Source organism: Panicum virgatum, chromosome 6K, assembly GCF_016808335.1.
Source record: "Panicum virgatum strain AP13 chromosome 6K, P.virgatum_v5, whole genome shotgun sequence".
Taxonomy (NCBI): Eukaryota; Viridiplantae; Streptophyta; class Magnoliopsida; order Poales; family Poaceae; genus Panicum; species Panicum virgatum.
The window spans coordinates 34,616,788-34,686,442 of NC_053141.1; the positions used below are offsets into that span (position 1 = coordinate 34,616,788).

Sequence of the window (69,655 nt, forward strand, 5' to 3'; positions counted from 1 at the left end):
GACCCTTCCTTCTAACTTCTAATTAAGTTTCATCTTTCATCAATCAGCTAATGCTACATCTTGCGCATTTATTTGTAGACTTATTGAACTATGAAGAGGAACAGAGACATCATATCTCTTTTTCAAAAACATGCAGCAAAGAAGGCAGCAGCCGCTGCTGCTATTTCATCGCCTCCCGCGGCAACAGCTGCAACCATGGTAGAAGGTGAACCTCAAGTGCAAGAGACGATAATTGAAGAAATTGAAAATTCTAGACCATCTTCTCCGCCTCCAGTTCTGTCGCCGCCGCCGCCGCCACCACCACCACCACCGCAAGTTTATGACATCAATCGGCTTCCACATGACCCAGGTCAAAGGCTTCCCATTCAAAGCTATCCCGCTAATGATCAAGATGCAATTAGAAGAGCATATATTCTTAAATGTCCATTCAAGCCTTATGCACATAAGAAAGGAAAATTGGAAAAAGATATCGCAGCTTCAATTTTGTGTGGCTTTATAATCATGATTGGGTTGAATATAGTATCAAGGAGGATTCTGCATTTTGCTTTTTATGCTATTTGTTCAACAAGGGCAATGGGGCAGATACATTTATTGCAAATGGTTGGAGAAATTGGAATCTAGGAGAAAAGGCACTTATGAAACATGAGGTTTTCGAGTCACATAAGGCTGCTCAAGAGAGACATATTGGCTTTATCAATCCCAAGGTAGCAATTGATTACAACATTGACAAGTGGAGTGATGAGGACCTTCATCTTTATAAGATCAGATTGACTTATTCCATTAGATGCTTGAAATTTCTTTTGCATCAAGGATTGGCATTTCGTGGACATGATGAAAATGAAGGATCTAGCAATAGAGGGAACTTTATTGAACTTCTAAAATTTCTTGCAGCAAATAGTGAAGAAGTGAATAAGTATGTTTTGAAGAATGCTCCAGGTAATTGCACCTTGACTAGCCTAGATATACAAATGCAGATCATTCACTGTTGTGCCATAGAAACTAGAAAGAAAATAATTGAAGAACTTGGTGATGAGCCCTATGCAATTTTAGCTGATGAATCTAGTGACATATATCACATAAAGAACAACTAGCTCTTTGTTTGCGCTATGTTGATGATTTGGGAAGGCCATGTGAGCACTTTATTGGAGTAGTTCATGTAAATGATACCAGCTCTTTATCACTTAATAAAGCAATTGAAGCTTTATTTGTTAGTCACGGTTTGGCTATGACCCAAATTCGTGGTCAAGGTTATGATGGAGCTAGCAACATGAAAGGCGGTATCAAAGGTTTGAAAACATTGATCATGCAAGAATCACCATCTGCATATTATGTCCATTGTTTTGCACATCAGCTCCAACTAGTTCTAGTTGCCGTTGCTAAGGGTAATACTGATTGTAAGGGGTTTTTTGATCAAGTATCTGTGTTGCTGAATATTGTTAGTGTTTCTTGCAAGCGTCATGGCATGCTTCGAAATGCTAGACTTGAACAGATCACAAAAGTACTTGAGTGTGGAGAACTTGATACTGGAAGTGGATTAAATCAAGAGATGGGGTTGCCAAGGCCAGGTGAGACTCGGTGGGGCTCTCATTACAAAACTGTATGCAACATCATTTCTATGTATCCTTCAATACGTGACGTACTCATCACTCTTGGAGATGATCCTTCACAAGGCTGATTGGACAAAGATACATTTTATGGTTGGAGCATTTGAGTCCTTTGAGTTTGTTTTCATTGCACACTTAATGTTTATTATTCTTGGATACACAAATGAATTGTCTGAGTGTTTGCAAAGAAGGGAGCAAGATATGCTTAATGCAATATCGCTTGTTAATGTGGTAAAGAGTATAATGCAACAATTGAGATCTGATGGTTGGAACCAATTCCTTCAAAGGGTCACTTTATTTTGTAGCAAACATGGTGTCCAAGTTCCTGCTATGGAGAATAATTATGTGCCTTATGGAAAATCAGCAAGGTATGCTCGGAACCAAACAAATGATGACCACTTCAGAAGAGAAGTATATATTGGTGTCATTGATCAAATTAGTCAAGAGCTTGACTATCGGTTTGATGAGATAAATATGGAGTTGCTTTCTTGTATATCGGCCTTGAATCCTTCCGACTCATTTGCTTCTTTTGATGCACAAAAGGTTCGAAGACTAGCTGAGTTCTACCCAAATGACATCAAAGGCAATAATGTGCTAAGAATAGAAATGCAGCTCGATAATTTTATTGATGATATAAGACAAGATGTTAGCTTCAAAGGTCAAATAATCTTGTTGATCTCTCAGTTAAGCTTGTTAAAACAAAGAGGCATAAAGTATATGACATGGTTTACTTACTTCTGAAATTGGTATTGCTTCTATCGGTTGCAACGGCAAGTGTGGAAAGAGTATTTTCTGCATTGACTTTAGTTAAACCTAAGTTAAGAAATAAGTTGGGTGATAGTCTTTTGGATGACTGTCTAGTCACATTCTTTGAACGGGATATTTTTGCTCAAGTGGATGAAGATGATATAATTGAGACTTTCATGGCCTCTAGAAATCGAAGACCAGATAAAAATAAGAGGAACCATTAAACTCTTGTAGGTATGTAAGCTTCTTTTATGCACATTTTGGATCTAATATATATGTTTAGACTATTTATATTTAATTCATTCAATTTTTACGCTTAATTTTTGAGTTCAAGACTTTGTATGTTATTATCAAATTTCTTGATGAATTTTGTATTATTTGATGAATTACTTATGAATCATATTGTTAGCTTTTTTTTTGACGGCATACCTGCCAGTAAAATCCTAGATCCGCCACTGCCAAGAGTAGAGTAGCTACCACATGAACACCTAAAAGGACAATACCTTCATTTTGAGTAGGAGCAATGCCTTGTTGATCTTGAACCATAGCATCAGTTTCCTCTTCAGCTGCAACCACACCTTCTCTATGCATGATTTCACCTACCAATTCTTCTGGAGGGGTAGAGTTAATGTCCAGAACAAAGCTTACTGCACCTACAAGGATAATAATGGGATAAGACAATTAGATTGAATCGAATTAACAAGTTTTATTAACCTTGGTTAAAATGACACTTAATTTGTTTGTTTGGTTTTGATGTGTGAAGTACCTGCAACTTCAGCAGGAGGTCGGCGTCCTCGTCGGTTGCAGATCAAAGTGGTGGAACTGCTTGCTTATAGAAGATCACACATCCAGGAGCCTGCTTGCTTCCCAGAGATCGCAGGTCCAGGAGCTTGCTTGCCTGCTGGAAGTAGCACGCGCCGGAGCGCTTGCCGGAGGTGATGGTCGAGGGGCCCGGCCGGCCGGCCAGCTGGCGGCCGGAAGGAGCGATCGGCAAGAGAATCACCGCGAGGGTGCGTGGATCACAGCGGGTGGGAGCCGACGGGCGACAGGTTCAAAATTCAAATTTTGAATGGGTTGGCGTGTGTGGGAGGCAGGGTTTACGTTTCCGTCGGGAAACGTTTTCCCGCCTGAGTCCGGGAACGGGAAACCGGCCGGTTCCCGGTGAAAACCGCCAGAAACCGGATGAAATGGCACTTCAAATTCAAAAATCGGGAAACCGGTTTTTCCGACCGGGAACCGGTGTTTTCTGACCGGGAAACCGGTCACAGCGACCGGGAATTAAAAAAAACAGGTGCAGTGAAGCCAAATTTTACAAAGAAATGACTCCATTTGAACAATTGACATGCCGTAAGAAATGACTCCATATATAATGTTTAATGTATATAATGGACATAGCATTGCATAGTTAGTACGAACAATGAAAATTTTGGCAGCATTTCAGTGCAAATTGAATACATGACATGGCACAAACATATATAAGATACATATATACATGTCACACACATATATAGACATGTCACATACATGTAACCATCATTATGCACCTAACATTTTGATAAGTACTACCACATATATGATAAATCCTACCACTAACATATCATCTCCTACAATATCAACAACTAACTTACTAACACATACATGTACCCATCATTATGCACCTAACATTTTGCAAGATAATGTATAGTCCTCTAGCACTGTGTCATACACACATGAATTTATATGTGTATGCTAGCTATTTGTATGAGGGTATATGGTTCTTATGCAACACAATGATTATTTCAAATAATTATTGTGTTGCATAAAAACCATATACCCTCATACAAATAACATGATGTGTATTTGATGATTTGTATGGACTATGGATATGAAGTTTGGATGGACTATTGTTGTGATTTATGGACTACTCATGCGAACACAACATTTATATGTATATGAACTTCTATTTATATGTTTATCTCCCTGTCAATGATACATAAATGCTTGATATATACTTTGTGCAATGCTATTTACAAAATTACGGAGAAATGTTGCCAAAATTTTTAATTTTCCCCTCGGCCGACGGCATTTCCCAGTAAAAATCAACGGAAACCGGTCGGGAAACAACGGTTCCCGCTCGGGATGCAGCGGTTACCGTTCATACGAATTTTTTTAAAAAATTTAAATTTGGGCGAAATTTTCCGGGAAATCCTGGCGGTTTCCAATCCCGCCCAGTTCCGGGAACGGGAAAAAAACCCGGTTTCCGGCGGTTTCCGAGCGGGATTGTAAACCCTGGTGGGAGGACATCTGGGTGTAGCATGTGCATGTACAGCTGGGTGAGAGGGTGGACCATGTGCAGGTACAGCTGTGTGTAACTGAGAGGTATGATGGGCTTTTTTTAGTTTTACTAATTCGCCTGAAAATGGCCGGAACGACTTATAAAATGAAATAGAGGGAGTATCAAATAGGAGAATGTGTACTGTAGCCGCTCGGCGCTATTAGCGTTCCAAACCAAGTCAAATTATTTCTCTTGTGAAATCAAATCAAACTTGCAAGTATCCACCTTTCTATCTACTTTTGATGGGTGATGTGGTTTGATTTTCAAACTGCTATGGGTGTGGCTTGAACCACTTTATATCTTCATGTTTAGTAAAAATTATTTGGTACGGATTTAATCTGAAGTTTAGAGGCTCCCCTATTGGATTTTCCTACAACACGGTCCACATGGGGGAGAGAGGGCAAACATAGCGACAGACAAAAAAAGGAAAACAAACGGCAGCACGGGAAGAGCGAGAAACGGGGGCTACCTTCCCAGCTCCCAACAGCAGCGACCAGCGAGCGACCCACCCAGGCGCCCGCTCGCCGCCGCTTCCGCTCCTCTCCTCTCCCTCCTCCCCCCTCCCGAGGGCGGCTGGTCGGTCTCGCCGGCGACCCCACGTCTCTCTACCCCGCCTGGATCCGGAGACCTCGCGCGCGCGCTCGCGATCTGCTAGGATTCCCTCCGGCGGGGCCCACCACCCATGCCGTCGGCGGCGGCGACCTCCGCGGCGGCGCTCCTTTTCCTCCCCCTCCTCGCCGCCGCGGGGGAGGGGGCGGTCTGCCCGAGGCCGCCCGCCGCAGAAACCGTCCTGCGCCGCGCGCCCGTCGCCTGCGCGGCGGCGGACGCCCCGGGGCCCCGGCGTCGCCACGCCGCCGTCGTGGAGGTGAGCTCGGCTTTCTCGTTCGGTTCCGCCATGACGCTGCCAGAAATTGGCTTTGCCTTCCCGTTGCTCGCGCTGCTGGGTTGCCGTTTGGAGCGCGGGAATTTTAGTGCCGCTTTGCTTCTATCCGCCTTTGTGACTTCGCTTTTGAAGGAGCGAATCGCATGCTAGCGCCCGATCTAGGCTGCGCCCAAGATGAATTCGTAACGTGTTGCAAATTTACAAGTTGTTCTGTCCGTGACGATGTTTGGTAGTTCAATCTGATGGCAGAATTGACCGAAATTGTTCATGACAGCGTGCCTGACTGTTGGATTAATTCCGCCCCCCCCCCCCCCCCCCCCCCAATTTTTTTAAATTCGAGTGGACAGCAGGAACAAGGCCCCGTTAATTCAAACACTTAATCACTTGGTATCTCTCCAACTGCTTCCCAGGATGTGATGGACTTTTTAGGTGTTGATGGTTGTGGTATGGGAATTGGGAAGTAACGCGCGGGCAGCAGGGATTCGTTTTAGCTGTTTGGTTGTGTATCATAGATTGTTCTTGTATCTTGTTAGGTATGAGTATGCTCGATCATTTAGTGCATGTTGGTTTAGCTGGACTCTCCTTAAGTGCATATGTGCTGGGCTGATTGTTGTAGATATGGTCAATTGGTCTGAAGTTACTGTTAGCAGTTTAAATGAATAGCATTTCTTCCATTTCTGTATATTACACGCAAAAGCTAGTCTGAGTATGGATTCTCGTTTCCTACAGTGTGCACAGACCATCCTGAGTTTAAGTGCTTGTTTGCTTCTGTGTCAAACATTTATAATTTTGATTGCCATCTGCTATCGAAAAGTGAAATTAAGTTACACAGTTCGAATTTTCTCAAGGATTCATTTTGATCATCTACTGCATAAAGGAGTGCATGATAGTGATGATACTTTTCAGAGAGTACCAATATTCGTTGGGTTAGGCATCCATTTTATACCAATACTTGACAGTACATCAAAATATACCTACTTTGATCCTTGTTGGTTCAGATATATGTGCCAAGTTGATTGGCCAAACTACACCGCTATCAAGCTTCTCAGGCTTTTGGATTTTGTTCTTAAATCTTGGATGAGTACCCTTCTTGTCTCTTACCTCATGCTCCACTTTTATGCACCAGGGTGATGATGGGGCTCTGCAAAAGGCAATAGCACTTGTGCTGCAGAACAGGGAAGATTTTGTTGCTATTCTTTTTTATGCTTCGTGGTGTCCTTTTTCTAAAATTTTCAGGACAGATTTTCAAAAGCTATCGTCCTTTTTTCCGACTATTGCTCATTTTTCTTTCGAAGAATCTCATATCAAACCAAGGTGCGTCTTTCTAGAAGAAAAAATGTTATGACAAAGGTTAGGTTTAACTAACTTCTGGCACACAAGTCACGTGGTATATAAATTGCAGAGTATTGTCAAGATATGGAGTCAGTGCCTTCCCAACTCTTTTCCTTGTGAACTCTACAATGCGTGTGCGCTATCATGGATCTCGAACCATGAATTCCCTTGCTATGTTCTATAAAGATGTTACAGGTATTGTTTCACAAGTTCTGAATTTGTGAAAGTAATGGTGCACGTCTTAAATTTACGCTTTTTGAGTAAGTTCAACAGTAAGGCTGATTATTTCCTGCTGCACCTTAACCATTCAGATGGTATGTGCCAATTTAGCATATATTTTGTCTAGAAATGTAGATATGGTGGTATTGTAGTAGGATTAAGTTCCCTGTTTGAGCCATTCTAGTGTTTATTCACTTTTCCATAATGTTTTCATATATTTCACCGTCTTCTTTTTGAAATTATGAAGGTATGAATCCTGTGTCATTGGACACAATATCCCTGGAGGCAGTGGAGGATACAGTAATTATAATCGATAATGACAAAAAGAGCAAAAAGGATTCTCTTTTATTATGGGCAAGATCACCAGACAGGTTACTTCATCAAGATACATGTCTTGCATTGGCTAGTTCTTTTGTGCTCTTGAGGTTGCTTCATCTCCTTCTTCCCAAGATCAATGCATGCATGAAGCAAGCATGGAGGATGCGACTTTATGAATTGAAAAGGTTGTTTCCTAGCTTGTCTTGAGGAAGTCAATGTGGACATGGAAACATGAACTGATTGTCTAAACAGGGCAGCATACACATAAGCGATGCATGCAGCAAACCAGATCTTGAGGGAGGTGGGGTGGTTTCTGTCAATGTCTGCTCATAAGTTAATCAACATTGTTGGCTCGTGGCTGACTAGTGAAAATGATAGTTCTAGCAGTATATCACCAAGGTCTCATCAAAGATAGTTCTAATAGTTCAGTATATCCCCAAGGTCTCATCAGTGGATGTATCGTATTCCCTTGGTCTTGACTCATTCTGTGTGACTATCTGTGGTCTTTCCTTGGAAATGTCCTTTCAAGCTTGCGTGGTGTTCTTGGAAATGCCGGCGTGAATGGTGATCATCTATATCAGCGGCCATCTCTGTGCAAATTCAAATTTGTATCTTGGTCTTATCCTGGATAAACAAAAATACAACATGTATTCTAAGAAAGATGGTTCTTCTAGGTTAGTCGCACATGATTGATATGTTTGTGATTGACAAGGGGTCACTACCTACCAGTTGAGCTAAGCTCAGTTTTCGCTAATATATTCTGCAAGAGGTTAAAACCCTCATATCCTCCGCCCTGTCTTCTTACTAGTTAAGTAGTTATCTTCAATATTTTGCTCTAAACATTTTCTTTAATTGGTCATTGTCCTTAATGTTGGGATCTTAGCTTTTTAGATGCCCAAACAGGGAGCAGGAACGGTATGAAAATGGCAATGAAAGTAGGAACTTAATTCTCCAGTAATAACAAGAAAAATTCAACCTTTTACACTGTGGAGAGAGGGGGCTATTTATACCCTTAGCCTTTGGCCGGGTTTTCCTAAATTGCCCCCTTCCAACTCATTTACAGCTCACTTACAACCGGTTTCGGGGTAAAATTACAAGGTTAGAGGTGTACAACTCCGACCTTCTCACGTATTCAGGTGCACAAATCCGACCTCCTCACGTATTCACGTTTTACACGCATGCTTACACCAAGTGAAGGTCCTCGTTTCCTTCGGAGAGCTCTGGGGTCACGACCCCGAAGGTTCCGTCAACGAGCGATTAGCCGTCACCTTCGTTCTCGAAGGCGATCCCTTTACCCGAAGGTCCTGGTCTTCGAACTTGTGCTTCTGAGTAGTCAATCGTCACCTTCGGCCAACCGAATGTGATATCCTTTGTCACCGAAGGTCTTGGTCTTTGAGCTTGCGCTTCTGAGCAGCCATTCATCACCTTCGGCCAACTGAAGGTGATATCCTTCGTCACCGAAGGTCCTGGTCTTTGAGCTTGCGCTTCTGAGTGACCATCCGACACCTTCGGGTATGCTCGCCTTCCTCTCGTTGGAGCCCTGCAATCGAGTTAGGGAGCATTTCCGAGGGTGGGGGCTTGACCCGAAGGTCCAATCCCCAACAGTAGCCCCTCGAGAACGAGGTCTGAAGCCGACGGTCCGAACCCGCGTTAAAGAAGAAGATTGCGTGTAACCTTCGGGAAGCTCCCGAGGAAAAACGTCTCCCGAACCGTCGGCTGCAACGGTCGTTTTTGGTTGTGCATGTGTCATACTCCGATTGCGTCACTTGGACGGCCGACTCCTCAATTTTACCGTTGTTACTGTTGCTTTCCCCCGCCTATATAAGGGGGGGTAAAACCTGTGCCCTCTCGAGCTTTGCTTACCTTCGACGCTTTCCGCTATAAAGCGCTTCTTCTGAAGGTTCTGCTTCGTCCGTGATCAAGCTGCTCGTTTTTCTCGTTGTAAGTAAAATATCGGTTCATGGCTCGCACTAAGCAAACAGCGAGGCTGATCGAAGGTTCGTTTGAACCCTTTTTTCTAATTTGCCTTTCTTCGTTTTCATGTAGATATGGCATTTATTAAGAGGGCGGTTCTCCGCGCAGACTCTGATCCCGTTGAACACCCCGAAGGATCCGAGGCTTCGCGTTCGGCAGTCCAACAAGAACAGGCCAGCGGAAGTCTGTCTGGGGTTTCAGCGAGTGTTTCTGACCTGATGGCTCCTGAGAAGCGTAAGACCTTGCTCTTCGAGCCATCTGTTGTCTCTCAGAGTACGATCGATTTCTATGTTTCGAAAGGATATTTTCCCGAGGGGGTTTGTCGCCCTCCTGGCTCGGAGGTTTTCCCGGTGCCTCAGACTGGAGAGGTTGTTGTTTTTAAGGATTTTTTTACCGCTGGGTTGCGCATTCCGATGGATCCTGTAGTTCTGAAGCTACTGGAGCCATTCAACGTGAAGCTTCACCATTTCAAGCCGAACGGGATAGCGGCTTTGTCAAAAAAATTTGTGGGTTGTGAGGACGTTCGGAGGTGGGGTGTCCGTTGATGCCTTTTGTAGGCTGTTTCAGTTGCACTGTCAGCCTCGGAAGGTTTTTGTGGATGATGATGAAGAAGAAGAGAGTGAGGTGCAGAATGGGTGTTGCACCTTCGTCCCTCGCAAGTCCAACAAGAAGACAGGCTTGACGAAGGTCGTGCTTGCCGCAGCCCAGAGAAACAAATGGGAGGGGAACTGGCTGGGGTACTGGTTTTATGCCAAAATCGGTTTTCCGGATCCCGAGGGCTCAAGTGTAGAGAAGTATCTGTTAGCTTCGGATATCGAGGCGTTCGATCACACTTATCAACCTGCGTTCAACAAGCGTGCGCCGGGCTTTAAGCCGTGTGTGGAAGCCTTCATGACAGCTTGCCAGGTTTGCGGTGGTAGAGATGTGGTGGAAGAGTTTTTGGCCGCGGGGATTTGGCCTTTGTCCGCTGGTTGGGCTCCTCGAGGGTTCAAGCGAAAGCGTTTTGCTGGGATGGAGTATGACTTGACCTCTCCAGTTTTTGGGCTTCGGAGGCCCGAGGGTTCGAGCGATGAGGTGATTGTTGATGAGTTGGAGCGGGAGGCCTCGGAAATTTTGGGGCCTTGGAACAAGAAGGAATATCTTTCCTTGGTCGAGATTTGCAAGAGAAACCTTCGTTTGAATAGATGTTTGGCGGAGATGGGTGTGGAGTACAGCCTTCGACCGTTGCCTGCGGGTGCAGTTCCGAGGATGACGCCTCTCGGCAATGTTGGCTCCGAGGTGGCGTCGAGGAAGTCCAAGGGCAAGGCTAAAGAAGAGGTGGTGGGGACTTCCGGCGAAGGTTGCGGGGGTGGTGGTCGGGGTCGCGGAAGGGGGAGGAAGCCTTCGAGCTCGAAGGCTTCGGTCGCGAGGGCCGAGAGCGCTAAGAGGAAGGCGCGAGACGAGGAGGTTTCTTCGGGAGATAGTGGTACGCCCTCCTTTATGGAAGGGCTCATGGGGGCGGTGGGCGGGGAGATTGTAGTTCCCGAGGGGAGGCTTTTTAGATCCCGTTATGATCTTAGCGATGAGTACGGGACCATGCTTTTTGGTTCCGGCCGTCGGGTTGAGGTGGCGAGGGCACTAATTAACCTTTATTGTCCCTCCAAAGGTATCACAAAACGCCGGAGGATTCAGAGTCTCGTTAAGACTGGCTCCAAGCCTTCGGACATTCCGAAGTCACCGAAGCCGCCGAGCCTAAGCCCACCGGGGATGCGGCCGGTGCCCCGAAGGATCCGGCCTCGATGACGACGGTCGCCACGCCTACCCTTGCGGCGAGTGTCGAGGAGGGGGAGATTGTGGTTGGTGAGACGCTGCTCTCTCTCAAGGGCGGGGATTTCCCCGGTGGGTCGTCGGCTCTACCTTCGGATAAGGAGGTGGAGGTGTTGGAGGGATTGAATCTCGACAAAGCTGGTAAGCTTCGCTTCCCTGCTTTTGTGAACCCTTTGTTTGTGACCTTTTAATATCCCTCTTTTATTTCCTTCGCAGCTGTCTCTGCGTCGATGAAGCAACTTTTGGCTCTGATGCATGGGCCTGGAACGACTGGGATTCTTCCTCCTGAAAGGGGTAGGGTGGAGTCTGATTACGTTTAGCCTTTCTTCACTTTTTGGTGTCCCCGAAGGTGATTTTGTGTTTGATTCAGAGTTTAATGCAGCCGTGGCAGAGACGTCTACCTCCGACGCTGCCTTCATCGTTGCTGAGTTGAGCAAGAAGCTTGCCCACGCCAGCCGTATTTTGATGCAGAAGGCCAAGGCGGATGCGGACCTTCGGGTGACTAGCGCCACCGAGAGATTGGGTCTAGCTGACAAACTACGGTGGGCTGAGGTGGAGGTTCTCGCTCTGAAGGACGAGAACCAGCAACTGAAGGTCAAGTGTTCGAAACTAGAGTCAACTGCTTCGGATAATGAGAAGGTTCTAGAGAGCCTTCGGAGGACTGTTGAGGGGGGACGCAAATGAGAAGGCTGCCCTCAAGGGGAGGATCACCGAGCTGGAGAGGGTTCACGCTAAAATGGGTGAACTCGAGCAGGTCTTCACCGAGGTCGCCTCACGAGCCGATGGAGTGTACCAAGAGTACAAGAAGGCTCTTGCCGCTCTTGGCGCAGAGCCTTTACCCTTGCCTGAGCCGGCCGAAGGTTCCCAGGTCATCCTTCAGCTCTTGGATTGGATGATGTCTGAGTTTGAGGGCCTCGGTGAGGTGATGAGCGTTGCAAATGACAACGCGACCTCTGTTTCCTTCGAGGGGCTTGTTGGAAACCTTCTTCGCGTCCGAGTAGTTGATCTTGCCCGACTGGAGGGTTTTCAGTATGTCCCCTACTAAGGTTTGTCTAAGGAGGTGGCAAAGATTCAGGAGGTGAAGGTTGCATTTTTTGAACAGTTCTGGGAACCTTCGAGCAAGGTCGCCGTTCGGACTCTGGCAGCCGCTGCTACTGAGGTAGGGTTGGTTCCAGCAACCGTTCGTTTTTCTTCTGCTTATTTTTTATTGGGTTCGTCTATTTTGTGCAGGGGTCGACTCCTTATTAGCCTTCGGAGGACAATTGAATGTCCGAGGATCGCAGGTCTCCTTCGGGGAATGACACCGGTGGTTCGTCGGGGGCTCAGGTCTAGAGATTAGTTTGTAGTTTAATTTGGTAGTTTTTGGCACTTGGTCTGTAAATATTCCCATGGTGCAGGATATGAACAACGCTATGGTATTGATGAGCTGGGAGGCTTTCAGCCTTGCTCGTCCTGGATGCAGCGTGGTAGAATATTTATGCTGGTCCGGTCGAAATTCATTGTAATCTATTTTGCTCTTTCGTCTGAATGTGACCTTCGCAATTGCCTTTATCGTGGCTTCTTATTGTGTATCCTTCGGGTTTCCTTTCTGTGTGCATCCTTCGAGATGCCTGAGATGTCCTTCGGGTGTTTTGATTTGTGCATCCGACTAGGTGCCTTGTTTTGTGCATCCTTCGAGGTGTTGTTTCTGTGCATCCTTCGAGGTGCCTTGTTATGTGCATCCATCGAGGTGTTGTGTTTTGTGCATCCTTCGAGATGCCTTGTTATGTACATCCTTCGAGGTGCTGTGTTTTGTGCATCCTTCGAGGTGCCTTGCTATGTGCATCCTTCGAGGTGTTGTGTTTAGTGCATCCTTCGAGATGTCTTGTTATGTGCATCCTTCGAGGCGACGCTCGTTAGGGTTTTGTTTTTTTTGGAAAAACGTCTCCCCCCTTCCTAATGAGTTGTTGCCTGGAGGCAGTTTATGTAGAAAGGGGAGGTCTCTTTTGTGGAACCTTGATAGATTATCTGCTTACCCCCGAGGCAACGCGCAGAAATTTTGTATTTTTGGAAAAACGTCTCCCCCCTTTCTTGCGTGCTGTTGTCTTCGGGGGGTTTTGTTCTTTTTGTTTCTTGTGGATCGAGTGGTTGATGCCGAGGGGTTGGATGGAAAAAACGTCTCCCCCCTTTCTGGCATCCATGTTTTGATCGTTCCGAGGGGTTTTTTCTTTTTGTTTTGTGCCGAAGGTCTTTTGGTTCGGTTCGTTTTAGAAGTCGAAGCCCCCCTTTTTTGCCGAAGGTTTTTTGTTTCGGACCTTTTGAAAGGTCAAAGCCCCTTAGCGTTCTTTTTGCACATTTTGTGTCTTTTTTACTGAAGGTTATTTGTTTCGTGCCTTTTGAAATGTCGAAGCCCTTTGGCGTTCATTTTTCACTTGTTGTGCCTTTCGTGCCGAAGGTTTTTTGGTTCGGACCTTTTATAAGGTCGAAGCCCCTTGGCGTTCGTTTTGCACTTGTTGTGCCTTTTGTGCCGAAGGTTTTTTGGTTCGGACCTTTTATAAAGTCGAAGCCCCTTGGCGTTTGTTTTGCACTTTTTGTGACTTTAGTGCCGAAGGTTTTTTGGTTCGGACCTTTAAAAGGTCGAAGCCCCTTGGCGTCCGTTTTGCACTTATTGTGCCTTTTGTGCCGAAGGTTTTTTTTGGTTCGGACCTTTTATAAGGTCGAAGCCCCTTGGCGTTCGTTTTGCACTTATTGTGCCTTTTGTGCCGAAGATTTTTTGTTTCGGACCTTTAAAAGGTCGAAGCCCCTTGGTGTTCTTTTTGCACTTATTGTGCCTTTTGTGCTGAAGGTTTTTTGTTTCGGACCTTTTGAAAGGTCGAAGCCCCTTGGCGTTCCTTTTGCACATTTTGTGCTTTTTTACCGAAGGTTATTTGTTTCGTGCCTTTTGAAATGTCGAAGCCCTTTGGCGTTCGTTTTGCACTTGTTGTGCCTTTTGTGCCGAAGGTTTTTTGGTTCGGACCTTTTATAAGGTCGAAGCCCCTTGGCGTTCGTTTTGCACTTGTTGTGCCTTTTGTGCCGAAGGTTTTTTGGTTCGGACCTTTTATAAAGTCGAAGCCCCTTGGCGTTCGTTTTGCACTTTTTGTGACTTTAGTGCCGAAGGTTTTTTGGTTCGGACCTTTAAAAGGTCAAAGCCCCTTGGCGTTCGTTTTGCACTTATTGTGCCTTTTGTGCCGAAGGTTTTTTGGTTCGGGCCTTTTATAAGATCGAAGCCCCTTGGCGTTCGTTTGGATAAGTATGTAAAGTTTATGGATTCTGTATACTTTGCTAACTTATTATTTTGTGCAACATGTAGATGCTTGCCGAAGCTTGCCATTTGGGCTACTTAGAAGAAGGTGACACTTTGTTTGGGGGAAGTTCATTGCATTGAAATGGTTTACAATGGGTCCGCCTCGTCAAAAACCTCACCTCCGGTGTGGAGTTTCCCCCTGTGAGGAAAAGAGTACGGCCCTTTTACAATGTAAAAAGAACTGAAAATATCTGCGAAGGTCTGCAATCGCTTATAGTTTCGCGATACGGCCTTTTCACAAGCTTAAATGTAGTATTTTTTATGGTTGTCCGCATTCCAAGGATGCTGCAGCTCATTGCCTTCGGCGTCAGACAGGTGATATGACCCTGGCCTGTTGCTCTTGATTACTAGGAATGGCCCTTCCCACTTGGATTGAAGTTTGCCGGAGGTTTCGGCATTTGGCTTTCTTTTTAGGACCAAGTCTCCGACTGTGATGCTCTTTTTCATGACCTTCTTGTCCCTCCACTTCGTAGTCTCTTGTTGATACTTTTCTAGGTTTTCCGAGGCTTGTAGGATGTCTAGCTCCATGAGGTCTTTGTCATCCGAGGGGATGGCCTCAACTTGGTGGGTGACCCTTAGGCTTCGGTTTTTTAGCTCCTCTGGTGTCATTGCTTCGGCACCGTAGAGTAGCCTGAATGGGGTGAACTTGGTTGTTCTTGATTCTGAGGTGTTGTGGGACCAGATGACCTTCAGGAGTTAATCGGCCCATTTGCCCTTTTTCTGATCAAACAGGCACTTTTTGGTGCTGCCGAAGATGATGCCGTTGGCTCTTTCAACGGCCCCGTTGGATTGCGGGTGGTACACCGAGGCAAAGATTACCTTCGTGCCCACACTGTAGCAGAATTCTCTGAAGAGCTGTGAATCAAATTGTTTGCCGTTGTCGACAGTGATCTCCCTTGGGACCCCGAACCTGCAGATGATGTTCTGCCAGAAGAATTTTCTGATTATTTCTGATGTGATGTTGATGAGTGGCTTGGCCTCGATCCACTTTGTGAAGTACTCAACAGCAACTGCTGCATACTTGTAATTGCCCTGAGCTGTGGGTAGAGGTCCAACTAGGTCAATTCCCCATCTTTGAAGAGGCCAGATCGGAGGTATCAGCTGAGTTGACTCCGAAGGTTTAGAGGACTTCGGGCCCATCATTTGGCATGATTGGCATGTTTTCACTATGTGCTGAGCGTCCTTCAGTGCCGTTGGCCAGAAGAATCATTGCCTAAAGGCTTTGGAGACAAGTTGTCTGAAGCCAATGTGTGATCCACAAAACTCGGAGTGAATTTCCTTAAGGAGTTCGATTCCTTCGGTTGTCGAGATGCACTTTAACCATGGGATGGTGACGCCTGACTTGAACAACTCTCCCTCGGAGATGATATAGCCCCTCGCTCTCTGGAACATTTTTTTCTGCTCTTTCTCATTTGGCAGCTCGATGTTTCCCCGAAGGTACTTCATTATAGGTGTTCTCCAATCTTCGGCTGAGATGACTGAAACTTGTTTTTCTTTTTTTGGCTTGACCGAAGTTTCTGTGATTTCTTCGAAAAATACATCCGAGGGTAATTGTTCCTTTCTAGATGCTGCTTTTGCCAGTTTGTCAGCTTCGTCGTTCATGTGCCTCGGGATATGGACGATGTCGAAGCCCTTGAAATGCTTCTCCATGGCTCTGACGGCATCGAGATACTCGATTAGTTCTGGTTTTCTTGCCTCTGTGTCTTTTTCGACGTGGTCTCTGACAACCTTCGAATCTGTTCTGACTATGAAATTTTGATGGCCAAGGGCTTTCATTTTGCGAAGGCCCAGGAGCAAGGCTTCATACTCGGTGGTGTTGTTGGTTGATGATTCGAGGTTGCCGAAGCTTAGCCTTGTTGCATATCTTGTTTTTGCTCTTGAAGGAGATTTTATGATTGCAGCAATACCTGCTCATTCGCTGCACCAGGCTCCGTCGCAGTGCACGGTCCAGGTTTCAGCTGAAGGTTCCTCCTTGAAGATTGGGGATGTCCAGTCGGTAATGAAGTCTGCCAATACTTGTGACTTGATGGCTGTTCTTCTCTCGAAATCTATGTAGAACTCAGAGAGTTCCGAAGCCCATTTGGCAATTCTGACTGAGGCCTCCCTGTTGTTGAACAGGTCATGCAGAGGTTGATCTATAACTACGATTATCTTGTGAGCTTCAAAGTAGTGTCGAAGCTTCCGAGCAGACATGACTACTGCATATGCAATTTTCTCTAGCTCTGAGTACAGGAGCTTCGAACCAGCAAGAGCTTCGGATACGAAGTAAACTGTTAGCTGCTTCTTCTTTCCCTCGGTTTCTCTCTCGAGCACGAGTGCTGCACTGACAGCAGAGTAGGATGCCGCAATGTACAGGAGCACCACATCCTTCGGGTCAGGTGAGGTCATTTTGACCATGTTCTGGAGATGGTTTTTGAGTGCCTGAAGGGCTTCGCTTTGCTCGGGGCCCCACTCGAATTTGTTTGCATTGCGAAGGACCTTGAAGAATGGTAGGCTTCGGTCAGCAGAGTGAGGGATAAATCTGTTTAGGGCTGCTATCCGCCCTGTGAGCTTCTGTACGTCCCTGATGGACTTGGGCTCCTCCATGTTCCAGAGAGCTTTTACTTTGTCAGGATTTGCTTCAATGCCTTTGGTAGACACGACGCATCCTAGCACCTTTCCTTTGTGGACTCCGAAGATGCACTTACTGGGGTTCAAGGACAGGCCTGCTTTTCTTAGGCTTGCGAAGGTTTCAGCCAAGACTGCCGCATGGTTGCCTCTTATTGAACTGGTTACTACAATATCATCAACATAAGCCAAGACATTTCTTCTGAGTTGGTGCTCCATGACCACCGAAGACATTCTAGAAAAAGACTGTCCTGCATTTTTCAATCCTTCGGGCATCCTCACGAAGCAGTAGGTGCCGAAGGGGGTTATGAAGCTTGTTTTTTCTTCGTCTTCTTTCCTCATCCAAATCTGATGGTATCCGGAGAAACAATCAAGCAGAGACATCAGTTGACTGTTTGCCGCATCATCGATGACTCTGTCGATTCTTGGCAGCGGGAAGACATCCTTCGGGCAGGCTTTATTGAGGTCAGTGAAATCGATGCACATGCGCCACTTGCCATTCTTCTTTTTGACCGGCATGGTGTTTGCCAGCCATGTTGGGTATTTGACTTCTCGGATAACTTTTGCATCTAGCAGTCTCTGGACTTCGGCCTTGACTGCTGCGACTTTTTCATCTGCCATTTTGCGAAGCTTCTGCTTCTTTGGCTTGATGTTTGGGTTGATATCCAAGCGATGCTCAATGATATCTCTGCTGACGCCCCGTAGGTCACTGGCGGACCATGCGAAAACATCTTGATTCTTGCGGAGGAATTCAAGAAGCTCTTTTTCTTCCTCGGGCTCGAGGGTTGCATTGATGGTTACCATTTTGTCGGGTAGATGTACGTCAAGGGGGATCTTCTTGACTTCGCAGTCTTCCTCGAAGGTTGCTTTCTTGTTGTCTCTCTGCTGCTCTTTGAAGGTAGCAGACTTGGATTCAGTCCGAAGGTTGTGGACATTTTTCTGGCCTGGGGTGTATCCCCACTCTATGTTCCGCGCAAGCTGCTGGTCCCCACGGACGGTGATGACCCCTGCGAGAGCTGGAATCTTCATGCACAAGTACAATTGATGAACAATAGCTTCGAACTTGTTGATAGTCCCCCTTCCTAGGATTGCGCGGTATGGGTAGGGCATCTCTACCACATCGAAGGTGATGTGTTCTGTTCTTGCGTTGGCCGTGTCTCCGAAGGATACGGCGAGTGATAGTTTGCCGATTGCGTTCACTCTCTTTCCTCCAAATCCCATTAAAGTGATATCCGAAGGCTGAAGCAGGCTTCGGTCGATGCCCATCTTGTCGAAGGTGTCGGAAAAGATGATGTCTGCAGAGCTGCCAGTGTCGACTAGTATCTTGCCAATCCTCCAGCCCTGAATGTTTGCCTCGATGACAAGAGCATATGTGTGTGGGTAGCTAATGAGGTTGACATCTTCTTCGGAGAAGATGATCGGAGAGTGTGACCACTGGGTTCTCTTGGTTGGACCTTCGGAGACGATGCAATGGACTTGCCTGAAGTAGTCTCTGCGCTCTCTTATTTTCGAAGTCCAGGGTGGATCCTCCGGAGATGGGCATGATCATCCCGAAGGTTGGTAGTGCAGTGGGTTGGCTATTTGTGGTTTGGTTTTCTTGTTTTGGTGGGTGGGCTGGGGGTGGTGGTAGCTGCTCTTGCGTTGATTGAGCTTGGGTGGTGGGTTGACTGGGTTGTGTTTGCGGGTTTTGCTGCGGCTGCCAGTTGTGGTTGTAGTTGTAGTTGAACATGGGTGGGCGGTATGCTTGGGTAAATGGGGGGGGTGGAACGAACGAAGGTTGTGTGTACTGTATTTGTTGAGGAGCTTGTGGAGTCTGAGGCCATGTAGTGTGCCCAACTAGCTTGCCTTTTTTCTCGGACTCCATTCTGTCAAGGGTCTTTTTCTTCTTCGGGCACTGGTTTGTTCTATGGTCAGAGTCAGACCCGTGGAAGTGACAGAAGAATTTTTTGGGCTCGCGCGAAGGTCCACGACCTCGGCCCCTTCCTCTGCCGCGACCTCTGCCCCGTGCTCCGGACGAAGGTTGCTTGTCGTTTGAGTGCTTAGGTTCTGACTCTGGCGGTATCATGAAGGGAACGAAGGTTATCTAATCCTCATCATCATGCGAAGGTTCCAGAGGTAGGATGAGCAGCTGAGCTGGCTGCTCTTGCTGCCATGTTTGCTGATTGTATTTTTCTGCCTGACGCATGATTCTTCTTTGCTCGACCCTTCTGCGGTGGTTGGCGTCTGAATTCGCGTACTTCTCTGCTTCTGTATAGAGCTCCTCCAAGGTCCTCGGGGGCTCTCTTGTGAGATGAGAAGCACGCTAGCCAGGCAGGAGACCTTCGATGCATTTCTCTATCGCATCCTTCTCTGGGAAGTTTGGGATTTGAGCCTTCTTCTGCACGAACCTCCGGAAATAGTCATAGAGAGGCTCACGGTCGTGCTGTGGGCACTTGAAGTCTTTCACAGTGTTGGTATTTAGCCTTCTGAATCCCTGAAAGTCCTGGAGGAGCCTGCCTTTCAGCTGGTACCAGTTGTTGATTGATTGCGGGGGAAGGTATGAGTACCAGTTGGCCACAGAACCTTCGCAAGCCATGACGAAAGACTTGGCCATGGTTGAGTCGTCACCTTCGGCCGAAGCGATTGTTGCTTCGTAGGCCATGAGGAACTGGGCTGGATTAGTTGTTGCATTGTACTTGGGGAGCTGTGTAGGCTTGTAGCCGGGCGGCCATGAAGTTCGCTGCAGAGTGACTGAGAGTGACGAGGTCGGGTCATATGGGAGGTTGACCGGTGGTGGCCTTCGGTCTTCATTGTGAGCGAAGGTTGTCTGGTGGATGATGCGGTTTTCTTGTTGGACGGAACCTTCGGGCATATATTGGTATGGCCTCTGCAAATTCTCAACTTCCGCCTCCATTTCTGCTAGTTTGCGCCTGGCCTCAGCTAGCTTGTTTGCCTGGTCCAGTGCCCTCTTTTTGGTGGCGAGCTGAGTTTCGATGTTCCTTTTCTTCATTTCAAGGGCCTTGAGCTTGAGTGATGTTTCTGTGAGCTCCTTGGATTGGTTTTGATGAGCTTCGGTGTTTTCGGTGTCATCAACCGGATCTCCATGAAGAACAGCTTCGATGGTGATGTCTTCATTACGTGTGTTGCCTCTTCGTGCTGCTCAGTGGTGTTGTTTGTGGTGCCGGCGGTGGCTTTCTTCTTCGCTGGGGCCATCGAAGGTTGTCTTTCGAGCTGGAACGGTGGGCGCCGCTGTTGGGATCTTAGCTTCTTAGATGCCCAAACAGGGAGCATGAACAATATGAAAATGACAATGAAAGTAGGAACTTAATTCTCCAGTAATAACTAGAAAAATTCAAATATTTGCACTATGGAGAGAGAGGGGGTTATTTATACCCCTAGCCTTCGGCCGGGTTTTCCTAAATTGCCCCCTTCCAACTCATTTACAGCTCACTTACAACCGGTTTCGGGGTAAAATTACAAGGTTAGAGGTGTACAACTCCGACCTTCTCACGTATTCAGGTGCACAAACCTGACCTTCTCACGTATTCACGTTTTACAGGCACGCTTGCACCAAGCGAAGGTCTTCGTTTCCTTCGGGGAGCTCCGGGGGTCACGGCCCCGAAGGTTCCGTCAACGAGCGATCAGCCGTCACCTTCGTTCCCGAAGGCGAACCCTTTACCCGAAGGTCCTGGTCTTCGAACTTGTGCTTCTGAGTAGCCATTCGTCACCTTCGGACAACCGAAGGTGATATCCTTCGTCACCGAAGGTCTTGGTCTTTGAGCTTGCGCTTCTGAGCAGCCATTCGTCTCCTTCGGCCAACCGAAGGTGATATCCTTCGTCACCGAAGGTCCTGGTCTTTGAGCTTGCGCTTCTGAGTGACCATCCGACACCTTCGGGTATACTCGCCTTCCTCTCGTTGGAGCCCTGCAAATGAGTTAGGGAGCATTTCCGAGGGTGGGGGCTTGACCCGAAGGTCCAATCCCCAACACTTAATAGAGGCAATCAGGCAATGTGTTACCTGCCTAGGGATGTAAGTTTCAATTGTTTCCAAGTAGACCCAAATTTTGGTAAAAATAAGCTACAATTGCATGCCATATAATTAATTTAGGAGAGAGCAAAATGCTTAAATATATAGCATGACACACAATTAATTAGCTGACAAAAAGACACCATTATATCACTGCTTGCATCCCATGATCGAGAACTTGCTAGATCAAACAAGTCAATTTTGTGTAGCGCTAGGCGGTGAACTCTTTTGGGAGTTTTTCTTACAAAATCAATCAGGCAAGCAGCACATGCGTAGACAGATCGAAGCTCTCTCTCCTCTGTACCTAGGCCGCTAGGCGCCTCGTAGGATGGCTTCCAAGGGAAGCGGGCTCTCCACGAAGACATCGGCGGTCACGCCGCTCAGCTGCTGCTTCCGCCGCCGCCTGCTCTTGTGCTCGTACACCACCTCCTCCCCGGCCGCTGCTCCCTCGCCGCCGGTACCATCCATGTAGTAGCACAGCGAGCCGTCCGCGCGCTTCATCAGGATCCTGCCCCCGCGCCGGAGCAGCGGCCGCGGGACGCACCGCGCGGCAGCGCCGAGGCCGACCCTGCACACCTGAAACCACGCTTTGCCGCCGCCCGTGTCGTCGCCGCGCACGTACACGTCCATGGCCGCTCCGGTGGCGCCGCCGCGGCGGGCCTCCGCGCCGCTGGGCACCAGCGAGAGGCAGAGCCGGCCGTCCAGCTCGGACAGCGACGCCACCGCTCCGCCAGCCTCGGCCGCCGCCGCCGCCGGGAGGTCGATCTCGCCAACATTGTGCGTGGTGAGGTCGAAGCTGACGACCATGGAGACGCCGGCCACGTGCACGCCGCGGTCGGCGGGGCAGTAGTTCACTTGCCAGAGGCCACCTTCTTCCACTCCGGAGCGAAGCACCCCGTCGAGTCCCAACTCTCCCGACCCAGGGGGAGCACCTCGCACGTCACCTCCGGCCGCCTGGAACTCGGCAGCCGGACGTCGAGGCGCACGATCTTGTACTCGCCGATGCCGGCGGCGCAGCGGCCGAGGCAGTACCAGGGGAGGTGGTCGGCGGCGTGCGTCCACGTGGTGGGCGGGCCGCGCCGGAAGAAGTGGCCGAGGCCAAGGCTCTCGCCGGTGGCCGGGTTGAGAAGCTCGGCGTCGCGCTGGCCGCTGCGGAGGCATGCCAGGGCGCCGCAGCAGTTCTGCACGGTGAACCCGTGCCTGGGCTTCCCGAGGCGCGGGCGCAGCGCCGCCAGCCGCGCCGCCCCGGCCTCGTCGACCACCGTGACGGGGCACGGCGCGTCCCCGTCGTAGAGGAGGACGCTGCGGACGGGAGCGGCGACGGCGAGGTGGTTCCGCGCGTAGGAGTCGTCGGCGATCATGGAGTGCCAGTTCTTGCAGACGACCTTGAACCTCGTCGCCGATGACGGTGGCACGCGGGCCAGGATGTTGCGGATCAGCATGTCCGGGATCCACAAGGTGGCGGCGGCGGCGGCAGGCTCGTCCTCGGCGTCGTCCACCGGCAGCCAGGGTTTACGTTATCACTGATACATGGTTTATCAGTGCCCTCCGGTATCGATAATCGATTGAAAATCGGTGAAATATCGCTAAAATCGACTGATAAGGAAGGTCAAATTCAAATATCGATAATCAATGATTTATCATTGATAATCGATGCAAATCGGTCGATTTATCGAAAATTCGGCTGAGAAATGTATTTAGCAGATAGAAAATAGAAATTTTTATAGTATTTTTATTTGGTTTGTTAAGTATGGTATTTTATAAGGTAAATTATACATACATACATAGCTTAGGATAGAATTGCATTAGAAATAAACATGTACATATATTTTGGACATAAATTGAATAAACTATAGATACATATTACATATATCCATGTTATGTATAATTATGCAAACCACACAAATAGGCATACACCAAATGAAATTGCACATAAATACAAAAAAGTACATAGTCCATACAAACCACATTGTCCATATTAGCATAAATTGACACAAGTTTTATGCAAATCGGTAACAGACTCATATGACCACATCCATAATTCATACAGAAAGGCACTTAAAACATCCATTTTTCATAAATGACACTTTTTTATAATAATTATGTAAACCAGTTAGACATAGTTTTTTTAGTATAAGCATACATATTATAGTCAACATTGAAGCCTATTGTATCCTAACTGATTTAACAACAAGTCAACATTGAAGTCTTTCTTCCCACCACTAATATTTAACACTAATCTACTTTGCAAATTATCAGTATAACCATCCATTTGTAGCATAATATACAACAATATAGTAAATACCCCATGCATATTTGGTCAAGTTGGTGAAAGGAAATAGAAAATCAACCAAAATTGTTGAATATCAACTGATTTGCATTGATTATCGATGGATTTGCATCAATTATCAGGCTTTAGTATTGGAAACATTTTTTGTCTAAGCAAACGGTGGTTGTTTTTAATATGTGACATCATTCTAGACTATAGAGAGGCTCTAGTTTTTTATAGAATTTTTTCCACACTAGTTATAAATTTCTTTGAATTTTTGAAATTTGGATCGAAATCCATCGAAAAATCAATTGAAAACCGATATCAGTCAACATCGGTAACGGTAAATTTCACCGATAATCGCGATTATCGAGCGGTTTTGTATTCCATGCCGGCAGCATGGGCTCGTCTTCGCAAGGGGCGGCGACATTGTCGTCGATTTCTTCGTTGTCCACCGGCATCATGAGCTTTTCTTCGCAACGGCTGGTTTAGTCACCGTTGTCCACCGCCGGCTGCATGGACTCGTCTACGCAAGGGGTGATGCCATTGCCGTCATGGAAGGTTGAAGCCATGGCGACACGCTAGGTTTTCCGCACGGCTTATGTTCGTTCGATGGAACTCGTAACTGTGGGCGGATTTGATCAATGATCATCACCTCCTCTGAAGTCGATTTTGTTGGGGGCAGCAAGCAGGGCCATAGATAGAGTTCCCTTCCAGCTTCGAACCGTGAAAACGGAACCGACATGGATGGCTCTTGATTAAAACGTGAATAGTGATCTACTGCGAGATCCAATCATAATCATCAACAAGCTTTTGTACTGAAAGGATTAGGTTTGGTTCCTGGCTAAATAGACTATCAATTTGCAGTTTATAGAAGTTCAACTTTTATCAGGGTCTAAAGACCAAAATTTGACCTATTTATATTAATTTGTATTCATATAATTGAAGATGTAGTATGCACAGCAACAAAATTTCGGCACAACTAATCACATATATTTGCCAGCTAAGCCGAATAGTGCCAAATAATAAAAAGTTATCAATAGACTGCAATCCCGCAGCATTGAAAAAGGTCAGGCCTTCCTACAGATGTGCAGCAAAAGTAACACAAATGAAAACTTGTAATAATGAAGTAACACAGGTATCATTGAGATTTCCACGGTATGTTGTGTAGCATGCAGAAACTTTATGGTCACAGAATGAACAATATCTACACTGCTTCAGAAACAAAATTTCCTTATTGATGCTTTTCAAAAAAAAAATCCCTTATTGGACAAGTGACTGCAGCATTGCATTCCATCTTTACTGCTGGGCCTCCGGTTCTTTCTTCTCCAGGAACCTGCAAAAATCAAGTTTCGGCATTAAAGCTTTTTCTGCGCTAGTCTCATTGTTATCACTGCATTACAAAGGAACAAGTACAAAAACTGTTGTTGAAGGAAACATCAATCATGGCTGACTTTTGATACTGATTACTATAGTGAAGGAACAAATTCACTGCATAAGACTTACCCCTGCGCCCTAGCCCAACGAGATAACTGATACAACTGAACGCTTTCATTAGAAGCATGGCATGCCAGAAGCAAGTAATTTCGCGGTTGTACCATCCATGCAAACCTCATAAAGAGTCCAGAATACACACACATTACTGCATAAAAACATAAGCATCAATGATGGTTCAATACTTTGATGTGACCTACTGAATAGGAACTGTGAAACCAATGACCAATTGTTACACCTACCTGCTGTCATATTGCCCGATATCATTTCAGGAGGCTTGTTCATGTCAACCAAACCCTGGATGTCAAGAAAGCAATTCAAGAGTTTGAATTACAAGGTACAGTTTATCTGGGACCGAAAAACATAATGAAGGTGCAACTTGAGAGGTAATGGCAGCTAAATGCAAAACCTTAGCCATATACTATGTGCATATAATTGTTTACACATTTCTGACAGAAATTTAACCAGAAATGTAAGGATTTTTGCAGGTCAAGGTACATTACACAATGTTTGAATTGAAAGAACCTGATGTTAGATCATCAGTCAGTCCAAAGAAAAAAAAAGGTCCAACTTTAGTTACATAGCATCAATGAAAAAACAACTTCATGATAGATTGGAGACAGGATTTTAGAGTTGGGTATTCCCAATCCAAAATACAAAAAAGTTCATAATATCGATAACTCACAGTATCAGGCTTTTCAATTTTACTCCATAATCAGGAACATTCTCTAATCATGCATTTAGGAGCAGAAGAACCTGTCCAGTCAAGTATAATGCTAATATGTATAAATGGGAATTGTCCACCACCAAATTAGAGTCACAAGTCAAAGCATATAAGCTAATATTGCAGTATTCAAACTACAAAGAATATCGAAATTGCTGCTCTCTACTGTCCAAAATAGACCCCTGGCTTGGTCAAATAAATTGTTATAACTAATTGCAGAGCAATTATAATATGAAGATATAAATTTGTATCGATCCACATCTCTAAGTGATGTCACAGTATCACCTACTTGAAGGCTCATGCATCCCCTTGTGTAGGTCGGAGATGGTTGTGGCATGTTGCCGAGGTTTCAATACTGTCATGCTGCACTAAGCTTCTGCCACTACCCATGCATGGCGCATCACCCTTGTCTACTTGGCTGGTTCTCCGAATTTGTGACCTACCTCTCCCCTTACCACCAACCTGCCTGAGCTCATTTTATAGAAAACCAGGACCGGAGATGAGCAAGACTGATCAGATCAAGAAGAGGGCCAGAGAGAGGATTGGTGGTTGACTGGTTGAATTGGCATCAGATGAGAGAGGAGTGGACCTGTGTGCGTGGCTGTCGTGTTGGGCTGATTTCTAACTCAGAAAGCAGAAAATTTAGAGCACATAACCTATACATATGTACATATTTTGATATATTCTTGATTGTTCGGAAAAAGTTGGGTATTCCTCGGAATACCCATGCATCAACATGGCTCCGCCCATGGATCATTACTAAATATCTCAGAATGATAGATGGCTTTGCAATTTTATGCCAGGCTTGCCAGTTGCCAGCTACACACCCCCACTCCTCCCAAGAGACATCTAATTTACAGCAACCATACAAAAGTTGAGATAGAGATCAGGCAATAAAAAAGTATCAATGCACAAAAGCAAGATCTTTCTTTAGAATATTGACAGACGGAACAGATTCCATTATACAACTGGAATACTGGATGCAAATTAATTTCCTTGCTGATTTAGCTCCATAAATTTTTTTAAGCAAATCGAAAGATTTCTCAGTGAAGATGTGATAACACTCAAGCATAGATGTATTACAAAAGGTTGCTGATCCAATGATTCAAATCAGTTTCTAATCTGTTTTATTAAAACCCAGTCGAATTATTTAAATCAGTTTCCAATCTGTTTTATCAAAACTCATCAGCAGTCTGACCCAATTGATCTGAGAATTATTTGCTTTGGAAAAGGTTCATCAATATACATGAATACTGAAATTTGCAATAATTTCCCCCAAAACAAAATCCCTGTGGGGCACCTGGAAACTCCCTGCAAGCGTTAACTCTAAGTCTGCAATACTAACTCGCTGTACCTGTTTTTCTCACCAAACATGATTTTTTTTTTTTTTGAATAAGTTTGCAGTAGCACTGCACTGTCCACCAGACATGAATCACACAGGTGAGAAATGAGGAAACAAGTACCATTTTTACATGTCAAACAGATACAGCAGGCATTTGTCCTTGCTTCTGAACTAACAATTTGCCTGTGTCTAGTACTCTAGCTAACTAAGCCCAGAGCAAGAACCTTCTGCTTTAGAATCCAGACTTCCTGAATGAAACTACCGACCAGATGTTCCTCACACAAAAAGATTTTCCAACCCGAATTCTATCAAGAGCACCATGTTCGACTACTTAAAACTACGGCACCACTCCCATCAATATCACACGTATAGGCGCGTTGTCGCAATCGACCAAATCACACAGATTTTTATATAGGAGGCAAAACAAAGCTTGCTGCAGCTATATCCGCAGGCGCGTACCGCGATGACGAAGCCCCAGTTGGCGACGGGGCCCCAGAAGTGGCTGGTCTTGGGGCCGACGGGGCTGTTCAGGAACGACTTGATCGCCGTCGCCATGGCGGAACCCGATCCCCGCGGCAGCTGAAATCACCTGCCCATGCCACGCATACATACATACAGGATCACCGCACCGAATTCGAGAATACCAGACAGAAATCGTGGGCGGCGATCTCGACAGGACGGAGAGGTGTTCCGCGAGAAGGTCTACCAGCCTGGGGAGGGGAGGGAGGGAGGGATACCTGGCGCAGCTTTCGCCGACGGCGGCTGCGGGCGAGGCCGACGAGTCGACGAGCGAGGGCGAGGAATTGGGTGGAGACTGGAGAGCGGGGGAAAGCACGGATTTTGGTGGAGGCGACGAGTGGTTGGAGAATGGGGAGCATTAGGTATTCTGGATGTGTGGGGCCCCGACGCTATCTTCCCAGGGCGTCCTACGGTCGAAGATTCTTCATATTTTAACTTTATAAAAAAGCTTGAATTGAATTTCAGAGGACTCTTGAACTTTTCTTCTAAGCAAGCACGTATAGAGGAAAGATGCTTTCTGGAAACAGGAAGGTGTAAGCTTTAGATTATTAATACATACATACATAGCGCACCTTAACTTTGGATCGTGATCGAGCTATGAGAATTCAGAAATTTTGTGAAAATGCCATTAGGGTAAATGCGTGGAGGAACAACATGGATGAAAGCTTGTAAATAAACCTACAAACATGTATGGCAACACAGGGTTTTCCACGTCACATTGTTACATTGTTCAGTCTGTGGTGGTACACAAATTGTATGGTTCATGGCCATCTTGTTTACTCCTGGGCCTCCGGCTCTTTCTTCTTCCCCAGGAACCTGCAAAAGTTCCAAACTGCGGCATAAGCTTCTATTTCCCGTTCACCTCCCACTCTCCCAGTACTAGTATGCTTCTGCTAGGATCGTTGCTATGAATGAACTACGAAAAGCAGAGCAGGGTGTTCTTATTGAAATTGAAATGTACTAATGGGATACTGTGTGGCAAATGATGTTCGTCAAATTTTACCGAATTTGTTACTAGTAGTTAGTTAGGGATGTTGTGAGCTTGAGCAATCAAATTCAGTGCAGATGGCTCTTACCCCTGAGCTCTGGCCCAGCGAGAAAGCTGGTAGAGCTGGACGCATTCGTTGCAGCTGTGTGGGTTACCATGAGGAAGTAGTTCCGGGGCCGCACCATCCATGCGAACCTGACGAAGAGAGCAGAATACACGCACAACACTGCAGAAGAACAGAAGCATTATTAGCAATAGTGTAGGACGCGTCGAAATCGCAGCTGTGAGACGGAGAATTCCCCCAAAGTGTTTCGCCTACCTCCCGTCATATCGCCAGATATCACCTCGGGAGGCTTCTTGGTGTCCGCCACACTCTGTAAAACGAAACGAAAAGTTCAGAGGGCTCTGTCAGTCGCGGCGCTGCAGTTTACACTCAATTTGGAGTAGTGTGAAAAGGTACAAAAGCTGTAGCTTTACATGACAAAAAGCTGAGTAGCAATGTGTGTTATAGCTTTTCAAAAAAAAAAGAAAAAAAGCAATGTGTGTTATGATGGATGACACTTGTGTCGTCTGATTTTTTTAAGTTGCTATCACATCGAATATTCCAATATCAATTTGAATGTTAAGATGTCAATTTAATATAAAATTAATTGCATAAATTAAATCTCTATACGAATTTATTAAGTATGATTAGCGGAGGTTACTGTAGCAATTAGCAGTCAAATTATGAACTAATTAGGCTTAATAGATTTGTCTTGTGATTAAGTCACGACTTATGAAATTAATTTTATAATAAGACTATATTTAGTACTTCTAATTGATGTGTAAACATGCGATGTGGTAGGACTTATGATTTAAACTGAAAAAATTAAATTGAGCCTTATTTCAGAATTCAGATCTGAGGTCCTATTTAGTTCCAAATAAGTCACCTATTTATAAGTTAAAAAGTGAAAAAAATGACTTAATTTGCCAAACAACCCTAACTTATAAATCACCTCAACTTATAAGTTTTAAGTAGCTCCACCCCAAATTAAAACTTAGTCCCTTTTTTCTGTGTGGAGCCCACACTTTTTAAGTCACTTAACAACCAAACACCCCTGACTTATAAATAAGTGATTTTGAGTCACCTAACTTATAAGTAGGTGATTTATTTATTCGAAACCAAACAGGACTACAGTATGAGAAAACAATAGGCGATTCTTGTGTATTCCATGAGATGATTAGCCGCACGCATCCGGGTCGGAACTGAGAGAAGGGCTTGATGCAATGGAAAACGAGCGGAGGATGGCCTGAACAGCACCAAAATCGATCGGCCGGTACGATTCAAATTCATATCCGAGGAACAGCAGCTGCTCAAACTCAAACTGCTTGATTCAAAATAGTCCAGCAGTTCGACTCTGACGGCCGGACTGGCCCACCAAATAAAGCGGACTCGGTCAGTCAGTCAATTCAGACACACCTAAGTCAAACTACCCATCAGACGTGTTGTATTTACTGCTCGTGCGTGGAGGAGAGAGGCGACTCTTGCTTGGAGCTCGAGATCTCCTCGACGCGACGGAGATCGCCGCGCCCGGGCTACGCAAATGGAACCGCGCGCGGAGGCGGAGCAGTGATGATGGTGATGCGTACCGCGAGGATGATGCCCCAGTTGGAGACGGGGCCCAGAAGTGGGTGGTCTTGGGGCCCACGGGGCTGTTCAGGAACGCCTTGAACGCCGCCGACATGGCGGGAGCTCGAGGCCGGCCGGCGAACCGGCGACGAGGGAGAGGAGAGGGTCGCGCGACCGGGGCTGCCGAGGGAAGGAGACTGCCCGAGTAAGATCCTGCGGAGTTGTTGGAGTGAGAGGAGAGGAGAGTGATGGATGATGGGATGATGGCAACCGTGGACCCATGCTACTACTTACCGTGCCGTCCGGCGGCTTTGGAAGCAATAGGTTAGCATACGGTCAGCATCGTGCTGACTGTACTGGATTACGAGTGATCATTACAAAATGAAATAAAAATGTTGCAACCTCACGTGTATTAGACCCAGCCTGCCAGATGAGAGGAGAATCCTATTCCCGGATCAAGAACATCAACTAATCCTCTCCCTTAGAGAAAGAAGCTGGGACACTCTAAGCGAGGATCGTGTGATGATTTGCGTTGGTTGGATTGTGTGTGAGGAGAGGGTTACGACTCTTTTTTCTTGTTATTGAAGTCCGGGCTCAGTTGACAGGAGAAAGATGTATTCCATCTGTCCCAAAATAATTGCACATCTATATTTTGAAATTTGTTCCACACAAAAATTGTTATTTTGACTCTACTATCATAAAAGATAAGAGTATCCAAAATCTTATCAAAAAAAGACAAGATAATATCCGGATCATTCTAACAAAAGACAAGATAGTATTCAGATCCTTCTAAAAAAACAAAAGATATTTTTATAATTTTACACTATGCATTGGTTTATGTGTCTGTTCCTAAACGTTCAAATATTATGAGATGGAGAGAGTAGATATTAGGATCATGGACTTTGTGGACTCGGTGGTTACGTGGTTGTTTAGGAATTTTGTTCTAGCACGTTTCCTTTCGTTTCCGCCTGATCAATTAACTGAGAAGAGAGACCAAGACTTTATTTACTGGATGGAAAAGAAGAAAAAAGCACTGCGATTCGACATTGGTAGACACTGGCAGCATGTATTGACAAACTAGTTGATAAATGAAACATTCTCACAGAGAAAGCATCGAAACATCTCTCTACTGTATCTATCCATCCATATCCATATGTACGTGCACTTGTCCAGAGATGAAAGCAACATCAGGAGCTCCGCTGCACCCCCATAGTTAAAAGGAGTTACACCTCTTCCGTTTATGAAAGCACTGTAATAGTAACTAACAAACAGAGCAACAAGAGGATGAACGAATGAAGGCCATTCTTTCTGTACAGTGTACATACAAGTTACAACAAGGTGTTGCTTTGTTTTACAACAAGAGATCATGCCTGTCATTTTTTGTCAGCGGTTAAGTTAGATATTACGCGGCTACCAACCCTGCTCATCGTCTTCGATATGAGAGCTTGGTGCCGCTTGATACTTGAAGTTTCACTGCTGCCCTCCGGCCCCTTATGATATTCCTTCTGAAGCTCTTCAAGACGACTTGACACCTGGACAATAGAAGAGCTGGCTGGGTGATTTCCGCAACTGGCAAATGAAACAATTCATTCTAAATTTGCTCATTGACTCGTCCAGATAAAATGGATGGAGCTTACTAGATTTTCTTTCATGAATGTACAAAAGTGAGAGTGAACACGCAGTCATAATTAGCTAAGTTTGGAAGTTCAGTGCTCTATCAGAGCAGAACTGAGACAAAATAAAAAAGGTAACAGTGACAGCATGTTATGATGCAAACTAACTAGGCACCACAGTATAGCTAGCAACAGAAGCATCAAAATTACAGCTACATAAATAAGGTTATTGAAACTAATAGGCTAAAAGAATCATTATATACCAGAGAATTTATGTCATTTTTACCACACTGATGTGTTCTATACGTCTATAACAATACAAACAAGACACATAGTTGTAACAAAGCAGAAAGCAACAAATGGAAATAGTTTCAGGAAATGGCACATAACAACTTTCAGTTTTTTTCATGATGGGGAAATTCAAAGGAAGAAACGAAGCAACTTGCACAAAAAAAACAAGTCACAAACTATATGATTTGTACAATAAGAAGTTTATTACCTTAAATGTGAAGGCAATTGGCAATAATACATCTGGATCAGTTGCCTCCTCAGGGAAATTTCTCAAGGCATGTAGGAACTTCTCAAAAGGTAATTTGACCTGACAGTAGGATAGCAACTCAATTCAATATTTCAATATTTGTTTTAAATATGCCTTTGAGCAAAACGCGACAGAAGACATAAAAATAACTCACCAAATCATCATGACAGAATCGTAAAAGAGCCAATCCTACTTGGAAAACAACCTTAATACCCTGTAAGCATCAACTAGCAATCAGAAACAGCAACTATATCAAAAAGTGTCAAAGTAAACAACATAATCAGTTTATTTTTAGACTTGCCCTACAGATTGGTAGAAGTAATTAAAAACCATGAGAATAACAGTATAACGTAACAAACAGTAATTCTATCTTATGAAAGGAATAGACATTCATGTATAAAATTATGATTGGACTTGAAAAGTGTGTCAAAAAAGGAACCATACGCACTTGCATCATTAAATGACCATTCAAGAGTGGGAATCCGTATTATTCAACTAAATCTTAAGTCAAAATACATTATGCAAACTAGTGGAATTTCCCAATGAAAGGAGTCTCACAGATATAAAAAGTCATACTAATTATGAAGCAAGAAAGTCAACTAACCCAAGATACACTCTAAACTGAAATACCAATATGGTGGAATTAGATTCTAACCTCATAAAGAAAGACATCCCAAACTCTAAGAGTAAGATGAAATGGGAAGGAATATGAGAAAACTGTGATAAACCATTGGCTTGCATACATGCTTGGGTTTATCATTTCTTCAATAAAGTGTTGTCCCAATTTTGGCATGTGCTCAATAACTAATTTCTCAAACTGAGACAGATATTGCTGCACAAGTGGCAAACCAGCCTGTTGCAAGGGTAAATAGTATCAGTAGAAGATTACAGTATGCAACTTTACTCAGGAAAAAAAGATGTTGACAATTTTGCTTCCCCTGCATTTATTCACTCAAACTGAAGTTGGAGACTGCTTGCAGAAGTACATGTAGCCATGAACATAAGGAGTACATTTTATATAGTAATTTATCATTTAGATACATTAGATAAGATATGAAATTCGTACTTGAGAAGATATGATATAAATTAAGGCCATGAAACATGCATTAAGTTCATTAAGCCCTAAAACTGTATCTACTGGAATCCAAATCTAATTCCTCAAGTTCATTTCAATTACCTGATACAAGCCTTCCATTGGTGCATGGACAGCTCCCTTCAGCAAGGCAACTAATAACCAGAATGCATCCTCCTCACTCATATAAAGAAGCAGCAGCCCAGCTAAAAATCCCATTCCCTGTGAAATAGTTGTGTAAATAGCAGATATTACTCCATAGAAATTTGTTTACCCAGAATTTAGGCTTGCGTAGTTAACACAAACCTGCACGTATCCAACATCCCTATCATAGACAGAGTATGCTTTCAAAATGTTATACAAGGATCTTTGACCCGGACCATGTCTTTGTTGGAAGAAAATATGAGATGGAAATGTACGTGATATGTCGCGAATAATTTCCAATTCCGAGGCCGATGTCTCATATATCACTAGCGTCTGTCCAAAGGATAGAACAATTATGCAAATAAGATTGATTAAGTAAGAATGAGAAAAGGCAAACTATAATAGAAAGCAAAATGGAAATTAGGCCAGTAACTCCTTCGAAATTGCCACACCTTAAAAAAGTCAGGATTGTGTATGATGAAATGTACAGATTGCAGATCAAAATGCACTTCAACAGGATCCAGTATTCATTTGATTGATGGTCTTATTGTATATAATCTCCATATATCTCAGATATTTTTCTTTCCTAATAACAGTAGTACGTTTTAGATGAGCTCTACCTAATGCATTATGTGCAGTTTCGCTGTTTCTGAATCTAGTATAACTAGGAAAACCAAAACGGTATAAAATTCCAAAAGAAGTAAGAAGAAATTATCATAATGGGTACCTCATAAACCCCAGGGTTCATTAGCAACAGATCTCGGCTTCCTGAAATCAACTGCCAAACAAGCCCTCTAAGACAATCAGGAATTCCTTTCCTTATTCGCCTTTTGACCACATGAGGGTTCCTTCTAACATAGTGCTTCCAGTCACTACCACCAACACCTATCATCTTCCTCCATTTTCTTATCCTTCTTTCCTCCCTGTGGTAACAGCAAAAGAAAAATAAAATAAAACACCTGTGTAAGGTAGCTTGTTTTAGAGAATTAAAAATAAGGTGCAGTAACTGATTTCCGCAAGGAAATTCATATGACAAAGAATGATAATATAGTGTTGGTGGCATTGAAAAAGATAGTAGTAAAAAGGAATGTATTAGAACCATTATCTTGTTACATGCTGAAACGGCCAAGACCCAAGCTCAAGCACATAAATCTATAAGTAACAGCCACTACAACAAAGAAAGTAATATCCGGAATGATTTTATTACAACATATATATCTTGTTAACATATTGAATTGGCAGAAAGTAAATTAATCAAGGAAGGTAAGATGACCCCAATGTATCATATGGTCACATGTGTCCATAATAACAGTTAAGACTTGTATGGCATTTCATACCTCTCACGTTCATGTATGGATCTGCCTTTTGGAAGTCCATCAGGTGAGCCACTTTGCTCTGGCTTTATAAAACCAAATCTGTCCACACCGCGAGAAGGAGCCGGTCCTGGTTCAGTGTCGTCGATTGCTTTCTTCTTATCCATTTCAGTGAGTATGTTCGAACAAGCTGTCCATATATCAAAAATTGTATCCTGCCAATTATTCAAAGAAACCATCCATTATCATAAACCTCTCATCACACGAATTAAACATGAAGCAAAGCAGAATCTGCATACTAGAAGACTGAGCAAGTGGAAATAGATAGAGAACAAAAAGGTGGTTACTGGTTACATGATCTCCCGTGGCTAATACTATCATGATAGCAAAGCACAGCATCGTCTTTCTTTCAGTGTCATCACTAGATACAAACAGCGCACGAATTGCGGTGAAATGAACATTCATCGTACAGCAAAACCGGACCCTGTTGACCAGGACAGGCTTAGCTAAACGAGCACGGAACCCCAGGGGGATGATAAACGACTTGAAATCTCGGTCTCTCCGCACTGCATAATCCCATCGGGGAGCTAATCCCAGACCCAATAGTGGCAAGCTGACAATCCAGAAATATTGAATCCTCTACCGCAATAGTCCATCTCATCAATTCCACAATGCAGGTGACGGCCCGCCTACCGCCCACAAATCCCCCGCAATCCTAGAATCCGTAACCACACGAAATCCCCCCGAGACCCAGCGCGCGGCGGCCCACCCCGATGAAACCGCCACCGGCGCCATCCGAATCGGGCGCCCCGGCGGCACCGAGCTCCCCATTCCCGCGGCCCGGAGCCCCGCGCGGCCAGAAGAGAAGAGGCCCGGGCAGGGCATTCGCGATTCCAGCGGGTGTGGGAGGGGAAGCTAGAGGAAGGAGGGATCAGGGACCGGACCTGCTTCTGGCGGGAGGCGCGCGGCCGGAGCTCGGGGAGGGGGAGGAGGAGGAGACCGAGACGCCGCGGGAGGCGGAGGTGGTGCGCGGCGATTTCGTCCTCGGTTCCGCGCGTGGGTTCTTCGGGGACCGCGATCTGGACGTGGAAGGGACTCGGGATTTTTTTTTCCTTTTTTTTCTCTCTCTCCTTTCGTTTTCTTTCCCTCTCTTTTTTCCCCTTTCTCTCTTTTAATTTGTTGGCAGATCTACTGTTTTCTTCTCTGAATGAACGGGCTTAGCTAGAATTAATTAAATGACGCAGCGACAAATTTCGCGAAAACCTTTTGCACTTTTGACCACTAATTTAGAGTATCAAATAAAGTCTAGTTATAAAAACACCTGCAGGACTCCTGGTAAATTCGCGAGACCAGTCTAATAAGATTTTTGACCGCACGGTTAGAGGATGGTTACTGCAACATCACTGTAGCAAATCATGATTAATTACCGCCATTAGATTCGTCGCGAAAAATTATACTTATTTCTAAATTTTTTTTACAAATAGACTATATTTAGTACTTCATACATATAAGATTTTTTTCGCAAAATTTTTAGCTAGAAATCAAACCTTTCCATGGACGACCAGTTCCGAGAAGGCACGGCAGGTTTGTGTATTTTTTATTTTTTTGAAAAGTTCCGGGAAGGCACGGCAGGTTTGTGTTTGGCTCTACCCGCAAAAAAAAAAAGAAGCCGTGCTACGTTATTCCTTTCGGGCTACGGTGCTTAGCAACAAATCCACAGGGACTTCAAACACAGTGCTCTTAAAGTTTTGCGGCGACTTGAAAGGACTCAGAAGATCGGAGAGAGGGTGGAAATTGGAGCCAAGTTATTTCGGATCAGAGCTCAAAACTGCGTTGAAACTTGAAACCACTGGATCTGAAAATTGAAGAAACAGAACAAGATGCGATCCATTAGCTTCTATTCTCAACCAGTACGGAGAGGAAAGAAGCAAAGCAAAACAGAGGCTGACGCCATGAAGGATCTCATGACCGACATTTTGTTCGGCTGTGGATCACGGAGGGGCACCGGTGCTCCAAAGGATAGACAATAGAGGCGCGGGAGGCAGTTTGGGTCTTTGGGAAAGGATCGAGATGGAAGGCGGCGTGAGACTACCCGCACTGGGGGACGGTAAACCGTCCGCTAGTATCATTTACCGGACCGGAGGGCTGCAGCGGGGCACGGTAAAAGCTACGCAAGCGTCCCGGACGAGCACCCCTACGCTATTCCTACCGCACTCCCAGGGCAACGCCATCACGTGGGCCCCTTCCTCCGCCGCAGCATCTTCCAACCACCGCTCACTCATGCGGTCGCGCCAGCCCGCGGACCTCGCTGGAGACAAGGAGGGAGACAAGGGAGAGGCCGCCCGGAGGACTCGCCGCCGCCGCCGCTCGGGGTGCCGCGCCGACCTCCGCCGCAGGAGTCTCCCGGAGCTGCTGCTGCCGCGCGCGCCCCACCCCGGCCAGATCCGCCCGAGCTCGGCGAGCTTGACGCTGCCCGGAGCTGCTGTCGCGCGCCCGAGGTGCCACGCCGGCCTCCGCTACCGCCACCGCGGAGCGCCGCCCGGCCACGAGAAGCAGCTCCAGCGCCGCTCCGCGGGGCTCGCGGCCGCTGCCGCGTGCGGGATGGGGAGCAGAGGCGGCGGCTCGCGGACGGAAGAAGTAGAGGAGGTGCGGCACAGCTTGCTCCCGGAGCCCTCCGCCCCGCCGGCCACCCTCCGCCTCGTCCTCGCCGGAATCAAGCCGCCCTCCGCTCCGCCATGCGCCGCCTCCACCCTCCGCGCTCCGAGCAGAGCCGAGGAGCCCCATCGAGGCCCGCCCCCGCCGTCGCCGCGCAGGCCGCCCCGCCGCGTGTGGGGCTCGAGCAAAGCCGAGGAGCCCCGCCGGCGCGCACAGGGCTGCCCCGCCGCTCCGCAGGCCGCGGTCCCCTTCGACCGCGCGCTCGCCCGCCGCTCGCGGCGGTGCAGCACGCCCGCGGAGGCGCGGCTCGCCCCGCGGCCCCCGCTCGCAGAGGCGCAGCTCGCCGGCGGGGGAGGGAGGCGCGGGGTTAGCCGGAGGAGAGGCCAGAGAGAGTGGGGCGAAGAGATGGGCGAGCTCAGCCATGGAGGAGAGAGGAGAGGGAGATGGTGCAGAGGTAAAAAAAAAGAAAGAAAAAATCTGACGCGTGGGTCTCATCTGCTGGTAGTTGATATAGAGTAGACATACAATACAGAGGATGAACGAGTGCAGCAAAACTGAATATAAAAAAGAAAATCTTGATGATTAGAATGAAAATATTTTTTTAAGAGATGGATTTAGAAGACGATGAGTGTGGATAGCCTGACAGAGGGCATGAAACGGTGCGGGATGGGGTCCGACACACACCAGTGTGCAGAAAAAATGAACCGTGAAAAGGATCAACCAAATTATCACCACTGTGGCAGCCGAACTATTATTGTGAAAATACAAATCGAACTCCTAAGACAAGTCGACTCGTGGTGAATAAATTATTGTGCATGGGTGGCCATTAGCCCCCACCTCCCACTTCTAGTAAAATAATAGTATAAGTAAAATACATATGGTCGTTGGCTGTGGATGAGCCGTTGCCACAGCCAGACTGCTTGCCTCCATAGCTCCATCTATGTATACCTATTTCTAGGCCCTGTTTAGTTCACGAATTCTTTTAGATTTTGTCACTTTAGTATTTTCGTTATTATTTAGCAATTAATATTTAATTATAGACTAATTAGATTTAAAAGATCCGTCTCGTATTAATCAATTAGACTATATAATTAATTATTTTTTTAATTATATTTAATGCTCCATATATATATTCAAAGATTCGATGTGACGAGTGCTATAGAAATTTTTTTTAAACTAAACCGGACCTAAGTTGACTTTTGGTACGTCAAGAATCACTGTCAAGTGGGTCCCAATGTTGAGTTTCGACGTTAAGCAGAGTTCCCTTCGTCCTCATGTATCCGTGACCGATTTTGTTATTCAATCGGATAGACTCCAGAAACTAACGAGAAACAAAATCCACCAATCAATCACTAACAGGGGTGTGAGCAAGCAGGAATACAATCAAATCAAACCACGGTGACAAACTTACATCGATTCAAATCGAAGCAAAAATAAGCATCAATTACGATCAAAATCCCACCTGCAGCCATGCTGCACAAATCGCAGCAAAACACAAGGAAATTGAAGGACCAATCTAAATCCCACCTGCAGCCATGCCAAAGAACCAATCTAAATCTCCTAGGAACGGCACTTCAACAGCTCACCTCCTTTGTCGTTGGCTCGAAGGGCTCGAGTCTAGAAGGAAGCTCTTTGAGTCGAGCATCGCGGGACAAAGTGGCCAAGCGAGATTAGGGCGGCTCGTCGGAGTCGAGCATCACCCGTAGCGTGGCTCGTTCACCAGCCTGCTAGAGCTTGGAGGGCGGCGGCCGGCGGCTGTCAGCCGGGGTAGCCTTTTTTTTTGTTGAGTGGGTCAGCCGGGGTAGCATTATGGCTAGCAAAGGGACAGTGTGGGTGGATGAGTGGCTTGACTTGAATTGCTAGGGTTTGCAAGCGTTAATGGGCTTGGGCTATTATTGGGCTTCTTGGCGAAGCTTACCGCCTTGAGTCCGCCCATGACTGACGATACTCCTCCTAGCGTACCCGGGCCGGCTGCTATCTCTCGGTGCAACCAAACAACAAGGGCACATGAGGTCCTGGGTTCGACTTTCCATGAGAGCGAATTTTTTAAAATTTAATGGCGTTTGTGCTTTCAGTGGTAGGCGACATTCTCGTCGACAGTGGAGCATCTGTGGTGACTTCGTCAATCTCGAGGATTTGCCGGCTCTGTCTCTCGGAGGTGCTCATAGAGATAGGATTGCATGCGTGTATTTATATGAATGAGTGTGCATGCATGTTTGTGAGCGTCTGTTTCTGTACTGTGTTTCTAGAAAAAAAACAACAAGGGCACAACTTGTTTCCGATAATACCGATGCCATTTTCGTTTCCGATAATATCGTGTCGCTTTCGTTTTCGATGAAAAAGTACGAAAGTAAAAGTGATGGAGTCTTTCATCGATCGTTTCCGACTGTTGTCATCCCTAAGCACCCGACTGTTGTCATCCCTAAGCACCGGTATGCGTGCAGTGCATGTGCACCATTTGCCAATGTGCGTGATAATTGAGTCTATAGCTTAGGGGAAGCTATGACATATTCAATATATGTGTTAATGTCATTTCTACACACTCGATTATGCCCTCCAAATGATAAAGCATTTACTGCTTCAGCTGAGCAATTGGGACACGCGCCCACGCCTGCTAGCGTATCTGCCTATACAAGCTGTGCTCAACAACTCAGGTAGCAGCGGTGCTTGTGTATATAGATAAAAGGTAGAGATGGTCAAAATTATAAGAATTTTTTTATAGCAAATATGTAGAGATCCACTAAGTGCAATGACTAATAAAATATATTGACACATAAAAAGCTTCTATAAATTCCAAAAGACGATTATGCAATTATATGTATGCATATGATCTTTACCCGTAGCAACGCACGGACATGTTTGCTAGTATATATACATACATGAAGTTTACACATGCAAATATTCAAACTCACACATATCTACAATGGAGCACTCTTCCTCGTCTAGTTTCACAAATCTTATGAATTCCTCAATCCCGAGCTCATATCCTAAAAACACAAACACACAACAACATGGTTTCCAACCATCAACCTATGAGTTTTTCTCCACATCAATATGATCCCAGGTCCTTTCCACCTTCCTTCTACCCACAAAATTTTAATCCTTTTGGAGTCCAACCAAGTTATCATCAGTTCCCTTCCTCAAACTATCACCATGGCATTTCTTTCCACGACAATTTCTATGGGGGTGATATGGCTGCCAATCCATCATCACCACCAGGTTCGTGTTGGTGCTTCAAGATGTCAGGACTCAGCTTCTTCAGTAACTTCTCCAATAGCTCCTGCAGAAAATACAAATAAAGATCCAATCAGTGTTGAGAATGGAGTGATGCTGGTTCAGACGAGGAAAAGATAGGTGGCGTATGTTTTGGTCTGAAGAAGACAATCTGTGGCTGATAAGTGCTTGGTTGAACAACTCGAATGATCCAATTGATAGCAATTCAAAGAAGGGGTAACATTACTGGAAGCAAGTTGCAGATGAGTACAACCTATATGCTCCAAAAGGAAAGAAGAGGACAGCAACACAGTGCAAAAACCATTGGAATGTAACCAGTGCACTTGTTTCCAAATTTCATGGATGTTGGACAGAAATATCAAACACATATCAAAGTGGCCAGTCAAATCAACAATTTATGGAGATGGTTCATGAAGAATACAAAAAAGTGAAGCAAACAGAGAAGCCTTTCCCATTTGAGTATTGGTGGAGAGTGGTGAAGGATGAAACTAAATGGCTTAATCAAGATGTGGCTGCTGTCATTAGGAATAAGAGAATTAAGGTGTCAGCATCAGGAGCTTATGCTTCCTCTTCAAACCAAGACACTGAAGAGGCACGAGAGATTGTCTGTCATCGACCACAAGGGCAGAAAGCAGCAAAAGAACAGAGAAAGGGGAAGGGGAAGGGGAAGGGGAAGGGGAAGGCATGAAAGGGTCGTTTATCAGGTGACAATGTGGGACAATTTAATAACCTGCAGGCAAGAAAATCAGAGGCAATAGAAAATATGGCTGCTGCTACAAGGGAACATGCTCAAGCCCTAGTAACTAAGGCTGCTGCAGGTAAAGAGAAGGTGAGGATGAAAAAAATCAAGAAATTTACATGAGGATTGACACCTCATTATACAGCGAGGCACAAAAAGCACACTGTGCCAATATGTTGGACTTATTTTCTACTGAAATTTATGGTAGAGATGTTTAGGTTGAATGGTAGAGCTATCATGCATATGGTTGTTGTAATGTCATTATCTAACTATTGTAATGTACACCAAGACAGTGCGTGTATACTATCATGTAGTTGTTGTAATGCTATTATTTAATTATTGTAATGTCCACCCAGACAGCGGGTGTATGCTATCATGTAGTTGTTGTGATACTATTATCTATTTGATCTTACTTTCAATTGATGTTGGCTTTGTACTACTTTGTCACTTTTGCATTTAGCTGTTGGCTCCAAGATATTGATATGAAAAAGTATAATATAATCAAAACACACATTTATTAAAAATTACTAATGCTACTAAAAAACTAGCTGTTGCAAAAACTAGCTGTTGGAAAAACTAGCTGTTGGAAAAAAAAACTAGCCATTATAAGGTTGATCTACAAATAGCAGGGTGGAGGTCTCTTCATCCTCAGTCCTCACATCCATGGCACTCCACATCCACTCTACTACTATCCAACCACATCCACTCTACTCCTATCTAGCCACATCCACTCTACCGCACTAGATCCAGAAATGTCCACACAACCTAGCTCCCAACTGACAGCAACTTTGATGTCATCCCATTTAACTTGGTTTGGGACAACATCAATGATCCGGTTGAGGCTCAGATTGAAGACCAAATTCGATCCCAAATTGAGGAAGAGCAAAGAGGCCCATCAAGGCAACTTAGAAGGTACATAAGAAGAGAGTGTCAAGATGCTAAGAATCGATTAAAGGCTTACTACTTTTCAGAAAATCCAATGTATGATGATACCCAATTTCCTCGGAGCTATAGAATGAGAAAGCATCTATTTCTACACATTGTGCAAACTCTTAGTGAGTGGTCTCCAGTTTTCCAGTAAAGAAGGGGTGCTTTCGGTAACCTTGGATTTTCACCTTTACTCAAATGCACTGTTGCTTTGCGAATGTTAGCATATGGAACATGCGCTGATATTTTTGATGAGAATTTACAAATAGCTGAAACAACAGTCATTGAGAGCTTAGAAAATTTCTGCAAAGGTATCATTGAGTGCTTTGGGCCAAAGTATCTAAGAAGACCTACCGCAGAAGACATTCAAAGGTTGCTTTATGTCGGAGAGGCTCGTGGCTTTCCTGGTATGTTGGGAAGTATTGGCTGCATGCATTGGGAGTGGAAATATTGTCCAGTAGCATGGAAGGGACAATATACTCGCCGGGATCATGGAGTACCCACTGTCATGCTTGAAGCTGTTGCCTCGCATGACTTATGGACATGGCATGCCTTTTTTATTTGGTGTGGCTGGGTCCAACAATGATATTAATGTTTTAAACCAATCACCATTGTTCATAGCACAACGACAAGGGATAGCTCTGGATGTTTACTTTACCATCAATGGTAATGAGTATGACATGAATTATTGTCTAGCAGATGGCATATATCCTGAATGGGCAGCATTTGCAAAAGCATTTAAACTGCCTCATGGTGAAAAACACAAGTTAGATGCTCAAAGGCAAGAATCAAGAAGAAAAGATATTGAGTGCTCATTTGGGGTGCTGCAGTCTCATTTTGCCATTATATGCACACCAGAGCGTGTGTGGCAAGCACAAACTCTTGGTGAGATCATGTATGCTTGCATTATTATGCATAATATGATTGTTGAAGATGAGAGGGACTCTGACGAGGGCCGCCATGACTACAACTATGAACAGAGTAGCTCCCCTCAACCACTGAATGCATATGGCCAATGGCCAATTCATGGATTTGACAGGGTATTGTAGATAGGTGTGGCTATTCGGAATAAAGATATGCATCGACGACTCAAGAACGATTTGGTTGAGCATATATGGCAAAAATTTGGAGGCAACCAATCTGAGCACTAGTTAGTATTTTTTTCATGTACTGCATATTGTATTCCTTTGAAAGTATTTCATTCTTTATGCAATGTCAGTGTACTGCTAGTTCCATTATAATATATGTACCAGGGGAATATATCAGGTGCAAACTAACCATTTCGTGCAAACTATGCAAACTTCAATCTGGGTCATCAGATCAACATCCAAGGGGAGGGGCGTAGGGAGGTGGAAAGGGGGGATTTGCAAAAGTGTGATTACCCAATCCAAGGTGGGGGGTTAAATGTAAAATTACCCAATCTCCATGCCTCTTGGATGTTGATCCGGTGGCCCAGATTGAAGTTTGCATGGTTTGCACAAAGAGATTGGTTTGCACCTGATATAATCCCATGAACCAGATGCTATTTTTTATGAAACCATTTGTGAAATACATTCAAATCGTAATTATCACAGTAAAAACACATCAACTCGGTAGATGCTTGAAAGAAGGAGGCACCTTGATGTACATGTCGTGCCTGATGTGCTACCATCTTCCCTCGGCCCGGCAACATCTTCATCCGCGTATGCCTAGCTGCAGAGGCAATTTAGCCTGTGAGCGCCAAATCCTCGAGGTCACCTGGCGCCTTGTCCCACCTTAGCCCCGTGCCACTCCCCTTCATCAGAAACCCCATCGACGGGCACGCTTCCGCACCGCACCCTATCGTCCGCGCGCAGTGCTGCCGATGCCGGACCCGGTAGCCTGCACGAGCACCGAGCGCAAGCGGAACAAGAACCATGAGTGCCCCAAAGGAAGATCTGCTCACATCCGCCGCGGACTGATCTGATCCGCTCTTCTGCTTGGCCTAATTTGAGATCCATCACCTAATTTGGGGGGAGGGGAGAGAGGAGAAAGGAAGGGGAACGAGAGAGATGGGGGTGCTGCAAAAATGCTGAGGGAGCGAATATTTCCGTTCGTTCGCGGGAGAGGGAGGCCGCCTCTTGGTTTTGCGATTTTTTTTTTCACGCGAACGACGCGAACATGGCAGGAAGGTTTTGTTCGACTCGTGCTGTCAGAGCCATTCGAACCAGCACTGGAGCTAGCCTAATCATCGGAAAAAAGTGGGTTGTACAGGTCTGTTTCTTTTATCCGGTTGTAACAGCCCAAAATATAGATGGCTAAACGCGTTCAGCCAAATCGGCGGTCCGAGACACAGCCCACAAAAGCACGGTCAGGTGCACGTCGTACTCGAATCAGCACGACCTGATAGGATGTGCCATGCTTGGGTTGTATGTGCGGCATGCCAAGGGCAGCCTAGCCACGGCCCATTTAACCAGATGGCCCAATCAGCCCATTTATATTTTCCCTCCCTGGTATAAAAATCACATCCCTAACCTTCTAACGAACTGCCATCGCTCCATCCCTTTACCTTTATCTTGCTCCACGCCACGCCCACACGCCACCTTTCTGCCTGCCGCCAGCCTCCGGCCTCGCTGCACCGCCTCATGCTTGGGCTGCCGCTCATCCATCCTCACCATGCCATCCTCCACCCTGGTCGATGCTCCTCCACCCTCACCGCGCCGCCCTCCACTTCAGCTACTGCTCCTCCGGCCTTCCTGTGCCACTATCTGCTTCGGTTGCGTTTGCTCCAACCTCACGGCGCCACCATTTGCTTCAGCGGCCCCTCCTCCAGCCTCTCGCACTGCCCCTTCTTCTACAAGCACTCCAACCAACCATCACCCCTCCAACGCTCGGCCGACATGGCCACAGGGCTCGCTGGCTGGCATGGTCTGTCGTGTTTGTTGGCCCAGCCTAGCACGATTCTCTTTGCCTTTGAGTTGTGCTTGGGTCATCAGGGCGGCACGCGTCGGGCAGCCTAGCAATGCCCATGCTGGAACGGGCATACTGTGAATGGTCCTTGCCAAGACGTGCCGTGCTGGATCGGGCGGCCTGTTTAGACGTGCCGTGCTGGATCGGGCGGCCTGTTTGGCCATCTATAGTTCAAAATAGGTGAAATTTTAGTAGGCTCACAAGTCTTCAAAGGTGCACTTTCTGATTCGGTCTAGACTCTGGAAAATTTAGGGGCTTGCATTTACACCGGTTTTGGGTTCAAAACAGAGCTTCCAAACAAGCCCTAAGGAATTTTTATCACCCATCCTACTTCTATCCATCTTACTAGACGTTGGATGTAGGGATGGAAGCATATCAGATTCACACGGATATGGATTCGGATATCTTGAATATCCATGTTCCTGTTTTATCCCTTTTTCCATCCCCTAGAATGCAAGTAGATCGGATTCACATGGATTCGGATATCTTAGATATTCATTTTTCCGTTTCCTTCCTATTTCCATCCCTAATTGGATGTGGAATGTGGGCGGTTTTTCATTCTGAATGGAACTTATATCTTTAGTATTGTAGCAGGGGCAATACTTACATACATCTAACTAATATTCCATCTTAAGTTCAGACTGCACGTACCATGCTGGGCAAGGACAATGTTACTGCAGCATAAGCTGACACCAAATAAGTAGCAATAGTTACAGCCTATTGCAATGCATACACATCCTACAGAAAAGAACTAGCAATCTTGCAACCATTCCTTATGGTGGTGGTGGCTTGAGTGGAGAGCGGTACTAGAGAAGGGATATGATGAAGAGAGAGATTAAATATTTTTTTATTCGATCATGATCCATCTTTAAATTTGAGGTGCACTGGAGGAGATTCTTTCTTAAGGTGTTGCTGCATAATGGCTATGGTCTATTCTTGTAGCAAAATTGATTGCTTAATGCCACCTTTTAACACATATTGTAGCTACCCTGTATATTGGAGCAAAATTTTCTATGGGTGATACCAAGCACCAAAACCACTATATGTTTGGTAGGGCTTATTTACCTTTGGCTTCATCTGTTTTGCGCAAAATAAGGCACTGTAGCATGGAAATAATTTACGATGCTGTGGTTTACATATATTTTTTTGGTGGGTTTGGACCGTCAAGATAATTCTGGTTTCTTGTATTATCGTTGTCGTCATTATCTCAGGCGAGCATCCCGCTCCACCATCGTGCTCCGTCTGCAATGGCTCCCACGGATGCCGCCCCCTCCCCCCCAAGAGCACACAATGCCCCCTTGCCTCACAGCCCATTTGTCTGCCTCTGCTGAGTAGGCCCCCGGCTGCTTAATTTCCGCCTTAACTATGCAGCCCCAGAACTATGCAGCCCCAGAACCCAAATCCCAACCTTAGAGCGCCGCCATCATCAACACATTGACAGCTTGGCTTCATCTTTACTTCGATCCTTGATGCCGCTTCTTTCAATTTTTCTCTTATTTCATTTTTAGATTTTAGATTTCTTTCCTTTTATTTTAATAAATTGTGCTTCCACCCAACTCTCCTTTTTCTGACTGATAAGTGGGCTCTCAACCCCTCGTGATGACTAAAACAAGCATGGCACGAGCCTAGGCCGTGCCTAGGCCGTGCCGGCTCGGGCATGTTGCAGATCGATCACACATGACCAAAATAGTGGGCCACATGCCGTCCGAATGCAGGATTATTCATCTTCAGGAAGAAATTACCCAACTTATCTTTCACTGTTTGAGATTAGTACTAACTTCAACAAACGGATGAGATTAATCTGGCGAAAGAGTAGGGCTGAGCACACACACTGGATTTGGGGTGAAGCTGGACACGTGTCGCTATATAGGTGGCTGTTGTGCATGTGTGGATCTAGAGGTTCCATTTGGAGTTGTTAATCTCATTTTTCTTTCAAACTATAAGCGCGTTTTGGATTCTGTTTGAACCATGATGTTACTGAGAATTTATACAACAAAATAAGATTCAATATGATATATTATATATCCTTTTTAAAATCAACATTTGAAATACACTCTTTACATTTGAATATACGTCATCAACATTTTGAATATATAGTTTCAACATTTTCATATAAGATGTTGATCTAGTTTATCCGTTTGTATAAATGTTGGATCTGACCTTTTAAATTGTTCACTATATTAGATTAATATTTTGAACATATTGGTCATAAAACCCATATTGTTGTGGGCTTTTTAGGGTACCACAGCCGGGTGGTGGAACGCACCCGCCTAATCCCAGAGGGGGTGTACTCGGGATTGCGCGAAGCGATTAGGCCTATCTAGCTTGGGGGCAAGAACGCAAGAACACACGAGGATTTTAGAGTGGTTCGGGCCGCCGGAGCGTAATACCCTACGTCCACTTGAGAGTAATATTGCTCTAGTGTCGGTGGATGAGTCTATCCTCTGCCTTCCAGTCCTCTTTTTTGGACCTGAGCCTTTCTCTAACGGGCGTCTCCCTTTTATAGAGCAAGGAGGGCGCGTACACAGGTGTTGGACCCCGATAGATGGGTCCAACAAGGATGTATACTATACCAAATAGACACTAATGGAGCTACAATGATGGAGAATCTCTTGCCGGATACACTTCATCGTCTTGTAGACTCTCTAACCGAGGGGGGTCTTCTCCTATCCCATCGGCGAGGCGCCCGTTGAGGTAGTGTAGGTTGCGACGTAGACTGTTGGCTCTACTGCGTTGGCGTTATGATACTCCGTCGTCGAGTTGTCGTGTCTAACTGGCGTGCGTGGCGTGGGCGGTGCCAGAGGCTGCACCGCGCGCCTTGGTAACGCGCGGTCAATAGTACAGCCTGGCAAAAGCCGTCTCGGGCTCTGCTGTGGCAGAGCGCACTTACGTCTACCGTATTCAATGCGGTAGTTTGGCGTGTCTTCCCGGGGAAGCGCTGCGCCCCTACGCGGGCCCGCACCTGCGGACGTGTGGCGGCTTCGGACCCCGACAGGTGGGGTGTCTGTTCTCTCCCCGCTAAGGGGTCCGGATAGTATTTGGGGTCCGGGACCTGGCGCGCCAAATGTCGTGGTGTGGCAAACCACAGCCAGGTGGCGGAAGGCACCCGCCTAAGCCCAGAGGGTGTGTACTCGGGGGTTAGCTAGTCCTAGTTCAATCTTGCTCAAGAACACGATGAACACACCAGGATTTCGAGTGGTTCGGGCCGCCGGAGAGTAATACCCTACGTCCACTATGTGATGTATTGCTTGGGTTTGGAAGAGCTTGGAGCTGAGTCCAGCGAGCGTCTGGGGTGCTCTGGAGAGCTTGTGTCCAACCTCCCTCGTGTACAGCGGGCGCCTCCCTTTTATATCTTAAGGGAGGCGCGCACATGGTCGTTGGTCCCCGACAGGTGGGCCCAACGATGTAGTATAAACTAAGTACTGTTCATACATTAAGTGTCGCAGGCGAAGGAGATCTCCCTCCTGGATTTCCTTGCCTGCTCCCGGAATCCTCCGTCCGGCGTGTCCAGGTGCTGTCTTGTCGAAACGGCGCCGGGCGTAGCCAGCGGCGTCGCCTGCCACGTAGCTGGACGGCTGTGTAGCTTGCCGCGTAGGTGGCATGATGGAAAAGTGTCATGCCGTCGTATCCAATTAATGTGGCAGACGAGCTCTGCGTGGGTGCGGCGCAGGCAGCTGCACTGTGTACCTTGGTAATACGCGGTCCACAGTGAGGTCTGAAAAAGGCTGCCCCGCGTGCAGCGGGTGCAGAGCACGCCTCAAGCATCCGCATTAAATGAGGTAGGTGGGCGAGTCTTCCAGTGGAAGACTCGTGGCCGTGTCCTGCACCTGCGGGACACGTGAAGTCTCCGGACCTCCCTGGCGGTATGCTGGCTCTACGCGCATGGGAGGTCTGGGCAGGCGCGGGGAGGTCCCGTACCCCTATGGGGGTCCGGGCCCTCGGCCGTTGGTTCGGAGCTCCCCCTCCTCTTGGGACACGTGGCATCACCGGACCCGTCCCAAAGCGGGGAGCAGGTCCGGGGCCATTGGCCCGGTGGGGTAGGAGCCTGACCCGTGGGGCCCGGCAGCTCCGCCCCTTATGGCGTTAGTCACAGATGACTATGCGAGTCCTGACTTGTTGCAGTAGAAGTGGGTATCCCTGGTATAGGGTATCGACACATACCAACATTAATAAATTATTCACGCAGCTTGAGGAAAAAAGAAAAAAAAATGCATACTTGCCACCCGGACGGGTCTCTATCTATCTTCCGCTAGATAGTTAGTTATACATCTTTGATTTATCAGTGGCCCAAGTGTGCATCTAGAACGGCCCATTAAGCACAAATGCATCAGAGTTATTTTTTGAAACTTCAAATGCATCAGAGTTGCTACGCCTTTTCTATGTGCGCAATAAAAAAATAATATGGTTTGCTACTACGATGACACTGCAAAGTTTGCATGAACTTCTGCGGCTAATAAATATACTATAAGCCCATCGTCACACAAACATGTACTTTTTTTTATCGCTCGTTTTCTTAATCCTCTTTGTCGCTCTTGTCATATCCTTAAAACTAAACTAGTGATGGGTGGTATTTAATTTTATTTTTGCAAATGAAAACATGTATAATTGTTGAGATACCATATTCAACATTTCAAACACTGGGTTCAACATTTCATTAAATCTTGTTCAACATTTTGGCAAATATAGTCCAACATTTTACATGATAGTGTTGAAATGGTATATTTAAAATGTTGAAATGGATTATATAAAATGTTGCACTAGCAAATAAAAAATAAACTTGTCATATTGGGTCTCATTTTGTTAGTAAAGTTCTAAATAACACCGTAGTTCAAATGGAATTAAATTTGGATGAATCACTAGAGAGAAAATCAATTTTGAAATTTGAGAAGCAAAAGTACAAATCGTCCAGCAATACACCTCGGCATAGGTACTGGCGTGTATGGACAGCGTACGAATGTCCTATCTCCGTCCATGTGCCAATGCATTCCGTCTCATCCATCCAATTAATATTACACGTGAATCTTAAAGGGAAAGATATGTAAATAAATATCTTCCAAAAAATATATAGGAATCCTGCACCCAGACACCATTGGTTAGCTGGTGGCTACGGGAGCTCCTATCTACCTTCTGGTAGGTAGATAGATAGGCTATCCATCTTTAATCCAGCAGCAGTCCAGCTAATATATCTGATAGGCCCATAGCAGTCCGGCAAAATATCCGGTGGAAACCAGGTACTCGGTGGAAGCGTAGAAACCAAATTTCAATCCGTTAAATACAAAATGTGCGGTCCAGATGAGCTCCCGACCAGCCCAGCACATTTTGACGAACAGCCCCCCCGCGCTCCACTCGAAGCATTTCGCAGGAAACACCCCATTCTATGGACTATACTAGAAAGGCCGCGCAGCAAGGCTGCGCGAGACCTGTATTGTAGCGTTTGATTGGATTATATAAAACTTTATTTGATAAATAGAAAAAGAACGTACTTAGGTTGATAATTTTTTTAAGCTTGCAACATGTGAGACGAATTACAGTGCTGTCTCCAGCTTGCAGCAACAACAGTAAGAAGGGTAACATCGGAGGGGTGGTGTGGAGAAAGGCTCAGCAGTGGCAGTTCTACTTAAATCCTGAAGCCAATTATGCTGGGAGGCCATAAAAATTATGCTGGCTGCCCATAAAATTTAAGGGGTTAGCTCCCTTAAGTGAGGCAGACAGCAAAGTAGAAAACGTTTACTTGCATCTTGTATACCCAAATGATCATCACAAAACGTAAATTCAAACCTATATCTCCAATAAAGAAGTCGAAGAGTCTTTGCCCAGTTAAGAATTGTGAAAGGAAATGTGGTAATAAATGCTAAAAAATCAAGGCTAGATACTGGGCGTTTTGTGGAGAACCCAGTCAGTTAAAGATGGTTTTGTACTAAGATTATAACTGAGAATGATATGATCATTAATATTTTGGAAATATTATAACTTAGTTTGTTTCTAATCTAAATCTCTGGAAAGGCAAATCTGAATGTGCATGACATCGAAATTAGAGAAGCCACCAAACACAATATCATCTAGATGAAAGATCCCGGTGCACTTTTAACAGAGAACAGGAACTCAAGTTTTAAGCAAAAATTTTGCATTCTTGAAAGTTGAAGCTCAGTATCAAGCTAGCAGGTTCAGCAAATATCCGACATACCAGACAAATGATTTGCGTAGTGCAAACCCTGAAGAGGGACCTATAAGCAGGCGTGCAAATTCTCTGCTATTTTCACATCCAGCAATCCAGTAACAAATCCCCCAATGGGAGATATGGATGGAAAGAACCTATTTACCTTGAGCCGCAGAAGATGCCCAAGCGCTGCGTCAGAGGAACTGAATGCTGAAGATGGCAGGAGCAACCAACCCAGTGGACCACAGGGCAGAAGAAAGCAAGATGGCATGGAGTAGAGGAGAGGAGGCCGACATGACGGAGACGTCGAGGAGAGATCCGGCGTGCCGGCAGCCGGGATCCAGTGCTTGCCGCCTCTAGGCTATCTCTGCTGGCCTGCATAGCGTTTGCATCGCCGACGAGTGGAGCAGGAGCAGCCAAGAAGCACGAGAGAGCTCTGTAGCGGCGTTTTACTGCAGCCGCCGGCCGGCGCGCGCATCCGGCAGGCTCTGTGCCATCAGCGGCTGCTTGCACTTTCTTTTTCGAGCTCACGCTTGTTCGCACCAACGAGCTTGCCGATTTGCTGCCCGTTCTTCGCGGATGTCCCATGATGAGCTAAAATCCTGGAGATCAATCACAAATCGAATTAGATTATGGCTGCAAGTGGGAGACAAGAGTTCCTCACAGGTTCTTACTGTAAAATTTTAGAAATATAGCAGCATGACCCACACACAACATACTTCCTACCATCTGGGTATTAGCCTACCAGATCAATTTTGTATTACTGACAGAGAAATATTGCTTCAGTGAATCTATACTATAGCACTTGTTAACAAGGCCGATGTTGCATAGCTTACAATCTTGGGGCAAAGTATTGTGGCTGTGAGAAGCCTTATCCCAGTCACAATATTCAGTAATATCATGAATTGCAATTGAGTAGGAAATCAAAGAGAACCCACAGGCTTCACGAAGATCCTATAGTGAAGCATTCAACACAGCTAAAACCTACAGCAATTATCCTATGCTTCCTTCAGATACAAAAGCCAAAAGGAGCGACTAATTGCTAAATAGTATTGATTGAATCCACCTGATGTTCATGGTTATGCTCATGTTCACATAGAAGGCCCTGTCCCTGGCAGCGGGACTCTGCCATTAGCAAAATCTGTGCTCTCCCGCAAAGGGAGGGAACCTTGTCTCCGGCATGACAAATCCACAAAGAGATTATCACCCTGTGGTCTACAAGTGTTAGAGAATTTTAGCCAATACACAGATTTTGGAAAGTGAAAAGTCCGATGAAACTGCGCCTTCGTTTTTTATAAATCTGGTGTAAATTTCTAGGGATTTCACAAAAGCGATGCTCTGCCATGGTTGTGAGTTGTGACAACTACTGGATTTATTTATACTGAAAAAGGTTGAAAGCTACTACTGGTATATTTATTTATCCTGAAAAAGGTTGAAATCTATCTGATAATTTTATTTATATCCTGAAAAATGGTTGAAAGCTATCAGATAATATTATTTATATCCTGAAAAAGGTTGAAGCTTTTAGAAGAATAAACCAAATCGACAACCCATGACAAATCTAAATCTGAGGCTGAATGCAGGAGGGCATAACAATTTTGAGATCTACCATGAGCAAGAGAACAGAATAGATTTCCTTCTGGAAAATAGAGAGAGAAGAGAGGAGATGCAGATAAAAGCAGCTGGTGACCTTCATCATGCGCTGGTTGAGGAGCTTGACGGTGAGGACGACGCGGCAGCCGCTGGCAGGACGGAGGAGCCGAACTCGCCCTGGCCGATCTTGAGCACGCGGCTGGAGCCGTTTGTGGCGCTACTGAGCTCTCTTCTCCAGTTCTCCTCCGATAGCTCATGAGCGCTCCTCGTCGGCGTGGATGCCGAGGCGGTGAATGGGGCCTTGCTCCTCTGCCCGCTAGAATCGGACCCCAAGCTTGACGATTTTGCCGGCGGCGTCGACGAAGGGACCAACAGGCTCTGGGCCAAGCTGCGCGGTTGTGGGAGAGGGGAGTGGAAGAGGCGCGGAGGGAGTGGGCGGCGGCTGCGGGAGGGAAGGGCAGCAGCCGGCGGTCAGCCCGCGGGTGAGGGCGTCAGACCCCTGCTTCGTGCTCCCTCCGCCCGTGCTCCGTGCCCCGTGCTCCAGGCCGGCGGATCGAGCAGCGCACGCGCCTAGCGCGGCGCGGAGGGCGGTGGCGGCCGGATCCGTGCGGAGGAGGGCGATGGCCGCCGGATCCGCGCGCGGTGGCCATGCTGACGGCGGCAGCAGCAACAGCAGCTTCGGGCGCCGGCAAAGCCGTGACGAAGGGGATAAGCACACGCCGTCGGCCGCCCTAGCTCCATGCGCCGGTCGGATCTGGCGCCAGCGAGCCGCGACCAGGCGGCCGGATCTCGGGCCGGCGGCGGGCGAACGGCAGCAGCGGCGCGCGCGCACGCGGCGGGGCTCGGCCGGCGGCGGAGCGCTGCGGCGGCGGAGGCCGTTTCCCTGGCCGTTGGATGGCCCGATCGGACGGCCGATTTTTTTTTGAGTGGCGTGGCGCAATGAGAGGCTAGGGAATGACCCACGAATCGTGTTTTACTAGAATCAACGCGCGGCGTTGCCGCGCTTGTGCTTTTGCTAGTACTGTAAGCCCATTTATCTACCTGTTTAATGATAGTGAGTAAGCGTTAATTACTTGAGGACATGAGAAGTGAGCTGAATCATTTCAGGAAACTCTTGTCTGAAATAAGCAAGCAAGGTAAAAGCTATATCTCTGGTTTAATGTCAAGTGTTGGGTCATAAGTTGTAATATAGAATCAAGGATTGGCATGTGAAGATGAATAAGTACTACAATTGCTTCATTTCATATATCGAGCATATTGAAACTCAGTTTGATTTGTTCCATAATGCTGTTTTTGGAAACCATGAATACGAAGATCTAATGTTGCGTTGCATAAGTTGATAACTTTTTTTTTATTTTACCAACTATTTTTGCACAGAGAACGAAAGATCAATCACTACAACAACATAAGATTAGTGCAGAATTCTATTGCAACCTTAAGCTTTCATTGACTATAATCAAGCAACACAAAATATAACAGTCTCCATGCAACACTTTATTTAGCATATAAAAATGTCTGAACAAAAAAACATAATTAACGTCAAGCTTCCTGATAGGAACTGAATCTGAGGCAACAGTAGTATGGAGCTCTTGATTAATATGTTTCAAATTATTCCCAGAGCCTTGGTATATTTGATAATATCCTGCTGGCAACACTGCTATGACATAAATATTAAACATGAGAAAACATGAGACATTCATCCACAACTGATGAATTAACAGCGAGGAAAGGGAAAAGAAAATGCAATGATCTCTGTTGAGCTAACTGTTATTCAAGTAGCAAGCAGGCAGAGTACCGCTACTACTGCATCAAAGCTTTGATCTTTATGTGCAAGAAATATTTCACAAATGGGCATCTCGAATCACAACAAGCAGCCACCGGGAGCAAAGAATTAGAGATTAGGAATTGAGATTGCAAAAATCACAAAGATTAATTTCAGATTGGAAATTTAGGGACATGCAATGCCCTGCTCTCCACGGAAGTGAGAGCAGCTGCATCTTGACTCTTTAGTAGCATTTCGTCATACAGTTTATTTGCACAAACATGGCTCAGCTGTCGCTTGGACAAGCAGCCGCGCTTGCCCCGCCGCTCGGCCGCCCGACGCCCTGTGTCTGTATCCGATAGTCGACGCAGAGGATGCTACTGCATACACTGATCCTTCTCCTCACGATGCTCAACGTTGTCTTTCAGAGGGGAGGCAATGCAGGTGAGGTGAGGAGCGCAACCCCAGCAGAAGCAGGGACGACGCCGTGTAAACTGAAGAAGTGAAGATTTAGAGCAGCAGGGAAGAAAGGGAAGGGGACATCGGACAGAAGCAGCAGCGAGGCTGCGAGGGTCATGCTACAGATTACAGCAAGGAGAGAAGGTGGCGGCGCCCGTTCATGTTGTTGCTGTAGCCTTCTCGATGCCTGCGAGGCGGAGGTGAAGGGAAGGGATGGAGGATGGCGTGCTTATCGGATGGAGGAGTGGGCGTTGCGGCAGGCGCGGAGCAGATGGCCGTGCGCCGTGCGCCAGAGGCCGCGCCGGCGTGTGGATAGCGCAGCGGTGCGCGCGACATCCTTGGCGAGGAGGCGGGCGAGGATGCGACGACGGAGGTCGTCGGTCGTCGGGGAGGCCGCTGACCCTGTCAACTCCTTCGATGTCACCGGGATCGAGGGTGACGGAGCAGAAGAGGGTGGCGGCGGCGGAGACAGGTGGTGCAGGGAGCCGGAGAGGGTGGCGATCTATACGGGAGGTCGTCTTGCGGAGCCTCCGCCACCGGCATCCCTCTGCCTTCCACGCTCCTAGTCCCGTAGTCCCATCTCGACGGCGGCGGCGGTGTGGGGGTACGAGCGTACGGCGATGGAGAAGAAAGGTAGTGTGGACCGGTGATAGAGACGAGGCCGCGCGACGCGTCCAGAAGCTGGCCGAGGGACGGCGAGTGCTTCCGCCTTCTCACCGTAGATGCCAGATCGGACGACCGAGAAAATTTTAGGTGATGTGGCCCAATGAAATCGGTCGGTTTGAGCCCAGCTTTCGATTCTTAAAGATTTTAGAGATGCGCAAAAGCCCTGCCGTGTCTTCTTCTCCACACCTCTCCCTGGTTCTATTCTGTTGGCTTGTTCGCCCCCAAAACTCAAACCATGTCGAGCTAGGGTTTTACATGAGGCAACAGCTCCGCAGCAGCTCCAATCCTCCACTCGAAATACCCTTCTGTTGAAGATTGTGGGTCAGCACGGGGACGACGGGTGGCCGGAGGGACTTGGGACAGCAATGGTGGCGACTCCGGCGGCGGCTTCAGTGCCACTAAGCTCACGATTGATGCCTCCCCAATATTGATTTGCTACCAGGTTTGCTTCACCAGTGGCTTCATCATCCTAGGTATTGATCCACACAGCTGTGCTTACTTGAGGACTATTTTAATTCTCCTGTAGTATTATTCTTCCCCTAGATGCACATGAGATACTTAATGTTTGTTTCTTTGCCTACATACATATTATCTGTATGCAACTATGCTGCATACTTTTGTTTACAGTAATTTTTCATCTATGGGCTGGCTACCAAATCAGTTAAAATGATGGCATTGTTGCCTTTTTCAGTGTGTCTGTATAAATACGTGATAACAAGCTAAAAATGAAGTTGACTAGATTCTGGATGTGTGGCTTTAGGAATGTTTGGGATCCTTTCAATCTTTGATGTGATTTTGGCCATCTTTTTAGCTATTTGAGAGGAACTTTTATCTGAAAGAACCATGGCTTGTTAGTCGCTAGCACTGATGTTGGATAGTGAAAGTTAATTCGCTTATTTTCCTGCTGGCTCCATTCAGAAACCATGTTGCAAATGACTGCCAACTAATATTTCAAGGATGTGTTCCTTGACTGAGATCTAAACTTCAGTATGTTTCACATGAAGTCAAAACAAATGAAAAATTACTGTAAATGTAACCTAGATGCTTGAGTTATCTCATTTCATCTTTTAAATCAATTCCAATAATCTTGCTTTGTCATCACATTAGTCCACGAACTACAATAAATTGACTTACAAAATTGTTTTATAAGATTTTTGACTTATTTCCCTATTTCCCATAGACTCATTGGCATTGCAACTGCTGCATTTGAATAGCCATATGGTCATATTCTGGATTCGACCTCAAGTCTGACTGCAAAATAGTACGGGTAACAAAACAAGGAATATAGGTGGACAGGACCACATATTGGTGATGTTAAATTATTTTGCGGGTTGATCCCTTTTTAGCTCGTACTAGATCAAATATATTGTAGGTAATTTGTCAATGCATCCAGAGGGCATTCCCCAGTATAGTAGCATAATGATTCTGCTGTTGTGTCATCCATTTCTAATCAAAAACAGCATGGGTATCTTCCCATTTCTAAAGTAGAAACATCATGGCAAAAAGGAAAGAATCAAATGTGTTCAACTATTTATGAATTTGGATGATGCTTAAACTTTGTCAAAAAGTCAAGGTGATTTTTTAGTTTGTACACTAATTGACTTTCAATCTGTGCAGGCTGCCCAAGTCAGTGCATAATTCATGGTTGTCCAGCATGCATATCAGTGCATTTTTCTTTCAAGTTCTGCCACCAATGCAGCACATGGTACTGATTGAGATGATGAATCTGCCTTGCGTCAGCATGTAGATCCCATAAGCACGACAAATTTGACACTAGAATTGATATGATTGGAAGACATAAGATTTATTCATCATAGTCTTGCACGGCTGCTTAATTTGGCCTTCTTATAGTTGTTTAGTGTGTCTGGTTGAAATTGATGATTTCTGCAAGTAGTAAAATTTCATTTATGTGATACAGTCAAAGGTTCATGTAACTCATAAAGATGTGGTTGTCAATCTGTAAACTTTGTAATGATCAAATGCAATGTGATTTAAAATTTAGCTGACTAATTAATGTGCTTTTCAGAGACGATATATATGCCCATTTATTGTAATGGAATCTTATAGACATGTGACAATAGCAATACAATTGAACTGAGATGAATTGCTAGTATAAGTTTACTGAGATGTGAACATGACAAAGTTGTTCCTTCCATCTATTCTTCAATGATGACTGACAGGTCTTATATAATATCACATTTGCCTGTGCAAAGTTGGTGCACACAAATAACTATTCCTATTGGCGAAAGACATACTGCATCTTCAATTCAGAAGAGCATGAAAAGCTCAATTGGTTTAACAATGTGCCCATGACCTCATTTTTTATTTAAAGGTGATGACATCTTTTTATAATTTTTATTGAAGCTGTACATGAGGTGTCTATTTTTTTCCTTTTTCAAAATGAATACCTCCCGGTCAAGAACTGAGATGGTTTTATATGGTGACCCAAGAAGCATAACTTAATTAGTTATGCACCCAGTAAAGAAGCACAACTCAATCACATGAACCTGGAAACCATGGAGTATTGCTATGGCTCAAGGTTACAACTAAATGGTATTTTTATAGTACATCAAATCTTAATTACATTAAATGTCTGCGACGAGCAATATACAATCATACAAACTTGGCTTGCATGAGGTGCATTTATTTAGTGTACTAGTACTACCCATACAAAAGCAAGACAGCTTCATAGCAGCACTCCTTTTCACATTGCAGCATCCAAACTACCTTGCTCCCTCCAACTGTAAGTCTGCAAGCAGAGTTTGTGATTGAGTTACTAGCAGGAGATAATGTATGAAACACTTAATATAGAGAGATTGGTTAAGAATGCAAAGAAGAACCTAACTCATTGGTTGTTTGCTTTCTCGGGACAAGTTCTACGATCATGCAATCCGACCTTCTTGCATGTGCTGCACCTTCGTGGCTGTAGCACTTTCTTCTTTCTTTGCTCATTTTTGTTTTGTTGTCGCCCCTTGTCAGCATGCCCCTTGATTCGTTTGATCCTTCCCTTTGAGCGGATATCATTGGGGGGATGGATTTCAACTTGCATCGGAATCGGACATCCTAAAAAGTCTTCAAACTCTTTAGTTCTACTTAGTTCTTTGGCTGGAATCATATCGCTTATTCTGTCCCCAAGTGCAAACACACCGTCCCTTAAAATTTGCATAGCATCAAGTGAATTCTTAGCTTGAACGAACAAAGATTCTATCTTATTGGATGTGTCTGAAATTAATTTTTGCAGCACTGGGTTCACCGGACTATTGGCCCTTTCCTCCAACAAGATACCATCTGCACTCAATACAGATTCTCTCTTGCAGTCCTTCCTAAACCTTCTCAGTACATACATGCTTGGGAGTTCATCGATCTTGGCACTTCTAAGGGCATGGATAATATGCCGGCATGGTATGCCGTGCGTTCCAAAGAGCATGCATGAGCAGGAAGTAAACATTGTGGATGTATTGAGCTGTACCAGCCTTACTTTTTTGGAATTATCAGCTACTCTCATGATTTTTAAGTCCCCATCTTTTTGCATGCTTTCAAAGACACAATACTCTCTAGCAGCTAGCAGCTCCTGCTGGAATTCCTCAAAGACCTCATGGGTAAAGAGCTCACTACCATGCTTTTCCATTCCCCATGATGTTTTCAAGATAGGGGTTGTGTGGAGAGTCACATTATCAGCTTCTAGCTCCTTATGCCGCTGATCTTCCAAGGCAGTATCAAACCTAAGTGTTGACGCAAATCTCGGTCAACACACGAACGCACTAGATCGTACGGCGCGAGAAAGAGCTCGATGCAGCTCTCTCTGCGTGGAGCGGTCGGACCGGTCTAATGTACCGGTCAGACCAATTGCCGGTGAGAATCGGCGACGGCCGACGAACGCAAACCCGGGAGGGACCCCGTCAGGGTAGGCGCACGTAGGGTTGTTCTAGGATCGGCAGGCCACCTAGAACGCCTTCAAACGTCGCGGAGACGAAGGAAGAACAGCAGATGGGGTTGGTGTAAGCATCTAGGCCCTCAAGGTATGTTTCGGTGATTAATGACAACCATTATTGTGACTAATGATTTTGTACAGCTTAATAAATCATTATCGCTCATTTGGTCTTATGTCAAAAGAAGCCCCTCAATTTCGTTATCCAAAAAGGCGATCTCGGTATTCAACTCTTATATATGTCAAGACTAAGGATCTTTCTAGTCCTAAGTGTCATAAGGTTGAGCAGGACACTTAGGTTAGTATAGGTTTTATAGTTTTGTAGTAATCGCACTATTAAGAGGGGTTAAGGCTAAGTAACTTGAGCATGGACATGGTCATTTGAAAATGGATGCACACTATGGTCACTCAGGTTTCTAGAAGTTCAAATAAGTGGTTCTCAAACTATATCTCAAGAATATTTGGATTTCATTCAAGACTCAAATCAGAAAAGACAAAATCAGAAAAAGTCTATACACCGGTTTAACCGACGCTCTAAATTTTCTATACGTCGGTTAAACAAAGTCAGCAGAGTCTGGACAATTCAATACACCGGTTAAACCGACGTGTTTGAAATTAACGTCGGTGCATTAGTCCAGAGTTGGTTTTTCCAGGGTGTTTCAAGTTCTATACACCGGTTAAACCGACATTAATGCACTTGAAATATCCAAAATTGACAGTGCCTCCATCAATCGCAAGATTCTCATGCTCCTCCCGAAGCCCAAGTATAACATCATCAATGTTATGCTTCAAAAGGAGAATCTTGACACAATGGAAGTGGGAGAACTTGTGGGCGAAATTCGCGCTCATGAAATGAGTATCCTTGGTATGTCCGAAGAGCCAACTTCAAGCAAATCAATTGCTCTAAAGACCAAGGCAAACAAATCCCGCAAGCTCAAGATGATCAAGCAAGAATCAAGCTCAAGCGATGAAGAAGATGATCATCATGAAAGCTCATCCGATGTTGAAGAAGATGGAGAACTTGCTCTCATGATGAGAAAGTTCACTCGCTTGAATGACAAGATCAATAAGAAGGGTTTCAACTTTGACTCTAAAAAGGGAATGTTCCGGCCAATGGATGTCAAGAATAAAATTTGCTACAATTGTGGAGAAAAAGGTCACATCCGTCCAAATTGCCCCAAGCCGGACAAAAGAAACAAGGATAACAAGAGCAAGCATCGCCATGATTCAAGCGATGATGAAGAAGAAGAAAGGAAGAACAAAAACAAGAAATTTGGGAAGAAGAAGAGCCATGACAAGAAGACCAAGCTCTTCCCAAAGAAAAAGGGCAACACCAAGAGAAGCTTCTTGGTAGAAAAACAAGAATGGGTGACCGATGTCTCATCAAGCGAAGATGATAGTGATGAAGAAGACATAGTCACCATCGCCCTCACAAATGAAGAACCATCGCTACCTCCACCTCCAATGTGCCTTATGGCCAAGGGTAACTCTAAGGTATGTGAGAGTGAAGATGATAGTGATGATGAGCTTGACCCTAATGAGTTTGCTAACCTCATTAATGAGTATACATCCGTTATCAAGAGGGAAAAGGGCAAAGTCAAGGTTCTTGAGAGCACTCATGCCAAGTTAGAACTTGCCCACTCCGATTTGCTTGGCAAGTACAATGACTTGCTCAAAAAGCACAATGAGTCACTTGTACTTGCTAAGCAAGTTGAAGAGAGCCACAAAAAGCTTAAACAAGAGCATAGGGAGTTGGCTCACAAGTATCAAGAACTTGAATTTGCCTATGAAGCAATTGACCCAAGTCTTGAGAATTTTGCTCATGAAACTATTGAGAATGTCAATGCTTCTACTTCATGTGATGACCTACTCATTAATGCAAATGCTACTAATGCTTTGCCCGAGCTTGTACCTTCTAGGGAAAAGGAATTGATGGATCAAGTGGCAAGCCTCAAGAGTAGTGTGGAGAAGCTCTCAAGAGGAGAATACATCCACAAGGAGATTCTCTTCAACAATGCCCGTGACTATGGCAAGAGAGGTCTTGGTTCATTTCCGGAGCCAAACATAGCTACTACTCCTTCTCCGGAGATCAAGATTAGCTTCATCAAGGAAGTTGGTTCATATTGCCAACATTGCCAAGTCACTAGGCACCACACTAGGGAGTGCACTTTACCATCACGTCCTCTTCCTAATTTACCCAAGAACTACTCATCAATGTTTCAAAATAACCATTTTCTCTTGAGTAAAGTGAAGGGCAAGGTGAAGGCCAAATTCATTGGCAAACTCACTAAGGAGTCAAAGAAGAAGCTCCCCAAACAACTTTGGGTCCCAAAAGCTTTTGTCACACATGTGCAAGGCCCAAAGCTTGTTTGGGTTCCTAAAACTCAAAAGTGAATTCTCATGTGTGTAGGTGAACTACAAAGCCGGTGGAAAACATTGGGTACTTGATAGCGGTTGCTCTCAACACATGACCGGCAATGATAGCATGTTCACCACTCTTGAAGACCCCGGCGATCATGAACATGTCACCTATGGTGATAACTCAAGGGGGAAAGTTTTAGGTTTGGGTAGAATAGCAATTTCTAAAGATTTATCTATTTCTAATGTTTTGTTTGTAGAAGCACTTAGCTTTAATCTCATTTCTATTGCTCAATTGTGTGATCTTGGACTAACGTGTACCTTTGACAAGAATGGTGTTGTAGTAACTCTTGAAGAAGACAAGTCAATGGTATTCACGGGGTTTAGGCATGGCAACATCTATTTAGTGGACTTCTCTTCAAAGCAAACAAGCACCATGACATGCCTCTTCACCAAGTCTTCTCTTGGGTGGCTTTGGCATAGAAGAATTGCTCATATTGGCATGAGCAACCTCAAGAAAGCTCACAAGAGAGGGATGATCACCGGCTTGAAGGACGTCACCTTTGACAAGAACAAATTATGCAAAGCATGTCAAGCCGGGAAGCAAGTAGCAACACATCATCCCATCAAGACGATGTTGTCTACCTCCAAGCCGCTCGAGCTACTTCATATGGATCTCTTTGGTCCAACTACATACAAGAGCATTGGTGGTAACCTCTATTGCCTAGTAATTGTTGATGATTTTTCACGTTACACTTGGGTTATGTTTCTAGGCGATAAGGGTGAAACTCCGGAAATCTTCAAGACATTTGCAAGAAGAGCTCAAAGGGAGTACAACTCCCCAATTGTGAAGATCCGGAGTGACAACGGCACCGAGTTCAAAAATATGAAGATTGAATAATGGTGCGATGAAGAGGGCATCAAGCATGAGTTCTCCGCCACCTACACGCCTCAACAAAATGGAGTGGTGGAAAGAAAGAACAAGACACTCATCACCCTAGCAAGAGCAATGTTGGATGATTATGGCACGTCCGAGAAGTTTTGGGCGGAAGCAATCAACACGGCGTGTCATGCATCCAACCGAGTGTATCCCCACCGACTCCTCAAGAAAACTCCATATGAGCTCATCACCGGGAAGAAACCAAATATATCCTACTTTTGAGTCTTTGGTTGCAAATGTTTCATCTATAAGAAGAAAAGGCTCGGTAAGTTTGAGAGTAGATGTGATGAAGGTTTCTTTCTTGGTTATGCATCAAACTCCAAAGCATATAGAGTATTCAATCAAACCTCCGGGTTAGTTGAAGAAACATGTGATGTGGAGTTTGATGAATCTAATGGCTCCCAAGAGGAGGTTGTTGGCTATGAAAATGTAGGTGATGAAGAGATTGATGAAGCTTTGAAGAATATGTCCATTGGGGATATCAAGCCGGAAGAGGTGCATGAAGGCAATGATCAAGGGGGAGGACCTTCCTCATCTACACCAAGCACCTCCACGGCACCCCAAGTGGATGAAGATCAAGAAAAAGATGATCCACTACCTCAAGTAAATGTGCCAACGCCAACACCCCAAGTCCAAGAACAAGAAGAGCAAAATGTTCCACCACAAGCACAAGTCACCCATGATCGACCCCAACAAGCATCCACGCAAGTACCGCTAGTGAAGCATGGTCGCATCTCCAAGGATCATCCAATTGGACAAATCATTGGTAGTCCTTCCAAAGGAGTAAGAACTCGCTCTAAGCATGCTTCATTTTGCGAACATCAGTCGTTTGTTTCTTGTATTGAACCCACTAGCATAGAGGAAGCACTTGAGGACTCGGATTGGGTGATGGCTATGCAAGAAGAATTGAACAACTTCACCCGCAATGAAGTTTGGGTCCTTGAAGCTCCTCCGAAAGACAAGAATATCATCGGCACAAAGTGGGTCTTTCGAAACAAGCAAGATGAACATGGGGTGGTGATACGCAACAAAGCAAGACTTGTGGCAAAAGGGTTTTCTCAAGTTGAAGGTTTGGATTTTAGTGAAACTTTTGCTCCAGTCGCAAGACTTGAAGCTATCCGTATCCTTCTTGCTTATTCTTCACATCATAACATTAAGTTGTATCAAATGGATGTGAAAAGTGCATTCTTAAATGGCGTTATTAACGAACCTATTTATGTTGAGCAACCTCCCGGGTTTGAAGATCCGAGGAATTCTAACCATGTTTATAGGTTGCACAAGGCACTCTATGGGCTCAAACAAGCTCCAAGGGCTTGGTATGAGAGGCTTCGTGACTTCCTAATCATGCAAGGCTTCAAGATCGGGAGGGTGGACACCACGTTGTTCACAAAAGACGTCAACGTGGATCTTTTCATTTGTCAAATTTATGTTGACGATATTATCTTTGGCTCAACTAATGATTTATTAAGCCATGAGTTTGCTACCATGATGTCTAGAGAATTCGAGATGTCCATGATTGGCGAATTGACCTTCTTCCTTGGTTTTCAAGTCAAACAAATGAAGGAAGGGACATTCATCCATCAAGAAAAGTATACTAAAGATATCTTGAAGAAGTTCAAGATGGATGAGTGCAAGCCAATCAAGACACCCATGGCAACTAATGGGCATCTCGACTTGGATGTGGACGGTAAACCGATTGATCAATCCCTCTATCGTTCTATGATAGGGTCTTTGCTTTACCTTACCGTATCTAGGCCCGATATAATGTTTAGTGTGTGCTTGTGTGCCCGCTTTCAAACTAACCCAAAGGAATCACACCTTTCGGCTGTGAATAGGATCCTTCGGTATCTCAAGCACACCCCTAGCATAGGCTTGTGGTACCCCAAAGGCGCTAGCTTAGATCTCTTGGGATACTCGGATTCGGATTTTGCCGGAAGCCGTGTGGATCGCAAGAGTACCTCCGGGGGTTGCCACTTACTTGGGCATTCTCTAGTTTCTTGGTCGAGTAAGAAGCAAAATTCCGTGGCTTTGTCCACCGCGGAAGCGGAATATATAGCGGCCGGTGCATGTTGTGCCCAAATTCTATATATGAAGCAAACCCTTTTGGACTTTGGTGTGGAACTAGATAGGATACCACTCCTTTGTGACAATGAAAGTGCCGTAAAAATTGCCAAGAATCCGGTTCAACACTCTCGCACAAAGCACATTGATATTCGCCATCACTTCTTGCGTGATCACGAAGCCAAAGGAGACATATCTCTTCAAGGTGTGAGATCCGAGGAGCAATTGGCGGATATATTCACAAAACCTTTAGATGAGAGTACTTTTGTTAGGCTAAGAAATGAGCTTAATGTGTTAGATGCGGCAAACGTCATGTAAGTTGCCATGTCATATAGGAAAATGCATACATATAGGACACTTGTCTATCCATGGTAAGATAGTGATGAGCGAGGGTTTAGCTAGAGGTGGTGGTCCACTTGTTTTCCTCTAGGCTTGTAGAAAGGCTCATCATGAAGAAGCTTCCCATGGGTTCAAACTTGACAAGTAGATCTTAATTTCTTGTTATGCATTTCTTGTCATATAGATGTGCACTTCATGTTTATTTTACTTTCGCATGTGGTTGTAGTTTGCATTATCATTGCATGCGTAAGGGTCACAAAGGAGATCACTTGATGAAAATGAGACTTGTTTCATATACAAGATCTTAATTCATGAAAAGTGAAAAGAGCAAAATGTTAGGTGCGTTATTGCCTAGTGAGCAATGTCATGATGAGTTTGAAGCTTTCTATCTTCAATATTCCTATGACATGGCTCATACATTTTATTTGGCATTTTGTCTCTCTTGCGGCTTTTTCCTTGTGTTTAAAATGAAATTTATTTAAGCAAGTGTGCTATCCTATTTATTCTGAGGTGTAAAATCGCCTATGCAAGTCCATTAACTTGAGTTTATTTGAGTTTTATAAGTTTATTGGACTAAGCATAGAAGAGTGAGCTGAGTGAGGAGTTTTTTTTTTTGGTTTCACCGGTTGAACCGACGTTCAATGGATCTATACCCATCGGTTTAACCGGCGTTACTAAGTTGTGTCTCAGCTCAGTCAAGTTTCAGACGTTCAACCGGCGTATACAAAAGTAACAGCATCGGATCAACCGGTGAACGTAACACAGTTTTGACCTGTCAATCAACCGGTGTTAGCAGCAATCAACCGACGAGTACAAATTGCATATCATCGGTTCAACCGGCGTTCAGTTTCAGATCTGTAGGAGTCTCAGGTGAACTGCACCGACGCAATCAACCGGCGCTCAAACCCTAGGCGTCGGATCGACCGGCGTTAAGGAAATCCGCGGGGTCCACCTGTCATATATCTCTCTTGCCCGCCGCCGGTTCCCTTCTTCCTTTGTTTCCCCAGATTCATCCCGACTCAATCCGCGCCGCTGCCGCCTCTCCATCGCCACCCCCACTTCACACCGCGCCGCCGCCATTCCACACCACTGCTGCCACGCGCCGCCGTTCCAAGCCGCCGCCGCGCGCCCTCGCGCTCGCCCAGCGCCGCCCGTGCGCACCTGCACCGCCCGCGCCGCTGCTCGCCGCCACGGTCGCCAACCGCCGTGAAAACACGCCGCCACCGCAGATCCTCACCACCTCAGCTCCATGCCAGGCAAAGCTCTAGCCATCCCACGCTACTTCACTCAACCCCACGCCGCAGCCGCAGCCGCAACGTCTTCTCGTCAAGCGCTCGCCAAGTGTTCGATAGTTTGTCTGCTCGAGATGGGACGCGAGAAGAGGAAGGGGAAGGAGGTCGTGGTCGAGAAGCCAGTCCGCAAGCGGACTCGCGCAGAGAAGGAGGCCGAGAGGGCCGAGATGGTGGCCATGGCCGCCGAGGAGCAGGCATCAGGCCGTGCTCGTCCGTTCCAGATCAGGGAGGACCCCAGAGGCAGAGGCAGAGGCAGAGGCAGAGGCAGAGGCAGGGGTATGGGCAGAGTCAGAGGTGCCAGGGCCACCAGAGCCGCGACAGTAGCAGCGGCAGCGACAGATTCAGATGGTTCTGACTCAGAGGCAGCATAGTCAGAGGGGCAGAGTTCTCCACAGCAGTCGTCTGAGGGAGGTTCCCCGCCAGCGACAGAGCGTCGCACTGGACCGAGGACTCGGGGAGGACACCAGCCACAGGAGCCCCGCAGGTCTGCAGCAGCTCGCAGAGCCGAGGCCCTAGAGGCCGAGCGCGCAGTGTTCCGTTTGGACACTGTTGTGCGTCTGGAGCCAGGTGTGATGCTCCAGAACTTGACCCGAGCCAATGCGGCCAAGGTCAAGAGGATCAGGTGGAGTGTTGAGGAGGAGGTCTGGTTCCCAGTGACCCGAGACAGCAGAGTCGACAGGAGGTTCTGGACTCTGCTACAGGCCAGCTTCTACGAGACTTACCAGCGGAGGGGCCACCGGATCTTCCCGCACAGGGTTCTTGACTGGGTCTCACTGAGGACAGCCGCAGGGGGAGCAGACGTGAGAGCACACTTCGCTCACTTCAGAGGACTGCCCAGACTACTAGAGATGGAGCAGAACCATTATATCAAGGACTGGGTCAGAGTGTTCTACGCCACAGCTTGGATTGCACCCGAGCGCAGAGCCGTGCACTTCATGTTTGGAGGGCAGGACTTTGGATTGTCGAGGGCAACCATTGCTGGTATACTTGGAGTTGACCTGGTCGACGTCTCGCTGCACGAGAGGGTTTACGGGGACTCAGATCCACCCCGCAGGGCGATGGTTGGCGGGATTGCTCCTTCTCACGAGGCGATCTCTCAGTGCTTCCGCCAGCCGTTCCCAGCCTCTTACGCCAGAGTGCCGAGCTTGCTGACTCCAGAGGCATACGCTGTTCACATGGCACTCCGGAGGACTCTGTTACCGAGGAGTGGCTACCCAGAGGGGTTCACAGGTTTGCAGCAGCTCTTGCTCCTACACATCCTCACTCACGAGCCATTTGATATAGTTGACTTTATTCTGGCTGAGATCGAGGATGTGATCACTGATGGGATGGGTGTGGTGTGACAGTTTCCTTATGCGCACTGGATCAGTTACATATGCTCTATGATAGTGCCAGCAGAGTCACCCATCAGCGCCCCTTACCGTCACGACGAGGCTCCCAGGTTCCCTGTCTACCGACCCACAGCTCCACAGGACAGGAGGAGGGGCAGACACGCAGATAGAGCTGTGATGGCTCGACTGTCACCAGAGGTTCAGGCACGAGTGGGCAGAGGAGGATGAGGCACTCCTGGCAGCGGAGGCACAGCTACCCGGGGGAGATGATGAGATTCACTGGTCTGAGCTTGAGTCAGACTCCTCCGAGGACGTAGAGTACTTTCCTCCAGCTGCCCCAGCCAGTCACGACCACGAGGCAGGAGGGTCCGGAGAGCCAGCTCCTCCGACTTCAGCAGCTGCTACAGTCTCTGAGTCCCAGGTGACTCAGCCGTCCGAGCTCACTGCACTACTACAGCAGCTCGTGACTCAGCAGAGGGAGGACCGACTTGCTCAGGAGGAGGCCAGTAGAGCCTATGAGGCTCAGATTGCGGCTATTCAGAGAGAGGCAGCCCGAGAGCGTGCAGCGACAGAGGAGCGTTTTGTCGGCCTCATTGACAGAGTTTCACAGAGGACAGATGCTCAGTTCCAGCAGATGCAGCAGGGCATGATGGCGATGTTCGGGATGATCTCCCAGCTTTACTCTCACACCGGACTCGCCCCACAGCAGCAGCAGCCCGGACTTCAGGGTGTTGGAGCACCTCAGCTTGCAGTCACACCAGCTCCTCCTCCTCCAGCCCCTACTGCAGCTCCAGCTACTACAGCAACACCGGAGACCACGTTCTCGATGTCCGCACTCTTTGGATCTGCCGGTCGTCCGCTCTTTTCACCACTGCCAGCGACCACACTCTTTCAGGACTCACCGTCAGCAGTTCAGTCGGTCGCCCTCCCTACCTCACTTCAGGCAGCACCTTCAGGGGGAGGAGCAGTAGAGGAGTCCCTGCTTCCACAGTCGACGCAGCCGGCAGCCTCAGCGGTCACTTCTTCATATGTTGATACTTCTTCTGCTGACCCGGTTACGACTTCTACGGATCCTCTACCAGGCAGTGCCAGCACGAGAGCCTCCACGACAGTCACTCCCCCAGTGAGCTCAGACCTAGACCAGCAGCTTCCGTCTGTCACCGAGGGTGAGGGTTCTCCGTCCGACGACGACGACGACGACCCGGACCGCTTCCTCGCCGTACCACAACAGCACGACCCGTAGCTCGCCTTTTGGTGCTTTGATGCCAAAGGGGGAGAGGTGTTAGGGGGAGCCACAGAGTTAGGGGGAGGGTAGAGCTAGAGAGAGCTCGTAGTTATCAGGACTTTGATTCTTTGTATCACATTTGGTGTTAGTTCATGGATATGTACATTTGTCGCTTGAGTATGCCGTGCTTTGAGACATATCTATGGATTTCGTTTTAGCCGTTGAGCTCTTTGGTCCTTTTTCGAGTTTGCTTGTGTTTATCCTGTTTTATCTTTCTCGCTCTCTCGTTTTTTTTATATTTGTG

At 46.1% G+C, this 69,655-nt stretch overlaps 4 protein-coding genes, 3 long non-coding RNA genes and 2 pseudogenes across 12 annotated transcripts; 3 read left to right on the top strand and 6 right to left on the bottom strand.

Annotated features, from left to right (window-relative positions):
* Window positions 1-5,067: 5,067 nt before the first annotated feature.
* Window positions 5,068-8,203, top strand: LOC120712314 (5'-adenylylsulfate reductase-like 4). Its single transcript, XM_039998075.1, has 4 exons — window positions 5,068-5,530; window positions 6,675-6,862; window positions 6,951-7,075; window positions 7,347-8,203. Exons 1-4 carry the CDS (start codon window positions 5,348-5,350, stop codon window positions 7,622-7,624), a joined length of 774 nt encoding a protein of 257 aa, XP_039854009.1. The 5' UTR covers window positions 5,068-5,347; the 3' UTR covers window positions 7,625-8,203.
* A 13,780-nt stretch (window positions 8,204-21,983) lies between these two features.
* On the bottom strand, window positions 21,984-22,574 carry LOC120713419 (F-box protein At3g08750-like). Its single transcript, XM_039999387.1, has one exon. The coding sequence runs from the start codon at window positions 22,572-22,574 to the stop codon at window positions 21,984-21,986; it is 591 nt and encodes a 196-aa protein (XP_039855321.1).
* A 1,927-nt stretch (window positions 22,575-24,501) lies between these two features.
* LOC120712317 (mitochondrial pyruvate carrier 1-like) lies at window positions 24,502-27,853 on the bottom strand. The gene is made up of 5 exons (XM_039998076.1): window positions 27,699-27,853; window positions 27,421-27,550; window positions 25,138-25,192; window positions 24,908-25,043; window positions 24,502-24,737 (listed from the first exon to the last, which is right to left on the bottom strand). The coding sequence occupies exons 2-5, from the start codon at window positions 27,514-27,516 to the stop codon at window positions 24,701-24,703; spliced, it is 324 nt and encodes a 107-aa protein (XP_039854010.1). The 5' UTR covers window positions 27,517-27,550; window positions 27,699-27,853; the 3' UTR covers window positions 24,502-24,700.
* LOC120712315 lies at window positions 24,502-30,370 on the bottom strand (annotated as a pseudogene). Its single transcript, XR_005690843.1, has 7 exons — window positions 30,098-30,370; window positions 28,788-28,842; window positions 28,557-28,694; window positions 27,699-28,296; window positions 25,138-27,550; window positions 24,908-25,043; window positions 24,502-24,737 (listed from the first exon to the last, which is right to left on the bottom strand). The product of XR_005690843.1 is annotated as a mitochondrial pyruvate carrier 1-like (transcript).
* An 815-nt stretch (window positions 30,371-31,185) lies between these two features.
* LOC120712318 (EVI5-like protein) lies at window positions 31,186-39,215 on the bottom strand. Of its 5 annotated transcripts, none has more exons than XM_039998079.1 (9): window positions 38,999-39,215; window positions 34,782-34,972; window positions 34,172-34,367; window positions 33,607-33,777; window positions 33,406-33,522; window positions 32,884-33,081; window positions 32,383-32,442; window positions 32,190-32,288; window positions 31,186-31,609 (listed from the first exon to the last, which is right to left on the bottom strand). In XM_039998079.1, the coding sequence occupies exons 2-9, from the start codon at window positions 34,922-34,924 to the stop codon at window positions 31,451-31,453; spliced, it is 1,143 nt and encodes a 380-aa protein (XP_039854013.1). In that variant the 5' UTR covers window positions 34,925-34,972; window positions 38,999-39,215; the 3' UTR covers window positions 31,186-31,450. The 5 variants fall into 5 exon arrangements, 4 of the variants coding, with proteins under 4 accessions (XP_039854013.1, XP_039854011.1, XP_039854015.1 ...); XM_039998081.1 differs by lacking the exon at window positions 38,999-39,215 and adding an exon at window positions 35,702-35,908 and having other exon boundaries at window positions 31,250-31,609; XM_039998078.1 differs by lacking the exon at window positions 38,999-39,215 and having other exon boundaries at window positions 31,250-31,609; window positions 34,782-34,931; window positions 34,971-35,622.
* Window positions 37,038-43,463, top strand: LOC120713421 (annotated as a pseudogene).
* Window positions 43,464-51,342: 7,879 nt separating this feature from the next.
* Window positions 51,343-53,941, bottom strand: LOC120712319. Its single transcript, XR_005690845.1, has 2 exons — window positions 52,464-53,941; window positions 51,343-51,999 (listed from the first exon to the last, which is right to left on the bottom strand). It is a non-coding gene; the product is annotated as an uncharacterized LOC120712319 (long non-coding RNA).
* Window positions 53,942-56,033: 2,092 nt separating this feature from the next.
* Window positions 56,034-57,883, top strand: LOC120712320. The gene is made up of 2 exons (XR_005690846.1): window positions 56,034-56,350; window positions 57,495-57,883. It is a non-coding gene; the product is annotated as an uncharacterized LOC120712320 (long non-coding RNA).
* Window positions 57,884-58,374: 491 nt separating this feature from the next.
* On the bottom strand, window positions 58,375-59,593 carry LOC120712321. Its single transcript, XR_005690847.1, has 2 exons — window positions 58,718-59,593; window positions 58,375-58,626 (listed from the first exon to the last, which is right to left on the bottom strand). It is a non-coding gene; the product is annotated as an uncharacterized LOC120712321 (long non-coding RNA).
* Between the last annotated feature and the right edge of the window lie 10,062 nt (window positions 59,594-69,655).

Bases quoted from the DNA above. Each gene is read 5' to 3' on its own strand.
- LOC120712314 (XM_039998075.1), top strand. From the start codon at position 5,348: ATGCCGTCGGCGGCGGCGACCTCCGCGGCGGCGCTCCTTTTCCTCCCC. The intron at 5,531-6,674 runs GTGAGCTCGGCT...TTTATGCACCAG, and splicing joins GCCACGCCGCCGTCGTGGAG to GGTGATGATGGGGCTCTGCA. The intron at 7,076-7,346 runs GTATTGTTTCAC...GAAATTATGAAG, and splicing joins GTTCTATAAAGATGTTACAG to GTATGAATCCTGTGTCATTG.
- LOC120712317 (XM_039998076.1), bottom strand. From the start codon at position 27,516: ATGGCGACGGCGATCAAGTCGTTCCTGAACAGCCCCGTCGGCCCCAAG. The intron at 25,193-27,420 runs GTACGCGCCTGC...CTTGACATCCAG, and splicing joins ACTGGGGCTTCGTCATCGCG to GGTTTGGTTGACATGAACAA. The intron at 25,044-25,137 runs GTAGGTGTAACA...GTTTTTATGCAG, and splicing joins ATCGGGCAATATGACAGCAG to TAATGTGTGTGTATTCTGGA.
- LOC120713419 (XM_039999387.1), bottom strand. From the start codon at position 22,574: ATGCTGATCCGCAACATCCTGGCCCGCGTGCCACCGTCATCGGCGACG.
- LOC120712318 (XM_039998077.1), bottom strand. From the start codon at position 34,996: ATGGTTTCTTTGAATAATTGGCAGGATACAATTTTTGATATATGGACA. The intron at 32,443-32,883 runs GTTAGAATCTAA...TGATGCTTACAG, and splicing joins GGGATGTCTTTCTTTATGAG to GGTATTAAGGTTGTTTTCCA. The intron at 32,289-32,382 runs GTGAGTTATTTT...TCCTACTGTCAG, and splicing joins GATTCTGTCATGATGATTTG to GTCAAATTACCTTTTGAGAA.